Here is a 66150-nt window from a genome sequence, read left to right on the forward strand (position 1 = left end):
TGTGCCCCAAAAAGAAAAAAAAAATTCACAGCACAATAGCCACGATAAACCAAGACAATTCATGTTCCCTCAAAATGAAAAATATTAGTACCTTCCGACAAGATCAACCAAGTGAGATTTTTAAAAGCTTTTGTTCTTTCCTAACCTTTTTGAAGTGAGATTTTACAAGCTTCAGTTCTTCCCCGACCTGCTTAACATTGACAATCAGTGAGGATGCGAATACTCTCAAGCATGATTTATCACACCAGGGAATCTACTTTAGAGAGACTGCATTCTTATCTCTTAAGTCTTTTTCCCCTCCTCCAACAAGCAACTTATGAAACATTTCATCAAATTCACCATTGACAGACAACATGTCTAAACAAAAGTTTGCTTCATTGGAATGTCTCAGAACCAGCATTATTTTAGAACAACATCACTAGAAGGTCCCACAAAGTGTGGCATCACTCCTACTAAGAAAAATGAATTGTCAGTTACTAGAATAGTTCTACCGTCCTGCATCTGATTAAAAAACAGACCATTAGATGAAAATGCAATGGATCATTTGATCCCTCACTTCTGAAATCAGCAAATGACGCGAAAATGGCATTGACAAATAGTTTGCATGCCAAAAATGATTGCAATTTTTACTCATCTTACCACTCCTGAATTTCCTCTTTAGTCAAGCAACTCTTGGGCACGTCATCACTTTCGAGTCACCTTGACATCTCATTGCAGAACTAGTCACTTAGGCTGCGCATGATAAAATTTATGTTTCTTGATTTCTCTATTTCTCTGTTCCCCGGAACAGGTTTGAAATAGAAATCCGTTTGATAACGCAATTTGATTTCTCTATTTCTGAAACATATTTCTATTCCAGAAATTGATTTGAATGAGAAATCATAAGCTAGAAATTGTAACTTCTCTGTTTCTGAAATAGAAACATAAATTATTATTTTTTCTCCATCTTTCAAAAATATAATTTTTGTTCTCAAATTGACAAAAGAAGTTATCATACCACATTCCTTTGATGTTGTCCCACAAGAGATTCTTATGGATCCTAAGTATAAACGTTACTTCAAGGTAGAATTCTCATATATTCCTTTACACCATCAATTTTATTTTGTTGATAATATTGTATAATACTAGTCTTTGATAATATTGATGGCACCCACATTCATGCTTCTATACCTGTGTCGAAGCAAATCCCATTTAGAGGTAGGAAAGGCACCACCATTCAGAATGTGATGTGCGTTTGTTCATTTGATATGAAATTTACTTTTGTATATGCTGGTTGGGAAGGCTCTGCCAACGATTGTCGAGTGCTTGCAGCAGCACTGGAAACTCCTCACTTGGAATTTCCTCGGCCGCCACTAGGTATTTGTTTGTCATTTAAGGAGTAATTTTCTTTATGATCATATTTATAGTTACAAATTATGACCAATGTATGAATACATTGTTGTAGGCAAATAATATGTCATGGATTCTGGTTATGCAGCAACTCCAGGATTTTTAATTCTTTTTAGAGGTGACCGGTATCATTTTAATGAGTATAGGGGTAGAGCGACACGGCCAACAACTGCAAGAAAATTGTTCAACTATAGGCATTCTTCTTTAAGGAATGTCATTGAAAGATCATTTGGGACATTGAAGAATTGCTTTTTCATTTTGAGACACGTGCCCTCATTTGCAATTTGAAAGCAAGCACATATCATAATTGCATGTTGTGCCATCCATAATTACATCAGTGATCAAGACAAGATGGATAAGAACTTTTCCCTATATAGAGATTTGATGTACTTGGCTGAACCTACGTAGGATGAGCTTGCAAACATTTAGTTGACCGAGGAGGGAAACCAAATAAATACGCTTTGGAAAACCATTGCCAATAAAATGGCAAGGGATAATAATATGCCGAAAATTCCATGAAATTGTATTTTCAATTTTTGTAATGTATTAGTATTATTTCGATTATTATTTTGTATTTGAGAATTTCCTATGTTGTTATCTATCTAATTTTTATTCTTAGAAATATAAATTTTATTCTATTATCAAACGGATTTCTGTTTCAGAAATAGAAATTTTGAGTTGTTATCAAACGGGTTTCTTTGCTCAGAAATTTATCTGGGAATAGAAATTGAGAAATCAATTTCTGGGCAGAAATCAATTTCTATTCCAGAAATTTTATCATGCGCGGCCTTAGGAACCATGTTCATAGGAAACAATGGCCAAATGTATTTCTTATATGGTTCAAGAAGATGGATCTATATATATGCATAACACAACAAACCATGACCCTGCATATCTAGTTTTGACAATTATGTGACTATTCAAGTTTTGACAATTATGTGACTATTCAGACGAAATTTTCTGACAAGATTAGGCGAGTTAGAAACATTCTGAAGAAAAGTTACCAAGAGGAATGCCTGAGGACAAGTGCCAACTCGTTGCGATGAGCCAATAAAGTTTGCATTGGAAAAAAAAAAAAAACCTTGTTTTATTCAACTTTCTTCCATAACAAATTAAAGAACTTGGAGTTAATACATCAGCAGACATCAAAATCCAAAATATATTTAGCGGGGTTCTGTAAAGGCTAAAGCTTTTGTTCAATGCGGCCTACATTTTTCAAGTTTGAAGAGAAATCAAAGTGTGAATTTGGATTTCACACGGAATAATCCTCAAAGAGTGGCAATAGTCAGTATTTAAATTCCAATTCCATATTCCTACGGCCACAAAACTATCAAAATCTCAGCTATATCACCGTCACCGCCACCACTGTCATTTGCCGCCAGTTGCTGGTCCCTAACAGCCGTGGTCACTGTAGATGATCACCGGTATCTACCGCGGTGAAGAGTTTTCTTTTTTTAAAAGTCAATTTTTTTTCATATCCAAACAATTGAAAAGGAAAGAATGACAGGTAACGGGAAAAGTACCAAAATAGCCCTAAACCTTTTGTATCGTGTATCAATTGAATAATAAACTTTTTAATTGGACCAATTTAGTCCTAAACCTTTTTACATTGGTACCAATTTAGTCCATCTAGCTAATTTAAGCCGAAATTGCTAACGTGGCCACCGGCAGTCTTATGTAGCGCCACGTTGACAAATTTTATAATTTTTTTATATTTTTCAGATTTTTAAATTTTTTTTTTTTTTTCCTTTTTACTGTTTTCTTTTTTTCCTTACCCTTGGCCGGCGAGGTCGCCGGCCGGCGACCATCGCCAGCCACAAGCCGGTTAGGGCAAGGGGCCCCGCGCCCTCGCCAACCATTGGCAAGGGCCACCGCGCCCTCGCTAGCCACAAGTGAGGGCAATGGCCCTCGCCCGCATCCAAGCGAGGGCCGACACCCTCGCCCGTTGGCCGGCAAGGGCCTCTGCGGCCTAGTCGGCCATAGGCGGGCGCGGCAGCCCTTGCTCGTGGCGGGCGAGGGTGAGGCGACCCTCGCCTAGATCCAAACGAGGGTCGAAACCCTCGCTCGTTGGCCGACGAGGGCCACGATGGCCTTGCCCGTGATCGACGAGGGTGTCGGGCCCTTGCCCGGATCTAGGCGAGGGCCACGGTGGCCTCACCTATGGTCGACAAGGGTGTCTCGGCCCTCACCTAGATTAGGGTGAGGGCCGCCGCACCCTCGCCCACCACAAGCGAGGGCTGCCACGCCCTCACCTGTGGTCGATGAGGTCGCAGTGGCCCTTGCTGGCCAACGGGTGAGGGTTTCGGCCCTCGCTTATGGCCGGTGAGGGCACGGCGGCCCTCACCAAGGGCCGGCGAGGGCGCAGGGCCCCTCGCCCCGACCAGCTTGTGGCCGGCGATGGTCAGCCAGTCGGTGACCTCACCAACCAAGGGTAAGGAAAAAAAGAAAACATAAAAAAGGAAAAAAATAAAAATAAATAATTCAAAAATCTGAAAAAAAAAAATTATAAAATTTGTCTACATGACGCCGCATAAGACCGACGATCCACGTCAGCAATTTCCAGCTTAAGTTAGCCGGATTGACTGAATTGGTACCAATGTGAAAATGTTTAGGACTAAATTGGTACAATTAAAAAGTTTATGACTTAATTGATACCGATACAAAAAGTTTAAGACTATTTTGATACTTTTCCCAACAAGGAACTATTCTCTAGTTCATGGAACAAAGGAGGGTCCAAGACGAAATACAAGGTCTTAGAGGACCCAGGCATTGCGAAATGGACAGACCAACTAACCAGAAGTGAGAGTGGAGGTCAGCAATTTTCATGATCAAAAGTAAGAAAAGAAAGATAAAGAAACATCAAAGCACCAAGAAAGAACTGAAGACACCAAAGAATGCATACAACCCACGGAAATGTAGATCCCAGCAGCAAAGACGATGGGAAAACGGAGAGATTACTTGTCGGATGAATCCAAATGCTTGCTCTTAGAATGGCCTGTTTCGTGGGTTTTCGGAGCATCCGAGAGGGGATCATGATTAAATACCATACTTGTTCTGTCCCATTCACTCGATCAGCAGAGTTTGACATATGAAAGAAGAACAAATATGAGATGGGAGGAGAATGTAAAAGAAAAAAAAGTGGAGATGCTTCACTTTAAGATGTGCCTTGGCCAAAAATGGAGTAGACATATTTGGTTGGTTCTTGAAGGGCTGAGGAGACATTGCAGTCCCTTAACTTGCCCAATGCATAAGCAAAATAAAGAGATATGTGTATTATAAGCTCTAAAACTTGTCGTGAAAGTACAATTGAATCCTAAAACTTTTAAAAAGTTTAATTAAGTATTAAAAATTGTCAAATTATTGCAATCAAGTCTTTCTGTTAACACTGGTAACTTGTCTAACGGAAAATGTTGACGTGGCTTTTTTTTAATTTATTTATTTTTCCTACGTGGCATTTTTACTGCTTTTTGCTTTAAATCTTAATTAAATAATAGTAAATAACTAAAAAAAAAAAAAGCTAAAATAATTTCAAAAACAAAATTAAAACAAAAAGTTGCAAGATTGTGGTAGGAATGCCGCCCATCATCGAAGGGTGGCCAGCGAAGGTTGCCCTAAGCAACGGAGAGGGGGTGGCCCTTGCCAGCCCAAGCGAGGCCATTGCCAACCCAAGCAAGGGCTTACAAGGCTTGCCCAAATCTAGGCAACACCTCGACTGGGGCCAACACGGCTCGCTTAGGTGTGGGCGAGCCTCACCCGAGCCTAGCAAAGGAAAGGGCCGACAAGGCTCTACTGGGTAATGTCAGCGAGGTTGAGCTAGGCGACGCCAGTCCTCACTGCCCTCTGGCAATGGGCAATGGTGGCAACCTCAGCCACAATTCAGCACTTACCTTTTTCCAGTTTTTTTTTTATTATTTTAACTTTCTTTAGTTTTTTACTATTATTTAAATAAGATTTAAAACAAACAAAAAATGCCACATAAGAAAAATAAATTAATTGAAAAATGTCACGTTAGTATTTTCTGTTAGTATTTTCTGTTAGATAAGTCGACATTATTAACGAAAGGACTTGACTTTACCAATTTGACAAGTATTAGAACTTAAATATACTTTTAGAAACTTTTAGGATTCAATTATACTTTTGCGACAAGTTTCAAGACTAATAGTACACAAATCCCTAAGATAAAAGTCCAAATTAACAATAGGAGGAGGAAGCGAGAGAGGTGGGAAGTGGGCGCGAGGCATCTCCGGGAAACTTCATGAAACGCCGCCGATTTTTGGAATTTTGTTTCTTTTCCTTTCTCCAATTTTAGCAATTTGCCTTCTTAAAGCCTGTGAAGCTGCCTGTTCAATTTTATTTGTTTATTCATTTTGCTCTTTTTTACCGCCTTTTGCCTTACAGATAAATGAGGCATTTCTTTGCCTTCACAACGCAACTTGAACTAAATCCTGGGAGCTGGATCTCTAATTGATTGGTGACGTGCTCTAGTGTTGGTCATCATCTATGTGTGACTTTGAACGAGTGACGGAAAATTCATTAATTGCACCTAATCACACGTGACTATAAATTGTAACAACTAATGAATGAGTGTTATAATTATCTATTGATCTATCCCAGGAATATTAGAGGCAGATTAATATCGCTCTCCTTCAAATTATTATGTCAAAGCGATTTATGATTGCTTCATCTGATACTCAATATGATTTTTCTTCGTAATGTTTAGAATGTCATACATATTATATTCAGGTAAAAGTATTTTAATTATGAAAACTCACTAGTTTTCTTATTAATGCCTTGTGCAAATTTTCTAATGCAAAGGGATGATCCCGCACTCCACCCCCACCCGCTACTTGAGTAAGGCTAGAAGGAATTGGCAGAATTTGTTAGGTCCCATTGAGGGGGGACCGGGTCATGCGACCGATGCAAGCCAATAAGTGATTATTGACGTATCATTTTCATAAGAACTCTCAGCCATAGATGGTCTTTCGATTTCTTAAGTAAACAATTGCGAATTAGTTTTTTTTCCAAATGTGGATTCATATAAAATCAACAGGACGAAACATCTAACTTTTACAAATTGCAGATAACCGTGGAGCAACTTTCACAGAAACCAAATCTTGCTAAATTCCTCATCTATAGTCGATTATAGCCAGTGAAAAGGCAACTAAAAGGTCCATTTTCAGAACTTGGTCGTTGTGTTTCATGCTTTTTGAGACATTAGAGATTATAGATACAACTAAATTGAGTATGGTACTGCTTACCACCCGATCTCGAAAATGTTATAGAGATCAATTCGAAATCATTTATGGTGAGCAACATGTAAGACGCAAAAGCACAACTGAAGATCTACATAACTAGAAACAAGAACACATGTAATCATGTAGACAAATTGACCACCCTTTTTTTATGCGGAATAGCAACGATCCTAAATCAAGAACTTCTTATACCGGTTCAATAAGACGGCCCCTCACCCTTTAACGCTAGGTAAATGCTCTTTTGTGGATAATGTGAGAATTATGGTTAGAAGAGAGACTTGAACACTATTTATAGAGTTTCTAACTAGGCCCTCTCATTATGAGCCGAGTTCATCTCGACCCAAATTAGCTAACCCCATATTAAACTAATTAAGAAAATTTTATCTCACCTTAGACCAACACCATAAAACGGTAAATTATAATATCAATTAATGTAACACACACTAAAAAAAACTCTTACACAACATAGATAATTGTAATTTGGGTAAGAGAACATAAGGAAACAGGAGTAATTCTCAAATTCCTGGAAAAATGTATATAAAGATGCAAATGTCTAGGAATTTGATACGAATTTGCCCATTTAAAGAACAAAAATCAATAAATTAATCAATTAAATTTAAGTATTAATGTAATACTAACAACAAAGTTTTTAATGAAAAGGCATTTGTTTTTTATACCCATTAGACAATTGTATTAGATTGGCTGGCTGGCCGACAATGGTTTTGCAAATTCAAGAATGGCGGCTAATCGAGGACTTTTCGGTTCCAAATGTTTATTTTATCACATGCTGTGAGCCCTTTTCACGAGGATTAGGGTTGAGGCTATGAATATAATTGGTTAGTCGGGATTTAGGTGCGACTAACCCTCGCTTGTGGTAGGTGGAGGAAGATGGGGAAAAAAAGAAAAAGCAAATGCAGAAAATATATATAAATAAAGGTGTAAATATAATCTATGTCAGAATCAGTCACACCACATAATATGACTACCGTTGATCGTACTGCCACATTAACAAACTATATTGACAAATCATTAAATTATTAAAAATTAAATTTTAATTGATATTAATATAATAAGTTTATGTCTTTTTGAATAATTACTATAAAATTTAGGGAACGAGACAACAATCTGTTCCATCAAATCAAAGTATATAACTTTGGAGTGGGTCTCCTGGAATGTCCGAAGGAAATGTTGCCCGTTTCAGATTTTCATTTTTAGTTTCTTTTCTCCGATTTTAGCAGTTGGCCCCATCAACCTTTTGAAGCAGCATCTATAAAAATAAGTGTTACTCCAAATCCTAAATTTTATTATGAAAATGTAACTAAATCTTAAAATTTTCAAAAAAAAATATAATTAAGTCCTTAAATTTGTTACACGGATACTATTAGAAAATGCTAATGTGACTTCTTCCTTTTTGTCTCTTCTACATGGCAATGATGTGGTTTAAGCATGGAACATAAGACTAACACAACGTCATTCTAGTCTAAAACTAAATTTTAATGCAAATTTTATTTACATTATATTAAAAATAAGGTAACTTTAAAAATACAGAAAAAAAAAAAAGAGAGAATAAAAAAAAGAAGGAAAACACATGCGAGGGCTGACATCGTTTTGGTCCAAATATTATTTTTAATATAAAATTTTATTTAAATTATATAAAAAAATTAGCTAACTTTAAAAAATACGAGGGACGAAAAAGGAAAACACGGGGCGCCGTTGAGGGTCTCCACCGAACTGAATCTTTTACAATGAAGCATGCACGTGATTTACATTTCAAAACAACCTTACTATGATCCACAGCCACCATTCTCATATATTTACCAAATGTCCTTCACCATTCACTTCAAGTAAATCTCTTATACAACATCATCGTAATTCACATTCAAATTTGTTTGAGGAGTAATTTCAATTCACATTCTTATTTATGGGAGGAGTAATTTCACTAATTCCTTCTTATCTATCTCTCCAATGGCAAATCGTCATCTCCTTGTCTGTTTATAATCATGGCATATGTCCGTCCTATCATCCCTTTTGAACAACCCTTTTGTGTTTGGCTATTATGATAAAATTTATCATCTTATATGTTTAGTGTCTACTCAAAACAGAATAGATTCAAATATAAAAAGGGATATATATTGGATGAAATTATCCATGGGGAGATGAGATAAAGATAGATAGGATATCCATAATAGAATTATTATTTTTCTCAAATAACAAACTTATTGAATTAGCAAAATTGAAATTATATTTCTATATAAATAATATTTGAATTCTCATATAAGAAATTCAAAATAACATAGAAAATTATTTTTTTGTAGTTTAATCTTACTTTTATTTATATAGTCAACTTTAATTTTATCTTATTATATAAATTCGATATACAAATATATATTTATAGTTGTTAAAATATGTCTCGAGTTTGAGTCCAATGTGAAATTACGAATATTCTAAATTGGATATGTTGTGGACGTTCGAAATCGAGCAAAGAAGATCCGAAGATCAACTTCCCAGAATTCGAATCTATGTTGGAGAATTCGATCGCTAAAATAGGAAAGTCCAACTTTGACTAGGACTTGGATTTTTTTTTAAATATACAAAGATATGTTTTGGATATGAAACAAAATTCTATGAGAAGTTGGCAAAAGAATAAGGGTTTTACTTATATATAGACTTGAGGCCGTGGGTGATAGAGGTGGATCACAAATTGTCTTGAAGCGCCGCGTGAGTGCTTGGTGTTCCGCTGTTGATCATGAAGAATTGGTCTTGAAGCGCCGTCACGTCATCGAGTGCTTGAGAGGGATTTTCTTTGTTGTTTTTGTCCGTGAATTACATCCAAGAAAGATTAGTGTTTGTAACCAATTTAAATCTTGTGGTAAGATTTGCGTGTAATTCCTTCGTGAGATTGAAATATTATTTCTTGAGGAATTTCGGGCTAAACACTGCGTGTGTTATTGGGTGTAATTGGGGCTTAGGAAACACCGATAGAGTGTTTGAGTAACTTGAGTGTGTAATCTCCTTGTATCGCTTAATCTATAATGAAATTCGATGCTGCTCTCCCCGTGGACGTAGGTCTTTACGATTGAACCACGTAATTCTGGTGTCTGATTTATTTTCTTTTTCTGTCTATATTATTGTTTGATCGCTCCCCTTAATCGCAGCAATAGTAAGGGTTAATGCCCTAAAAGTTTCAAACCAGTACATTTATGACAAATTTACCCTAAATTAATTTTTTGACCATCAAAAATTACAAACTGATACACCTTTAACAAATTTACCCCAAACTGGTACACTTGTGACAAATTTACCTTCTATTAATTTTCGTTAAATTTTACTGTCAAACTATTAAGTTGAATAACACGTAACAGTTTACTTGTATATTAGTGTGTGATTTTATTCTTTATTTGTCATAGTTTACAATTTTTTTGTGGTATTAATCCAATTTAACAAATGGTATATTTGTCGCAAATGTATTAGTTTTGGGTTTTTGGTGGTTGAATAAATTAGTTTGGGATAGATTTATCATATATATACCAGTTTAGGGTTTTTTATGGTCAATTAGGATAAATTTATCATAAATGTACCAGTTTTGGATTTTTCTTGATAAAAAAAAAATAGTTTGAGACAAATTTGTCATATGTGTACCAGTTTTGGCTATTTAAGGGTATTAACCCTTATATTAATTAAACATTTTAGGTATTTTGTATTTTAGGTATATTAATACAATTTACTATTTAATAAAATTTTATTGGAGAACGACGGGAGGGGAAAAGAAATAAAAAAAGAAAATAATTAAAAAGAGAGAAAAATAAAAATAATAATAATAAATTAGGGAATAGTGTCGTGAGAGCTTTTCACCATCTCCGTTTATGAATTTTTATGTTCATTTTCACATATATGCCAATTATATTACAAATATATATAATATGATGTGAATATATGGGACTTCAATACTGCGATTCACCAAACAAAGAATTGAATATCGTAAAATCTCTGAATTTCATATCACTATCTATCTAGTCCTATCATGATTAGAAATTCAAACGACCATATGTAGCCTCAAGAGTTTTTTTTTTTTTTTTTTGTCGGTTCTACTCTATTCCTACTCTACACTCACTCATACTTTTGCCCCGCCTCTTGCTTGCCGGCGGGGAGTCGAAACCCACTTCTGAAACTTACGCGTCCCCACCCCCATCCCCGAGAAGGTGGGGATTTAAACCCTCACCTCCCCTTCCATGTTAGAAGGGTGGCCACTGGGGCAAACCCCCAGTGGTTGTAGCCTCAAGAGTTTGAAAGTTGCTTTATGGTAGAGAGAGAATGTTTGCTAAGATGTTCTAAAGTAGTTATCACCAGTAATAAAGAGATGGCATGTGCTAATTATAGCTGAATTATTGGCTAGATGTAATCTAATTTAATGGTGAATCAAGTATAGTCTCATGTCTCAATTTCTCTTTTTTCGCATTTACTCTTTATGCCATTGTGTTTGTGCATATTATCCTAATAAACTGGAATGGAATTCTCGACTAGATGTAACCCTAGTTTAAGTTTTGACTCATTGTTGTTGTTATTGTATGTACGTGTATGTGCTTGCTTAATAGAGAGAGAGAGAGAGATAGGTAATTTTCTAGGAAAATCAGGTCGTGATAATTTTCCTGGAAAATGCTTCAAGCCTCCGAATTTTGGAATTTTCAGTTTCATATGATTTCACGCCTCATCAGATGTGTAACGAGCAAAAAACCAGCATGTTCGGTCTGCCCAATAACTACCGTCTACTATTACTGCAAAAGAAAAAACGAAAAGAAAACAAAGCCTTGGTCGAACCGGAAAATGGCAATGGTTTATAAGCCTTTTGGATCGGACCGGATCAGATTAGGAATTCCTAGAGGAGCATGAACCGGCAGATGATTGGACTCGTAGTGAATTTTCGAAGGCAAACTAAATAATTAAAAATCCAACACTTTAATTAGATTTAACTTATTTGCCAACTTTAAATAAAATTGACTTATATGATTGCATTTAGTCCAAAATCCACTTTATCTGGTAAGTATGGGAGGAATTAATTAATTCGTTCAAATAAAAAAAAAAAAAAGTTACTGATAATCGAATTTTGCAAAATATATTGACAAAACCTAACAATACGGAGGGGCAAGTAAGGGTTGTCGCCCTCCCTCGAGAGCATTTAGTCCTACATCCCTATGATTTCGAATACTTTTAGAAAGTTTGACCATTCGTGCCGTCGAAAACGTAATTGAGTCGTCCTGTACATAGCTCTTAAAGCATTCTACATTTTTTTTTTCCTAAAAAAAATCGATGTTTCCTTTTTAATAAATTCTAAGTTCAGGTTTTTCATTTTTCACATATACACATAGTCTTATCATTTTATCCCAATTTGATCATATATTACATTTTCATGAATAATTTGTTGGGGAGAACTCGGGTACAACAATTCACCACGGCCAAACACAATCCAGGATTAATTTCTCCCCCGAAGCTAAATCAACTAAAAATTTCTTAACCCCCAGCAACAACCAGCAATGTATAGCCTCACAAAATGCAAATATAACGCCGAAATGATAAGTAGAAAAAGCAAATAACGACACCAAGGATTTAACGTGGAAAACCCGATGCGGGAAAACCACGGACCGCCCAAAAACATCCACTAATCACCAAGAATAGCAGGATACACAAAGTATTCTTCTCTAGTCACACACTAAAGTCTCAACATCAACATTACAATCATCTTCTTCTCACCACATAGGTAGACAAACAAGTTTGGAGCAAGAAAACCTTAACCGCAACTGGAGAATTTGGAGACGGTTCTCGACAAACAAAAACCATCAACTCGTAGCCCTCAGTCTCATGAACAACATACTGAAATTTGAGCTGATTCCGACAATATTTGGCCTTCGAATCAAAGCCGCAAAGTTGCAGCGCTCTTCCTCTCTTCTCTTTCTCCTTTGCTGCAGTTTCCTTTTCTCGTTTTCTCTCTCCTCTCTTCGGACGCACACCCCGCACGACCCCAACTTCCACTTCTTTTATTCTTTTCTTTTATTTTGTTTTTTTTAATGCTGGATGGGCCCCACATGAAGGTGAACCCAGCCAACAAATCTCCCCCTCCACCTCATGTGGGAAGATTCGTTATGCCCGCTTTTCTTCTACAAGCATCAAGCTTCATCACGAGCAAGGCTTTGGTCATCATGTCGGACTTATTGTTGTCGGTATGAACTTTCTCAAGTAGGAAGAGCTTCTCTTCTAGCTTTTCTCGGATCCAATGATACTTCACATCAACATACTTCGATCTTGAATGAAACACCGGATTCTTGCTAAGATGGATGTCACTCATGCTATCGCAATATAGAACAAACTTCTCTTGCTTCAAGCCCAACTCTTGTAGGAATTTTTGCATCCACAAAAGTTCTTTATCTCCTTCGGTAATAGCAATATACTCCGCTTCAGTTGTAGACAAAGCGGTACATTTTTGCAATCTCGATTGCCATGAAACAGCTCCCCCTACAAAGATTATTATAAAACCTGATGTGGATTTTCGAGAATCAACATCACTGGCATAGTCCGCATCCGAGAAGCCACTTAACTCAGGCTTTGCATTTCCATAGCATAAGCAAAGTGTAGAAGTGCCTCTAAGATATCTCAAAATCCATTTAACAGCGGTCCAATGCTCCTTACCTGGATTAGAGAGAAATCTACTCATAACACCAACTGCATGAGCAATATCCGGTCTTGTACAAACCATGGCATACATCAAACTACCCACGGCCGATGCATAAGGAATTTTCATCATCTCAACCTTCTCTTTCTCACTTGAAGGACACTCATTACTACTCAACTTGAAATGGCCTGCAAGTGGAGTACTCACCGGTTTACATGTGCTCATGTTGAATCTTTCAAGCACCTTCTCAATATACTTCTCTTGAGATAACCGCAGTTTCTTATTCTTCCTATCACGAGTAATTCTCATGCCTAAGATTTGCTTAGCCAGGCCTAGGTCTTTCATTGCAAAAGCTTTACTCAACTCATTTTTCAAACTCTTGATTTTCTTGGTATCATGCCCAACAATCAACATATCATCCACATAAAGTAGGAGAATAAGAAAATCATTATCTGAGAATCTTTTCATAAAGACATAAGAATCGGAGTTTGTCTTACCGTATCCTTGTTCTTCCATGAATGACTCAAACTTCATATACCATTGCCTAGGCGCTTGCTTGAGACCATATAAGCTTTTCATCAATCTACATACAAGGTGCTCATTGCCTTCAACTTCAAAACCCTCTGGTTGCTTTATATATATATCTCCTCTTCTAGGTCTCCATGAACAAATAGATTTGGGACTTTTTGAATAATTTTCTGGTCTAACGTCTAATGTCATTATTAAAATTTAAATTTGTTAATTATAATTCTTGAACTTTCATTTCATGTGTGGTTTGCTCTCTGAATCTTTAATTTATTTAATGTTTTTCCAAGAAAAATTCCATTTAGGGCTCCCTCATGCAGTGGCGTGCTCGTTCTGTCCCGCTCACTTTCTCAGCACCTGCATGCGACAGGCGAGACGGACGAGAATAAAGTGTCTTGTCGCACTACATGAATGAAGAAAGATAACGACCATTTGAACGCAGCGCATGACAAAATTTGATTGGTTCTTGCCTTGTTGGGTCATTCCGGCCAACGCGCCGGCGTGCCTGATCGGCTTATTCGAGGTGGTTGACCGTTCGTTACCGGTCATTTTATATGCTTTCCTTCCACCGAAAGCCACCGCTGGGCAGTGGCGCTACAGGACACGTCTGAAAAGTTACTAGGACCAATTCAAAATTATCGACTTTTAATTAATTGTTTGAAAATGCCAACTATGGGCGCGTTTGGTAACATTTCTGTTCAAAAATTGTTCCGGGGAACATAAATAGAAAAAATTATTTCTGTTCCGGGGAACAATTTTTGACCAGAAATATGCGTTTAGTAAACTTGTTCCGGGAATAAAAATGAATAGAAACACGTTTGGTAAATTTATATTTTTTTTTTTTTGTTTCTTTTAATTTTTTAATATTTTCTTTTCTTTTTTTTTTTCTTCTTTTGGCCGATCGCCGGCCATGCCGAGGCCAAAGAACCGGGCCGACGAGGGCCGGCAGCCTCACCCGGCCACGGCGAGGCTCGTCGGCCCTCGGTGAGACTCGGGCTCGCCCGGCCAAGGCGAGGCCGAGCCTCGCCGGCGCGGCAAGGCTCGGCCTCGCCTTGGCTGGGCGAGCTTGGCCTCGCCCGGATCTGGCGAGGTCGAGCGTCACCGGTCCCCGACGAGGCTCGGCCTCTCCGGATCTGGCGAGCCCGAACTCGCCCGGCCAAGGCAAGGCCGAGCCTTGCCGCGCATTGGCGACGCTCGGCCTCGCCTTGGCTGGGCAAGCTTGGCCTCGCCCAGATTCGGTGACACTCGGCCTCGTCACCCCTCGACGGCCGGGTCGCCGGCCATGGCCGAGGCCAACACCGGCCAAAGAAAAAAAGAAGAAGAAAAGAAGAAGGAAAAAAAGAGAAAAAAGAGAGGAGAGAGAAAATTTGTTCTTCGAAGTGTTTCCAAAACAAAAAAAGAAAAACTTTTTTTTTTATTTCCGTTCCAATTTTGTTCCATGAACAAAAAACGGATTTTGAACAAAAACGCAAACAAACGCGTTTTACTGTTCTTTTTTTGTTCCCGAGAACAAAAAAACAGAAAATCTGTTCATGAACAACAAAAAAGAACACAAACATGCAGGGCCTATCTCGACAACTTCATGTTCCATTTATTTGCTTACCTTCCGGACCGTTAAAATTATTAAAAATTTTATGGCTCAGTTTGAGTTATCAGCTAATTCTAATGAACTAACTCTTATACGAGTAGCTTACCACTTTTGTTTGGTCACTCCGAAGTTACGACCTTTTACTAGCAATTTACTAGCATTTGTTTCTGTAACTTACTAGCGTGCTAAAGTCATTGATTTATATGTGAAATTATTTGTCTTAGATTGAGTAATTCATTGACTTTTACCCTATTGATTAACCGACCAATTTTACGTTTTAAACTTTTGTTTGAGTTACTCAGCAAAGTTTATTTCATCTCTTCAAAATTACAAGTTTCCATGACAACTTGTTAATAGTTATTTACTATAGCATCTACTAACTTTGATATGAGATTACTAATCTCAATTTGAGTGATCTACTAATTTTTCTCCGATTAAATTACCAACTGGTTTTATCTTAGCAATTTTTTGCTTGAATTTGTAACAAGATTTATCCGGTTGCTTTCAAAATTACCAATTTCTATAACATTCTACGACCACTAAGTTTACTTACATTTTATTATACAGAATTATGAACTTGAATTCTGTAAACTCTTTTTCCTATTGAGTTATTAACTTATTATAACTTACTAACTCTTATTTAGTAACTTAGCTCCACGGGCTCGTAAGCCTAATGAAGTTTCTATTATTTTTTAATCTATCTGATAGTGAGGAGAATGAATCCATAAATACTTCATATTACATAATATATCCACACATACATACATACGTACATACATACATACAGGGAAAGTATTCTAGCTCTGTAGATTGAGCTTGAGCTCCAACTAAAGTTGCTTCATAAGTTGCTATAATCGTGACGAGTGGAGTTGAACTCGAGATCTCGATTCTTATTTAAATGGAGATAAAGCAAAAATCTTAATACTCGATAGAGAATGCAAGTCAAGTTCAAGCTCACTACTGAGGAAATTATCAAGAAAGTCCTAGACCAATTAGATTTGTGTCAATTCCGTTTTAAATCTTTTAATTTGACCAATTTAGACATAAATATTTTGACGATTTACCAATACAATTCATTTAACCAATTTTAACCGTTAATTGCTAACATAAACATCGACCATTCTATATAGCATAATCGGCACCGATATGAATAATTTAAAAAAAAATTGAATCTTGTTCTTATTCTTTTTCCTTTCTTTTTATCTTTCTTTTTCTTTCCCTTTCTTTCTTTTTTTTTTTTTTAGCCAATGGCCATCAAACAGCCACTGGCCACGGGCAAGGGTTGGCCTCGTTGGGCACCTGTAGACTACATTGGCAAATCATATAAAGATTTAAGACTTAGTTGATCAAATTTAAAAATTTATGATTAAATTAGTACAAATGCAATACATTTAAGATTTTCTTGGTAATTCCCCCATCACCACTTTATCAACTCAACTGGACCTAATTACATAGACGAAGCTTAAATTCTTGAAGGGCTAAGTACACTTGCAAGTCTCCCAATTTGCTCGAATCTTGCAATTGGGTTTGTGTATTATCTTTGTGCTTTTTTTTCTTTTTAATCCCTATGCTTTCAAGTCCCCAATTTTGTTTGATATGCAAAATTAATATTTCTGCTCTCAGTTTATTTAATTACGTGGCATTGCAACATCACAAAACTTTATTTTTACTATTGGAGTAACCTCACTAAGCAGCAAAGAGTTTGACGTCTCATGTTGGGGCTGCCTACCTATCCTGTAATCCAAGTAGGATGACAGGACTCCGTTTCTTATTTTAACGCGTCAATTCCCGGATTACCAACATCTCTCCAATTTCCCTTCACATATTTTTCTTCCCGAAGAGGAGGGAATACATGAGCATGTAGTGGGGAGTCCCACCCCTTATGGGTTCTTCCCTGTCATTTCTCCCACTGAGCCCTGCTCAGGTCCAACAAAACTTTATTTTTACTGAGAAGATGCATGGCCGTTGATGCGGTGGATGTGGATGGAGTTTGAAATGCAGCATCTTTGAAATGTAGCATCTTTGTCGATTTGATTGGTTTCTAGAAGAGCTTGAGAGCGAGAGCGAGCGAAGAAATTTGACTTGCGAGATGCTCGGATGGTCGAGCATTCCGTGACCCGCGATGGGACCCTTCGCTGTACGAAGGAGACCCCAGCTTTTCATTTCATTTTTTATCTTCTTTTTTCCATCTTTGAAGAATCAAAGGAAATGTACCTTTTGCTGAATGTTCAACGGGGTCCTTAAATTTTGGGGTAAAATCACCGGCGGTCCTTGTACTTCCATACGAAGGTCAGATCAGTCTAATTGCTTTGTATTTGTTCGAGAAATTCCGCCGCCTCTTTGAAATGTGCCGCCGGTCCTTCCGTTATGTACTTATTCTCTTCTCGGTTAATTTTTCCCGGCACGGACCGTCCAGTTGCCGACATGGACATCAGAGTATCATGTTGTGTTATGCTTCGGTCAAAATATTATCACATAGGTATCATATCAGGGTATACATAGACATTTTAAAAAAACCAAAATTGAGAGAGAAAGAGAGAGAGTTTGTGGATCCATATCAACTACCGGTCGTCGTCTAAGATCATAACTAGCAAGGTTACAAAGCTCGTGGCCGCCATGGTCACTCCAGCTTCGAGCTCGCTGCTAAGGACGCTCGAACTTCGAGCTCACGTCCCCCATGATTCCTCGTGCATGAGCTCTAAGCCTGCAGCCAAAGACGCTTAAGCTCCAAGCTCATGTCAGCCTTGGTCGCTCCATCTTCAAGTTCAAGCTCGCAGATGTCCTTGTCACTCAAGCTCTAAGGTTCATGGCCATGAACGCTTGAGCTTCAAGCTCGTGTGCCCCCATGGTCGCTCATCGCTGCTCCTTATCGAGCACTGCAGCGAAGTGGCGGCCCGTGCCAAGCACAGTGGCGAGGGCTCTCTCTCTCTCTCTCGACACAATGCTCAGCGGTTATGCCAGTATTTCTATACGCATTTCAATCTTGAGAACCAATGTGAATGACAGACATCATGTTCAACGACTTCACTTGGCCAGAATAAAATCAGGACCTAATCAAATATTCGGGTAGAAAATTCAAGGATTATTGGTATTTTAATGCCGTTTTTCTTCGCATCGTTGTTACGACATGCCACATCAGCAAAACTGACGAAGGTTTTCAATGGCAAATAATGAAAGGACTCCATTGTACCAATCAAATACGCCACCCTGCACCAGACTACACAAACCAAGCAAGTTATAAGACTTGATTGAAGGGAAAAAGAAAGTTCAAAGACGATGCGGCCAACTGCTAGTAAAGTGGATGTCTTCGGTGATCCTCTGGCTCACGCATTCTGGTCAGGGGGCATTTGTGTAATCTCCGTCTTATTTGCGCATCCTCGGCGACTCTCGGGTCTGACGGGTCCCGATGACCGGGGGATGTGTTGAGGCGTTTTGATATTTATTTGGCATCACTAGTGTCAAGATTTATGCTAAATCCTAGTTTAATGTTTATTATTATCCTTTAATTTATGGAGTTTACATCTTCAAACTTACTTTAACTGCCTGGACCTAAAAAAGACTTGGATTAACTGCACGTTTGATTTTATGCATAAATCACGGGGTACTATCCTGAGGCATAATAAAAAGGCCGTGTTTAATTCTTATGCGATATGGCTTGGGTCTTTTTCTTTCCTCGTAATTAATTTACTGTCTTGATTATTGGTTGTTTATCTTTAGTGTTTGCGCATAATGCATGATCACTTTTACATGCTGGTGGTTTAGGGTAATAAAATTGATGAAGATTGAGTGCAAGCATTTTCATAAAGGAGAAAAAGATCTGATAATGTGTTCAATTAATTTATAGTAACTAAGTCCCTGAACACGTAAATTTGTGCTTTGCAAAAAATAAACAAGCCTAATGAGTTAATGACAACCCCAAAAGCAAAAGGAATTTTCATATAATCAAGGAAACCAAGTTATAATCGGTAAGATTTGGGAGGACCTAAGCCTCAGCGCCACTTCGCCAAGATTTCGGCTGTACCTACTTGGCAATCCGTTAAAATTCTCAGGATCCGCCTTAGGTGGGTCTCAACCAGTTGATTCATCCTCTCAAATACTAACATAAAAGCTCGACCATCACATCTGAGCATTGTGAACTTCGTTTGCTCTTGCTAGCATTGTAAATTCCTTGCTGAACATTTGTGTCACTTTGGCAAGGGCCTCTGTTCCCTCGCTGGCCACGAGTGAGGGTGTCAACTCTTGCCTAGATCTAGGTGAGGGTTACAATGCTCTTACTGGCCAACGGGCAAGGGTCACGGTCTTTCCCAAACTAGTAGATGGTGTTGTTGTCCTCAACCGGTGACCTCATTGGCTCAAGGTTAGGAAAGGTGGCCATTAGGGGTTACCCCTGCCTTAAATGAAACGTCATAGTTTTGACTTACTTTCTTTTATCTATTTTCTTTTTACTGTCTATTCTTTCCTATTCCTCTACTGTTCATCTTCTTTCCTTCACCGTTTCTTCAACCTCAGGTCTGCCGGCTTGAACGCCGGAGGAGGAAGAAGAAGACACTGGCTGGGGGTGGGGCTCGCATCTAGTGACCCTTCGTGGAATCCCCGCCATCCGGACTGAAGGGAGATTTTAGGTGGAATTGGCGATTGCCACCATATCTTTGGATGATTCTTCCCCTTTAATCCCTAAGATACACATTCGCCAACTGGATTGGTTTGGACTCGCTGGCCCGCAGTGGTTTTGCGACGTCAAACGGCGGCTGATCGAGTCCCTTCGGTTCAAAATGTTTGTTTCTTTGAGACCTCATTTTTATGTCATGTTATGCTTTGGGCCCTTTTCACGGAAATTTGGGGCGAGACTATGAATATGATTGGTTAGCTGGGATCAGTTACTCAATCCACAATCATAGAAAATCCAAGGTTTTTTCCTTTTCTTTTTCTGTTCACTCCTATTTCCTTTTCTTTTTTCTTTTTTTGTACATTTTTCCTCTCTGACTGGCCCACAACCGAGTGCCGATGAGGTTGAGCCTTGCCCCAGCCGGGTGTCGCAATTCTTGCTTATGGCCAGTGGAAAAATAAAAGAAAGAAAAGAAATTTTTTATAAATTCAGAAAACTTATAAATAAAGATGGAAAAAAATAAGAAAGAAAATAAAATTTCATTTAAAAAATTCAGAAAACTTAAAAGAAATGTAAAAGTGTCCACATCAATACCGGTTGTGTCACATAGGACGACCGGCATCCACGCCAACAATTATTAGTCAAAATTTGTTGAAAAAAATTATATTGATAAATTATCAAAAAGATTTAAAGTTAAATTAGCCAAATTTAAAAAATTTAAAATTAAATTGACTTTCATTCAATATGTTTAGAACATCTTTGGTAGTTCTCCCAAAAAATTTGCACACTTTAAACTCCACAACCAAAAGAAAAATCACGTCATATGCAGAAGAGAGCTTTGGCTTCTACCAAGTCAACCCAAGAGCCCATGCTTCGCTCAAATCAAGTAAGTTCACTCATGTAAAGTTTCAATTCTTGTTTAATTGTATTATGATCGTGTTAGTTTTAGCTTTACATAATGGAAGTTCAATCTGGAGTTCTTGAGTCGAAGGTTCTTGAATTGAGAAATATTACATTGATTGGGTTTTGCCGGATGGCTCTTCTAAGTCGCTTTTGTTTGTGGGTTGGTGTTGTGGCTTTGAGTGTAATTAGACCTCAAATATTGTCCTCTCCAATCTTTTTTGTGAATTCATGTCGGCCAGTTGTAGTACTTCCTCCTCTCTCGCATTGAACTTTGTTATACATTTTTTACCTAGAAAGCGAGCTGTCACAATTACCAAGTTATTTTGGTGTCACCGTTACCAAGTTAATTTGCTATCCCATACGATAAATTACCCTATCTTGCTTGTATGTTTGAGCTGATTTTTACACAGTCAAGGATGGAACAGGTTCAAAAGGAGTCGTGTGCCGGGAGCTGTTTGACGGAGGAGGATGTCCGTAGGGTGATAAGATGAATAAAACAGCTGACTTGGACATGCAAAGTACGGTCTTTATTGTATTTCAATAGGGAGAGACAGAGGGAGAGGAATTACTGAAATTGCTCCTACAATAAATTAAAAATGTGAACTTAAATTACTCCTCAAATAAATTTGGATGTGAACTGCTGCGACCATGTTGTCTTACTAGATTCACTTGGAATGAATAGTCAGGCGAAGTGGTGGTCGTGGATCATAGGAAGGTTCTAGGAAATGTTACTTGCATGCACCACTTCAATGTACTAATTATTACACTGGCGGCGCACGTGCAATGCATATGAATGGGAGTTGTTGCATAGAATTTTTTATGGCACGCTTAAGTATACTACACACTCGAGATAAATGTGGTATTTAACGGGTTGGTGATATGAGAAGGATGTTACGGACCGCAGTTGAAGAGTCGTGGCCCCGATGGTTGTGCAGCACCTTGAGCAAATTGATTGGGTTATCCGGAGGATTTGCCATTGGAGAGAGACATGAATTTTATCAAAATTACTCCTCTCCGACCCAAGAAAAAAAAATTACTCCTCCAATAAATTTGGATGTGAACTGCAATAATGTTGTCTAGAAGATTTGCTCGAAGTGAATGGTGAAATAATTTTGGCCTCTATGTTAAAAAGCTCAAAAGCGCGTGGGACCTCCCAAAATTAGCATCTCGTCTCTCACAGTCTCTTGTGGTGATGATTACAGGTGCAATGCACATGCGGTGTGCGAAGACGCAGAAAAATTTTGTCGCACGCGAAAGTGATTCCACTCAAGATCAATTCAGTAGTTAATACTATTAGGATGAAGAGGACGTTGTGGACCCCGATCGAAGAGCTGTGGGCCCGATATTTGAAAAGCACATTGAGTAAATTGATTGGGTTCTCACAGACCCCAAAAAAGAAAATTGATTGGTTTCTGTAGAGGGATTGCCATTGGAGAGAGAGAGAATTACTGGAATTACTCCCACAACAAATAAGATTCTGCCGTTAAGAGTCTTACCATTTTGGAGTTGTGGAGCGTTGGGTTTTTATTGTTATTCTCTCTATAACTGATCTTTGTCCATTTCTTGGCAAAAGAAAGAATGGAAAAAGAGCAAAACGGCTTTTCCTTAATGAGAAGAAATGAGCTGATGCGATTCCTACTCTTCTGTACACAAACACTAATCTGTCCAATGAAAATGGATCATGACCCAAAATAATAAAGCCATAGAGGTGATCACATTTTACTTCATTCCAGCAAGTCATACCCACACCACATTCATCATTACGGCGAATATTAATTCTGCATATTTTCAGTATAGTCCCAAACTTCTGCATATTTTCAGTATAGTCCCAAACTTCTGCATATTTTCAGTATAGTCCCAAACTTCTGCATATTTTCAGTATAGTCCCAAACTTTATTCCCTATTTTTCTACAAGACAGGACAAAACAATACCACACCACGAAGCAATCGACATTACAGGGAGAAAATTCAACATTACAGGGAGAAAATTCAACGCGCCGAAAGCTGGGAAGCTTGATGGTGACTCTCACTTGTCCGAATGGCTGTGCATTACTCTATGCTGAAGTATAAATGTGGTTGATACAATCAATATATTGGTTCCAAGGGGCATTTTGGGAATTGTGCATATACACATTATAAGCTATTAAAGGATACAAAAAAGGGTACTTCTATGATGCGGTACAGAGCCAACAAACGCCACATCCTTCTTTCTTTGTTCTTCAACTTTATATATGCACTCTCTGATTGTTCACCACTTTAACATCATGCTTTCCCCCCCCCCCCCCACTTCATCTTGTTTATCTTTCATATTCTTCCATTTAAAGGGTTTTCTCTAATTAGAAATGTTACATCGATTTTCTGCAATGTGAAGTGGGATGATGTTTAGGAGATTTATATGAAGAGTATTTGAGAAGTGGTGGCTGTGGATCATAGGAAGGTTCTGGGAAATGTTACTTGCATGCATGCCTCATTGTAGAAGGAGGATTTATATTGGCTTCCATGTTATAAAGCTCTAAAGCGCGTGGGACCTCCCAAAATTAGCAACTTGTCTCAGTAGTGAGTACAGGTGCAGTGAATGAAAGATGTAGAAATTATTCTATCGCGCGCATGGCGACGATGGAGAGGACATTGTGGACCTCGATCAAGGAGTTGTGGCCCCGATGATTAAACAACACCTTGAGCAAATTGATTGGGTTCTCCGGAGGGTCTGTCATTGGAGAGAGAAATGGGGAGAGAGAAATTACTGGAATTACGCGTGTATCAAAGTAAGATACTTCAAGCTCCACAACCAAAAGGGCATATCATGTCAGATTCAAAAGAGCTTTGGCTTCCGCTTCTTCGGATCAACTTGATGTTAATATAGGGGGCAAACGAATTAAATAAAATAATTGAAAAGAAGAAAAGAAAATCGAACATCAAATTTATGTGATTTGGCCTGAATATCAGAATCTACATCCACCATAAGAATAGCACAGAATTTTACTAAAAAAACAAGCAATACAATAGAGACTCCAATTACTCGAGCACTAGGTGTTTTCCGGTCCCTAATTATACTAAATAACCCACGGTGTTTAATCCATCACAAATTCACAACAGCTAGTTAAATCTTGCTCGAGAAATGATATAGATTCTATTTATGAGAATTTAACTGGCTAAATCCCTATTAAAATGTAATTACAAGCAAATTTTCATGAGAAGAACTCTCTACATACTCCTCTTTAGGCCATTTGAGAATTCTCTCTCTGGCCACTGAGGACTTGGCGCGCTTCTACTCCGATGGCCCTTCTCTATTTATAACCAAGAGAACCCTCCCCTCATTCAATGCAAGAACCGTCTTTCTCGGAAGAAATCACGGGCTCCATTTTGGGCCTTTTCCTTTGATGCGTAGAGAGCGCTCCTTAGCTCTTTCATTTCTTCTCTTCCCTGTCAAAGTCAACAATGACGGCTTATGAATAGCCAACATTGATGGCTCGCTGTTCTTCTTTCTTCAGAGAACGAAAAGAAAAGCTGCTCATTTTCTTCTTTCTTCCTGCACGTTCACACGGCCTTTTGACAAAGAAGACAAAAGGCGAGTAGGGAATGGATAATGCAAATGGGCCGCTGTCCTCTAATAAATCTTCAATACTTCTCGGTGAGGGATTGTTCCAGCTTGAGTGAACTCCCCCACTCGATTTTGCAATTAACATTGTTGATGAAGCTGGATTTATCATCCATGATAGTTACAAGATTACCTGATTCTATTGGTAGACTAACACATTTGGAAACAAAGATCTCATTCACACGGATTGCCGAACTTCCAAACTCTATCTATGGATTACAGAAACTTTCATCTTTCCATGTAAGCCCCAATGTGATTGAGGAATGCCCCAACTTCATGGTAAACTTAGAATCGTTATGAGTATTCAAGTTGGTATGTGGGTGTTGTTTTGCAGCACAATGGGAGTTACCAAGCATTATTGGAAGGTTGAGGAATTTAGAAGAGTTATACGTGGATTAATATGGCTCTTTGTCAAATTGATAATGTCAACGATTTATTGTTGCTTGATTTTGTCATAACCTGTTTTTTTCGAATGTTTAGGATTCCATATTATACGCGATCAAAAGCATTTCAATATGAAAACTCACTTAATGTTTAATCATACCTCTAATTTGGATCATGTTTTTTTTTTTACCCTACTTCTAATGTTTCACTATAAGTCGGTCGTGTTTTTTCTTTTTTCTTTTTTGATAAAGGTAAGAATATATTAAGGGAGAGCTAGCTATACAAAAAATCGGCGCCAAAAACTTTCACTCATAGTGCAAAAAGCAGAATGAGTAGAAAGGGAGCTGATATAAAAGAACCAGAACAAACACAACAACACCAGCCGAAACAACCGGCAAAGACACCACGGCAAACGCTAAAGATCAAAGAAGATCAACTCAGTAATGGCAGCCATCGCACCATCCATAAGTCCATAATGACCCGCCATCAGTCCATATGCTCAGCAGGGCCATCGACGAAGACAGAGGGGTCAAATCCCCATCCTCATTGGAGCCTTATATTCCTAGGGCTTTGTCTTTCACAACTTTGATGAGATGATTCTTCAAAGATGGAACCTCAAGGGCTTTACCTCGGAAGATGATGATGTTCATTTTCTTCCAGATAAGATGACATAAGGCCCCAAAAGAAAAACGGGTGATAGAGTGAAAGAAATCATTACCCGACAGGAATTTCAATGCCCAGAGGAGATTTTCCACCCAAGTTTTGTTACGCCATGGAAGATTACATCTTCTGACCCAAAAGAAAGCAAGTGTCGCAGGAATATGACAATCAAAGAAGAGATGATCAATAAAGTCTGGGATATGATTGCAAAAAGCACATAATTCAAAATCAATCCTTCCAATAGAAATGAGAAAAGCCTGAGTAGGTAATATGTTCTTGATAATCAGCCAAAGGTTAAATTGAAACTTTGGGGCTATAGCATTATTCAAGGTAAAACGAGCCCAAGGAACCCTATTCTTATAAGTCAGTCGTGTTGATAATTATAAAAATGTATAATTTCCGTATGAGTACTCATTTGGTCATTATATGAGAAGTGGTGGCCGTGGGTGGTGGCGCAGCATCATGGGAAGGTTATGCGAAATGGTACGTTGCATTGGCTCGCTGGCGCACACTAGTTTTGCGACGTCAAGAATGGCGGCTAATCGAGGCCCATCGGTTCCAAATGTTTATTCTTTAAGACCCTCATTTTCACGTCATATTATGCTTTGGGCCCTTTTGGCGAAAATTTGGGGCGAGATTATGAATATGATTGGTTCGTTGGGATCCAATTACTCTATCCATTATCATCACGGGGAATCCAAAATTTTCTTTTCTTTTCTTTTTCTGTTTTCTCTTCTCTTTCTTTTATTTTTTGTATTCATTTTTCCTCTTTCACTGGCCCACAAGCGGGTGCCGTGAGTATCGCAGTTCTTGCCTATGGTCAATGGAAAAAAAAAGAAAGAAAAGAAAATTTTATAAATTTAGAAAACTTATATATGAAGATGGAAAGAAAACAAAGAAAACAAAAACTTATAAAAAAGTTCGGAAAACTTAGAAGAAATGGAAAAGTGTCCATATTAGCATTAGTCATGCCACGTAAAATAACCGACATCCACATTAATAATTACTAATCTGTTATGAAATACATGAATGGATAGAATACATGAATGAATATTTATTATATTCATCTTATCCAATGTACTTATTATGATACATTTGTATCAAATGTTCTAAGTATATCTCCCTATACAATGAACGTTCATCTCTCCTATCCAGTACATGTATCATTCAATACATTGATATTAATGATAAGTACATTCTTGTTCCCCTATAAATAAGAGTTTAGTTTTGATGTACAACATAACAATCATACAGAAACATAACAGTGAGATACTAGAAATAAAGCTCTATCTCATCTTGCTTTCTCTACTATCTCTAGTGTTCACTTACTTTCTCTTCTCAAATCTCTTCTCTATTATATATTCGCAACGCGATATTTTATAACACGTTATCAGCACGAGGATCTACGTTATCAGCACGAGGATCTACCGATTGAGTAAGCAATTTTTGCAAGCATGAAGATCTACCAACTGAGTAAGTAAGTTTTGCAAAGTGGGTATTCTTTTTATTAATCAACTTATACTTCATCTTCTTCTATCAATTCTTCATTTTTATTTTTCTTGGCCCGAAACTATATTTCAAATCTAAAAGTATCATTCTGCTCCTGAAGTAGCGGTTGATATTTGGAAATCCTTTTAATTAATTAAGGATTTATTTTTGCAAGGATTATGGCAAATATTGAAAAACCCAAATTCCACATCCTTGAAGTGAGTGGAAATAATTATTTATCCTGGTGCCTTGACATGGAAATGCACCTCTCAGGGCAAGGTCTCGCTAATACAATTATAGAGGATGGAACCTCAAATGAAAAGGATAAAGCATATGCGCTGATTTTTATTCGCCGTTATTTACATGAGAGCCTGCAGACTCAATATTTATTTGTTCGAGACCCGCATATCTTGTGGAGGAGGTTGAAGGATAGGTATGATTATACCAAAACTGTTATCCTCTCTCAAGCATAATATGATTGGCAAAATCTCAGACTGTAAGATTTTAAATCAGTGTCTGACTATAATTTTGCTTTATTTGATATCGTTTCTCGGCTTGAGTTATGCGGTATCAAATTCACTAATGCAGAATTGCTTGAGAAATTTTTTTCCACCTTTCATGTTTCGAATATTGTATTGCAACAGCAATACCGGCAACGTCAATTTGCTACATATTCAGAATTAATTTATGTGCTTCTTACTGTTGAGCAAACCAATGAATATTAGACTTGCTGGCTCAAAAGTATTGCTTGAAGCACATGCTAACTTTGAAAAAAATACTGGCCATTTTAAGGGCTATAAGCGCAAGTAAGAACATAATCCTAGAAGGAATGGCAAGAAATTTAACCGCCCTGGGAAATCAAACTTTGGCCTGAATCATGGCAAAGAAAAAAAGCCAAAGAATGTGATTAATGAAAGTATTTGTCATCGTTGTGGCATGACTGGCACTGGTCATGTACCTGTCGTACGCTAAAACATTTTGTTGATCTATACCGGGCATCTTTAAAGAATACGGGCAAGCGTGGTGAATCTCATGCCATTGAAATCAATCCTACTGCCATAACCAATGTTGAGGCCAACAATATCTCCGTTGGTGGGACTCCTTTTGCTCCTGAAGTAGCAAATGCATCATTGGATGTCTTTGATTTCTTTGAGGACCTCTGATTACTTTGATGAATCAGATTGGTGGATGATAATTTCAACTTTGAATTTTATGTTGTTTCGCTTTAAATGTATTACTTTTTTATTGTTCTTTATGAAATGTTTATGAACCTTATATAATATTTATTTTTTCGACTATATAACTAATATGCAACTTTTATGATACTTGACACCTGAAGTTGTCAATATAAATGCAAATGGAAAATACCGAAAAAAAGGAAGATGTTTGTTTGCTTGATAGTGCAACAACACATACTATATTTTGTAGTAGACACTTTTTCTCGAGTATGATATTGCGTAAGGCACAAATCCATACAATATCAGGTCTTGTTCCGATTATTGATGGTTTTGGGAATGCCACAATTATTTTGCCAAATGGCACCATCTTGCATATTGAGAATGCGTTTCTAAGCATTCGATCAAAAAGGAATTTGCTCAGTTTTAAAGATGTACGCTGTAATGGGTATCATATTGAGACTATTTATGAGCAAGATAAGGAATATATTGACATTTCCTCTTATAAGATGGGTTTGAAGACCATCCATGAGAAGCTAGAAGCTTCTTTTATGGGTTTGTATTGTGTCATGATTAAAGCTGTTGAAATCCACGCTACCACATCCTGGAGATTGGTAAGCCCTGATCAGTTTGGACTGTGGCATGATCGCCTTGGTCATCCTGGCGCTTCAATGATGTGTAGGATAATTCAAAATACAAAATGGCACCCTTTAAAGGATATAAATATATTGTTGTCCAAAGATTATAATTGTGAGGCTTGCTCACAAGGAAAGCTCATTATCAAACCTTCTATAACAAATGTTAATTTTGAATCTCCTTTATTCTTGCAAAGAATTCAGGGTGATATTTGTGGACCAATACAATCACCAAGTAGACCATTTTGATATTTTATAGTATTAGTGGACGCATCCTACATATGGTCTCATGTTTACCTATTATCTACGCGCAATGTCACATTTGCACGTTTACTTGCGCACTTGAAGTGTGGTATACCGATAGGATCAAAAAATATTATTCTTCGAAAACGAAGGGGAAAGAATCAGGAATCCGCTCCAGAAGAGCCTTGCGTTGTGCTTGCTCCCAAAGAGCTTATTGCCCCTAAAGAGGCGCAAACTCATGAAAGGAGCACTAGCCCCGGGAATACTGAGAATTCCATTACATATTGTAATGAAATTTGGGATCGAAATGAAATCATCATTAATGATGCTTTTGCATTCTCAGTTGCTCATCAAATTATAGATGATGATTGTGAACCACAATCTATTATTGAATGTCGTCAAAGGCAAGATTGGCATAAGTGGGAGGAAGCAATTAAAGCTAAATTAGCTTCCCTAACTAAACGAGAGGTTTTTTGACCTATAACTCGTATCCCCTACAATGTAAAGCCCGTTGGATATAAATGGGTATTTATCCGAAAACAAAATGATAAAAACGAGGTTGTCAGGTATAAAGCCCGACTTGTTGCCCGAGGATTCTCCCAGAGACCTGTGATTGATTATAATGAGACATATTCACCTGTGATGGATATGATTACATTTCGTTTTCTCATTAGCCTAACAATCTTTAAAAGATTGGAAATGCGTCTTATAGACGTTGTGACAGCATATCTATATGGCTTATTAGACTCTAATATTTATATGAAAATTCCTGAGGGATTCAAAATACTTGAAGCATGTACTCCCCGCAATTTATTCTCAACAAAATTGCAAAGATCCTTGTACGGGTTAAAGCAATCCGGTCGCATGTGATATCAACGCCTAAGTGAGTACCTAATTAAGGAAATGTACAAAAATGATCATGTCTGCCCATACGTGTTTATTAAGAAATCAGAAATTAGATTTGCTATTATAGTAGTTTATGTCGACGATATAAATTTAATTGGAACTCTAGAAGAGTTAGCTAAAACTGCTGAATATTTGAAAAGGGAGTTTGAAGTTAAAAATTTGGGTAAAACCAAACTTTGTCTTGGTCTAGAGCTTAAGCATAAAGCAAATGGAATAATCTTCCATCAATCAGCATATGTTGAAAGATTGCTTAAACGTTTCAACATAGACAAAGCTCACCTATTGAGCACCTCTATGGTTGTAAGGTCTCTAGATCCCAAAAGGACCCATTTCGTCCTAGAGAATCTAATGAAGAGATACTTGGTCCTGGAGTACCATATCTCAATGCAATTGGGGCTTTGATGTACTTGGCACAATGTACGAGACCAGATATCACTTTTGCGGTAAATTTATTGGCACGTTTAGTTCTGAGCCAACTCGGAGACATTGGAATGGAGTTAAACATATTTTCCATTATCTCCGAGGAACCATAGATTTGGGATTATATTATTCCAAGGATTTCACTAACTCTGGTTTAGTTGGATATGCTGATACTGGATATAGATCCAATCCACATAAAACTCGCTCTCAAACCGGGTATTTATTTTGTTATAACGGCACCGCTATTTCTTGGCGTTCTACGAAGCAATCGCCAGTAGCTACATCTTCTAACCACTCTAAGGTTATTGCTTTATATGAAGCTGGAAGAGAATGTGTTTGGTTAAGATCCGTTATAACACATATTCATAATTCTTGTTACTTAATATCGGTTACAAATTCTCCCACTATAATTTATGAAGATAATGATGCTTGTATTGCACAAGTCAGGGGAGAATATATCAAAGGTGATAGGACCAAGTATATTTCGTCGAAATTTTTCTATACTCATGAACTCCAAGAAAGTCGACAAATTGATGTTAAACAGATTCGATCCATAAATAATCTTGCAGATCTTTTTACCAAATCATTGCCAACATCAACTTTTGAGAAATTAGTAAATGGCATTGGTATGCGGCGAGTTCACAAGATGCAAGATTGATTAGCCCCAGAAGTGGCTATATGGCTCAATTGAGGGGGAGATATTATGAACTATACATTGCAGCATTGATATGAGGTGAGTTCACAAGATGCAATTATGATTAGTCCCAGGAATGGCTATATATGCATTGCACTCTTTTTTCTTTATGTCCGGTTTTTTCCCATAGGGTTTTTCCGGTTTAAAGTTTTTAACGAAGCAATTAATGCATCCATAAAAGGGAGAGATCATAACATGTGTGCTCTGCACTCTTTTTCCCTTTTGTCCGGTTTTTATCCTACTGGGTTTTTCTTGCTTAAGGTTTTTAATGAGGCAGTATCATTCGATGCACATTCGTAATGAATATGATGAATATTTAAGGGGGGGTGTTATAAAATACATGAATTGATAGAATACATGAATGAATATTCATTATATTCATCTTATTCAATGTATTTATTATGGTACATTTGTATCAAATGTTCTAAGTACATCTCCCTATATAATGAACGTTCATCTCCCCTATCCAGTACATGTATCATTCGATATATTGATATTAATGATAAGTACATTCTTGTTCTCCTATAAATAGGAGTTTAGTTTTGATGTACAACATAACAATCACACAGAAACACAACAGTGAGATACTAGAAATAAAGCTCCCTCTCATCTTGCTTTCTCTACTATCTCTAGTGTTCACTTGCTTTCTCTTCTCAAATCTCTTCTCTATTATATATTCGCAACGCGATATTTTACAACATAATCAACATTTATAAGAAGAATTATGTAAAAAAATGTTTAGAGCAAATCTTAAGGCTCTCTTTTCTTTTTCCTTTTACACCTCACCGCCCTTTGACTTGCGCATCCACACTCGATTACTCCCATCCTCTTCTCCCTTCTTTGTTCTTTTTATCCCCACTTTCTACCAACCGAAAGTTATCCTCGTGCCATAGAAAATATTGGAGGGTTTTACCCTCCACTTAGGCAAAGAGTAAGACCACTTATAAGTCGACACGTGGCTCCACACATAAATGGGGTTAGAAATTTAAAATTTGCTCAGCGTTCTTGCGAAAATATTAAGTACGTCTTACGCTCCAGCCTGGCAAACAAGAAAGTGGTGGGAGCGCGACACGTGTATTCATGGGACCCATAAGGTCAGGCGCCATCTTCCTCTCCTTGATCTAGACTCAGCGCTTCTTTCTCTCTCTTCTCTCCCAAATAACTTGCTTGAATTTTTTAGGTTTTGTCTCTCTTTCATGGAAGAGCAGACGGAACAAGCTGCACTTACTTCCTCTGTTTTCTTCTCAACGCATCCCACCCCCTCCGCCTCTGCCTCCGCCTCCGCCTTCGCCTCTCCAAAAAGCCTCGCCGGTCATCTACCTCTATCACGTCGCCTCCTCCAAGAGCCCCGCTGGTCGCTGCTGGTTTCTCAAACCTTCGCCTCCGACTGTTTCCAACGCGGAGATCAAGGTTTGTGCTCGCGTTGGTCTCTCGGCAACTCCTAGGCCTCCGTTCGATTGCCTCCCTCCGACAAACTCGTCATCAACTCCGACTCCGAGCCGCCGCCGCCGCCGATGGCGTCCTCCGTCTCTGGTATCTGCTCGTCCTCCCCCTCCCTCAGGCCGAAGATGCCGCCCGCCTCCGCCGCGAAGCCGTCGGCCTCTGGCAGGAGGGAGGCGGCCTCAATCTCGTTCCCGAGCGGCGCCAGGCTCCCCGCCATCGACCGGGTGTTGTCCCTGTCGCTGGCCCGATCGGTCGCGAGGGGGATCTCGGTGGACCTAGGCAAGGCCGACGGCGCGGCGAAGAACGAGAGGTGCGAGCTAGAGGGCTGGGGAGGATTCCCGCTCGCTATGGACGAGGTACGTGGACTGGCTACACCAGCACCGGAGCTAGGGCTTTTCCTTGGACATGAGCCGAATCGGGTCCACGGACGAGTTCGTGGAGGAGATAGAGCCTCGGTTCTAGGCCGCGTTCAAGGCGATGGAGGAGTTGGGGAAGGGCGCGATCGCGAACCTGGCCCAGACGAGGGCTGCACGGTCGGGCACTATTGGTTGAGGAAGTTGGAACTCGCGCCGGCCAGGTTCCTGAAGGCGCAAATTAAGAGCACGCTTGACGCGGTCTGCAATTTCCCCCTGTTCTTCTTTAATTGCCGTTTCCTGAGTTTAATGAGCTCGTGGTAATGATAATAATGATATCTATTGCTCCTATTCTAGAGGATTCGTAGAAGAGAAGCTTGACGATCGGTTTATTTGTTGACATTTGCTGAATGCCAAGTGTCGGGAGTTCTGTTGAAAGATGATAAAATTTTCATATGTTTTTGGAGCTATTATTCATTGGAGCAAGTTCAATAAGACAGAAGCTCGTTACTTTTAACTTACAATGTTGGACACTCCCGCCATATAGGTTTGTCTTTCGTCGACTTAGATGGATGTTGGAGCTCCCGAACGACATAGAGATAGTCGATAGATCGGTATCCTTTGCTAATGGAACAAGTGGAGAGTAGTAGTGGTTATCAGCACATAATTGATGTAGAGAAAAATGGGGACGCCTCATTGACAGCATCTCATGGTGACCAGCAATGCAGGGTAGACTCGACAGAGGATGAGGATGGACTTTCGCCTATCATGCCAGCCCCTGCGGATCAAACAACTGTAAATTCATTAAACAGATTGAACTCCGTGAATTCCTCTAGCACGAGAAGAAGGAGTGATGATTACCACCAGCATCGAACCAGTCCATTGAATTCTGGACTATGGATTTCAGTGGAGATAGTTGTCACTGTGGGTCAAATTATAGCATCCATAGTGGTTTTGTCATTGTCAAGACATGAAAATCCAGAGGCTCCCCAATTTGCATGGGTTGTAGGTTATGCATCTGGTTGTGTGGCAACGCTGCCTATTCTTTACTGCCGTTATCATTCTCGCAACCGTGGTAGTGATCAGCAGTCCGTCGATCCCATCGAGGGACTTCTCATAGCATCAATCGAGCCTAGCTCTTATACAGCTATCTCTGTCACACAATCCACAGATGAGGGCAATCAACATTTTGAAGAATCGGCATCATGGAATGGCCAAATTGCAGACACTCTGAGTTCACGGTATAGTTCAATCGTTTCTTATGCCGCTCATGGATGATGATTGCTTCTCATCTATTCAAATTGAATTTCAATTTGCACGTTGTAGGATCGTTGGCATCATTTAGAATAACCTAGTCTATACAATCTATGATAGATGGAATCAACAGCTAATTTCGTTTTTGCAGAATTAGTGGGCTGGTGGACCATTTCAAGATGGCCTTAGACTGTTTTTTTGCTGTATGGTTTGTTGTCGGCTATGTGTGGATTTTTGGAGGTCACTCTTCACCTTCTGATACTCCGAAACTGTATAGGTACCAATTTATAGGGACACTGTTCTGTTCTGTCTATACATGTAATTGTTGTGCTTGATGAAATATATGTGTTGTGGCCCTTTTGCAGGTTATGTATAGTATTTCTAACTTTTAGCTGTATTGGATATCCCATGCCTTTTATACTATGTGCAACAATTTGTTGCTGCCTACCTTGCATAATGTCTGTTCTGGGCATCCGAGAAGACTTTTCGCAGACAAGAGGAGCCACCTCAGAAATCATCAATGCTCTTCCTATCTACAAATTCAAGGTGAAGCAAGACTTAAATGCTGAAGGTGAGGAATTTAACACAGGAGGAAGTGAAGGCGGGGTCTTGGCTCCAGGGACAGAAAGGGAGTGTTTCTTGTCGGGAGAAGACGTGGTAAGCATAAAACCCACTTATGTCCTCCCATTCCAATTCTGGAGTTCAAGCACCCTCCTGCTGAATTTTGACCTATAATGTAGGGCTAGCATTTGATTTCGCGTCCTAAAAAGAAAGGCCTCGACTCACATCTGCTTATACGTTCCTTAACATGGTGAAACTATCATGATAGCAGCAAGTCGCAAATGCTTACTATCGGCAGCTAGGCATGATATTTATCTTCAAGCAGACAAAGTGATGTTGCCATTGTATTTGTGCAGGTTTGCTGTATTTGCTTGTCAAGATATGCAGATAACGATGAACTTAAAGAGCTACCTTGTCACCATGTCTTCCACGTTGAGTGCATTGATAAATGGTTAAAGATCAATGCCTCATGCCCCCTCTGTAAAAGTGAGATTAGCGAGAGCAGTGGGCTTTCGCAATCTGACAGAGACAGCTAGAACTGAGGACGAGTTTCATGTAGCTCAAGAATTTGCATAAGGGAGCTGCCCATGAATGTGCCAACTACAATGTTTGCTCATCGGACTTACGATGAAACAGGGCCTCTTCGCAGATACGAGTATTGACTTGGCACAGGTAACAAGAGGTTATATCTGCAAAGAGGTTCTCTTGCGACGCATCGGATGATTTACCATTGCTACACTACACTATGTAGAAGTGAATCTCTTGCTTGGGAGTGGTCCCACCTTCTCAGGACATGTAAATGTGAGGTCGAAGTTGAATGGTCGGCTCATACGCCGGGTCCCGTGAAACGATCTGAGGGTGCTGCAATGGCAAAGGAATCTTTGCGCACAGATCCTATCTCGGGATAATGGTAATGATGTATATAGCTTGTTCGAAAATACAGCACATGGTGTATTTAATCACGTAAATTGCGATAAACTGTAACTATTGATCGTGTCATGTTCTCCTATTTTGGAGCCCTAGAGTGGGCATGCTTAAGATAAATGGAGGACCTCAGTACTATTGCTGTTACAGACAGTTACCAAAGGCTGATCAAGAAATAGCTAGCATGGTGCGTAATCAAAGTTGTAGCAATATGCTAAAAAATTGCTGATATTTGCAGAGAACAACTTTAGTTTTTATCTTTCCTCTTTTAAATAAAAAGATTGAAGACAGATGAGCAATAGAATTTGGAAGAACGTGATGGACAAAAACTGATAATGGATAGAGCAATAGCAATTTAGTCTTTGGTTTTGTTTTAGATTCTGTTTGTTTCATAGATTTGGAAAATATTTTTTTAATATTAATCACTTATATCAATTCAAATAATTAGTTCATCAAAAGTTCTCTCCATCCCTTGCAATTATGCATGTCTAAATATTTTTATGAACGTTAAAAATCTCTTATTCATTAATTTTTTATAGGCAGTACAGGTAGTATTCATTTTTAAAAGTGATACAAATGCATAACTTTTAAGATGCACCGTACACAGTATCAAAGATCATTCCACACCATCCCTCATAAGATATGAGAGCATTGCGCAAGTGGTCGGTTTGGGACTCAGAAAAGAAGAAAAATGGCTTTTTCTTGAACTTACATATTTCGTGCCATTCATGTTACTATTCTGGTTGTGGTCTCAGAAGGGAGATGAGGCTACATAATTTCAACCTCCTTATTTTGGTGCGAAAACAGCAAAAATGGCATACCATTATTTTCGCATTTTGAAAAATTTATTTTCAGAGTTTCAGACGACTTAAAAGCAGGAGAAATTGCCAAAGGCCTCAAGAGATAATTTCTTTGAAGGTTGTTTCAGGGAAAGCCAGAAGAAAGAAAAAGAAAATGAAACATTTTCCCTACAATCTAGGGAAATTTCCGTAACAGAAAAAAGATCAAGTCCAGCAAAACATATGGCTCCTCTCCAACAACAACCCATTAGGAGACCACTTGTCTTCATCCATTTCATTAGTGATACGAAAAAACCAAAGAAGAAGATAAATTAGAAGATAAATTAGAGGTTCATATTAGCAAGGATAACATAGAGCCAAGGCCCGAATCACTCACTTGCATACTTAACCAAAAAAAATAGAAAACTTTCATGACCTGAAACTAGAAAACGAAGAACAAAACCAACCCAGGAGAGCATGTCTTATTGATGCAAAATCTATCATATGTAACATCTCATTCCAAAATTTTTCACAGAACGCAATGTTTATACAAAGGAAAAACAATGGTGGACATAAATAAGGGAAGTACAACATGTCTCCAGAAGTAAGTTTGCAGAGGCCACTTGTTCTTAAGGCTGACGAAGCATCCGTTCTTCAAAATTTCTCCTGTGGCTCCACCTCAGGGATGTCCTATAGATTGTAAAACTAACAATGCAAAAAGGGAAACCTTAGTTTAATGCATATTCCCATGGAGCCTGTCACCTTTTCTCATTCATGCCCACAGACACACAAGGCTATGAATCTGACTGGAAACGAAAGTGGAGGAAGATTATACACAATTAGCAAAACAAATTCCAAGATGAGAGGGAGAGGGAGGCCAAAAAGAACCGAAGCAAATGCCAATCCAATAAAGCGACAGAATGGCCATGAACTGGAAAAGGCCCCATGAATGATACTTCCCCAGTGGTTGAACGAACTATCTCCCAAGCCACAGCTATTGCTGTGAACTAACTCTCATGCATACCGATGAATGTAGAATTACATTGCCCAAAATGAGCTTTCAACTCCACTTATTAGATAGAGAGGTCCTTAAAAGCTTCCAGTTTTCCATTTGGCGTAAGAGAATCCATGCTTATGCCACCCGCAGGATGGTTGACTCCATTTTCAGGATTACTAGAAATCTGGATGTACGAGGACTTTAGAACTGCAGAACTGCAACTTCCTTCAAAATACGTGGAGTGCGGGAAGTATTCAGCACAACGTAATTTCCATCCTGTTGAAGATGTATTTTACAAGTGTCAGAGACACCATCTCAAAAGTCAAATCTAGCTTTATCCAATCATAATATCCCATCTTTGTATTCAGTAAAAATGAGTAGGCCAATAAGGAAGTAGGGATAGAAGAATGGTCATCAGTAACGAAATTCACCGACGAGATCCCTCCCTGACTCTCACACCCCAACACACACCCACCCAGCCACCCACTTGCTACCCTATACTGCTGCTACTCCAATTATTCCAACAGATACTCCACATTTTAAGCATAACTTTACCAAAAACAGTTGACGAGATCAAAACTTACTTGATGCAGCATCCATATCAACTACTACTGAGGAGAGTAGCTTGTGAACCGCAATACAATCCTTGAGTTTCCATTCCTTAACTGATCTGAGTGCTTCATTTCTATGCAACATAACGTGGACATGCTCAACAGATTATCAAGGGGATGGCAGCGTAAAACGGTCCAAAACAAATGAAAAGAAGATGGTAGACCTTCGTTGCACCAAACAGTACCTTTGCACCAAGTTGTTGCTTGAATCCTCAATTAATTTCACAGCCTTGCCCTTATTGCTGGGTTCCAAAAGATACAGCATTTCTGCAGCAGCTGCCTTGTGCATCAAGGAATCTGCACACACAAAAAAAAAGACCAAGCACACTTAGAACATGTTATAACACACATAAGAAAATTGTCTGATGTTGAGGATACCTTTATGCTTATCGAGGAATGACTCATTTGCCTCTAAAAGAGACTTCCCATGCAAATGACTGCAAGATGAACAATTGTATGTGTTAAAAGACTGTCATATTGAAAAAACAAACAAGAAAGATATAGCAAGTCCAAAAGACAGGTTGTAAAGAACCTGATTTCTGGTCGTTCAGCTTCTAATACAGTGCAAATAAGTTTCTCAGAGTCAGTAGCTGGGGCAGCCATGGAACTAACTACGTGGAAAAACTTTAACTGCAGCATAAGAAGCACCCATCAGGAACAACACCAAGCCGTCAAAGTCTCTAGCAACCGGGGAAACAATATAGACCACCACTGAAAAGAATTGAGGAAAAAGCAGCAGCAACACAGATCAACATACTATGACTTGCATCAAAATTTACAGACACCCAAAAGATGTGACAAATATATCAACAGCTCAACCCAAGGAGTTAAGAGGACATATGAGAATGATAAAATATCTCGAGTGCAAACTAGAGAGAAACTAACCAGGCACCTATGTGTGTCAGGGCTTTCTGCGTCCAACCGGAGCAGCTGCTTCACAGCCTGGGTTTATGAAAAGAGCAGCATATAAAGATGCATATATTAAAATGGAGTTAAGTAGAAAATTAAATTGCAAGCAGCACATATATAGGAAAAAGAAACAGAACATTTATCAGCTTGTCATTAAGTTACTCCGAACAATATGTTTCAAGAAGTTTCAAGAGTAAGAAAGTCACTGGACAAAAGAAAAAAGAAGAAGCAAAGTAACCCCAGGCAAAATTACCTGAAAAGCAAGCAAAGTTTTCCACTTTCTCATATTTACTTCAAACGAAAGAATATGTGTTTCCAAAGAATCAGGTGAGCTCCTTTGAAGCCACTTCAATTACTTTGTTGCCTCTGATAGTGGATCCTCGACCTACCACCACATATACATAATGGAATCCAGGTCACAGCAGCAACTATTAATAAAAAGGAAGTTACATAATATATGAAGCCAAAAAGAAGATTGCGCAGGAATATTACATACACTAATTTATCAGGAAGAAGCTGCTCATTGGTTCATATCATGCTCTCTCTAGAAATGATAAAGCACATTTTTTGGCGAAAGGAATGTAATCACCAATTCCAATATTAGTATTTTCATGTGCTATTCAGAATCAAATTGGGCAGGCATTCGTGTATATGACAGAATGCCTATCCCCCCTCCTTTACGAAACACTTTTTTTTGAATCGTAGCCTAACTATTTCCCATTTCATAGATGGATATCTAGGGACTCAAGTCTAAATAAAATTGACTGTACACAATTGTAATTTGCATCAGACATATTTTACTTGAGTAATTATGAAAATTGAATCTGACAAGAAGATACCCGGTAAGTCCAGCTAACTTGGTGCTATAATTTGACCCACGGTGACAACTAACTCCACTGAAATCCATAGTCCAGAATTCAATGGACTTGTTCGATGCTGGTGGTAATCATCACTCCTTCTTCTCGTGCTAGAGGAATTCACAGAGTTCAATCTGTTTGATGAATTTACAGTAATTTGATCCGCAGGGGCTAGCATGATAGGCGAAAGTCCATCCTCATCCTCTGTCGAGTCTACCCTGCGTTGCTGATCACCATGAGATGATGTCAATGAGGCGTCCCCATTTCTCTCTACATCAATTATGTGCTGATAACCACTACTACTCTCCACTTGTTCCATTAGCAAAGGATACCGATCTATCTGACTATCTCTATGTCGTTCGGGAGCTCCAACATCATCTAAGTCGACCGAAAGACAAACCTATATGGCAGAGTGTCCAACATTGTAAGTTAAAAGTAACGAGCTTCTGTCTTATTGAACTTGCTCCAATGAATAATAGCTCCAAAAACATATGAAAATTTTATCATCTTTCAACAGAACTCCCGACACTTGGCATTCAGCAAATGTCAACAAATAAACCGATCATCAAGCTTCTCTTCTAAGAATCCTCTAGAATAGGAGCAATAGATATCATTATTATCATTACCCCGAGCTCATTAAACTCAGGAAATAGCAATTAAAGAAGAACAGGGGGAAATTGCAGACCGCATCAAGCGTGCTCTCAATCTGCGCCTTCAGGAACCCGGCCGGCGCGAGTTCCAACTTCCTCAACCAGTAGTGCCCGACCATGTGGCCCTCGTCTGGGCCAGGTTCACAATCGTGCCCTTCCCCAGCTCCTCCATCGCCTTGAACGCGGCCTGGAACCGAGGCTCTATCTCCTCCACGAACTCGTCCATGGACCCGATTCGACTCACGTCCAAGGAAAAGCCCTAGCTTTGGTGCTGGTGTAGCCAATCCACGTACCTCGTCCATAGCGAGCAAGAATCCTCCCTAGCCCTCTAGCTCGCGCCTCTCCTTCTTCGTCGCGCTGTCGGCCCTGCCTAGGTCCACCGAGATCCCCCTCGCAACCGATCCGGCCAGCGATAGGGATAACACCCGGTCGACGGCGGGGAGCCTGGCGCCGCTCGGGAACAAGACCGAGGCCGCCTCCCTCTTACCAGAGGCCGACGGCTTCGCGGCGGAGGCGGGCTACGTCTTCGGCCTAAGGGAGGGGGAGGACAAGCAGATACCGAGACGGAGGACGCCATCGGTGGCAGCGGCAGCTCGGAGTTGGAGTTGATGACGAGTTCGTCGGAGGGAGGCAATCGAACGGAGGCCCAGGAGTTGCCGAGAGACCAACGCGAGCACAAACCTCGATCTCCGCATTGGAAACAGTCAGAGGCGAAGGTTTGAGAAACCAGCAGCGACCAGCGGGGCTCTTGGAGGAGGCGATGTGACAGAGGTAGATGACCGGCGAGGCTTTTTGAGAGGCAGAGGCGGAGGTGGAGGCGGAGGGGGTGGGATGCGCTGATAAGGAAACGGAGGAAGTAACTGCAGCTCGTTCCGTCTGCTCTTCCACGAAAGAGAGACAAAACCTAAAAAATTCAAGCGAGGAGAGAAAAAATTTAAGCAGGAGCGTTGCGCATTTATTACCTGTCCTTTCTTCTGCTAGCCGAGCCGAGCCAGCAGTCGAGTTATTTGGGAGAGAAGAGAGAGAAAGAAGCGCTAAGTCTAGATCGAGGAGAGGAAGATGGCGCCGACCTTATGGGTCCCACGAAGACACATTTCGCGCTCCCACCGCCTTCTTGTTTGCCAGGCTGGAGCGTAAGACGTACCTAATATTTTCTCGGCGCGCTTCTCTGCTCTCTCCTGTGGACCTGGCCCACCACTCTGCAGATGCTCTCTCTCCTCTCGCTCGAACCGCTCTCCTCTCGCGACCGTGTCGACTCGTCCTCTCTCTCCCCATTCTCCGTTCCGCCGCGGGGAGAACAAAAATCGCAGGCAAGCGCTCTTCCCCCTCCTCTGCTCTCTTTCCTCCGCTGGTTGCTTCCATCTCCCCCACCCTGACGTCGACGCTATCGACACTCCTCCGCACGACACTGATGCCCCTCCACCCCACCGTCGCCCCCGACGCCGACGCCGCTGACTACTCCACCTCCGCCTCCTCCTCCACCTCCGCCTACGCCCCCAAACCCGACGTTGACACCAACGCCCTTGCCTCCCTCTCGCGACCTCCAGTACCCTCTCTCTCTCTTTCCTCCTCGAAGTTGTGCCTCTCTTCCAGTGAACCGCGACGCCAACGCCCCTCCGCCGGTTGCCTCCGTCGTCCCTGACTCCGACGCCCCTCAAGCCGGTTGCCTCCGCCTTTGCGGTTCGGTGAGGTCTTGGGTATGCCCTCGTGCTGCGTCTCTTCTTCCTTGCACAGGAACACCGTACTGCCTCTCTCTCTCTGAGTGTGTCTCTCGTGCATTCTTTCATCCATGAGGCAAGCATTTCGACTAGGGTTCGGGGTTTCGCCACCCCTTCTTTGAGGTTCGTCGGGGTACCTCTCATTTTTGCGTGAACCCAGCGTGAATTTTATAGTCTTTCTTTCCGAGATGACTACCCTTTTCACTTTGATCGCTCCTTCAACAAAAGCGACGCTAAGCGACAATGCGACGGCAGTTTCGAATCCTGGGTTTCGCTCTGTGATGCTAAGCCTTGCTTTGGTTCCTTAAAAAGTTGCTGACTTCTTCGCACGTTGTAGCTTCGCAGCTCCTCCGAGATTTTGGGTTGGTCGTCCTATCGTCTTGCTCAGAGCAAGCGAAATGGTGTCCAAAAGGGGCGTGTCGAATTTGTCGACACCTGAGTCGGCGGCGACTTCTGAGGACAAGAAAGGGAAGAGATCGAAAGGATTGGCGGCTTCAGTTCCTAGTTCTACCAAAAGTCATGTCAAGGTATTGTCTTTTAATCGAACATATCGTTCCACCCTTGTTTTGGGGACTTGACCATTTAGCATTCATTTTTTCTGCAGAAAAATTCTGGTGCAAGCATTGGTGAAGTCATGTTGCCTAATAATGACCCAACCAAAATTGAGGCAATTACATTTCACGAATTGAGAGCTACATTGAGGTGGGGATGAATTGTTTTAGTTGCAAGCGTGTGATAGTCATTATAGTGTTTCCTGCGTAACCTTTACAGTAAGCAAAAATCAAGTTTTTCTATTTGATGCTTGCAAGGGAGATTATTGAGCAGGGAAGTGAATATTACTGATGGAAAACCATGAGGTCTTGAAAATTTGCCTTCAACAAAGAGCAATTTGTTTATGAAAATGAAATTTTTGCATCACGCTTTTTCTCAAAATGATAATGAAACCTGTAAGTCCTTTTTGTCTTTCTATGGTTGTTTCGAGGCTTGTAAATTGTTATTGTAAAGCATGTGGGAAGAGTACACGGAACGACCAGGTTGAAGGACTCGGCTCCCTACCTACATTGCAGTTCGAGGCATTCGATTTGTTACAGCGAGTGCATTTGACCCCAATGAATTGTCATATTTTGACCAAGAATGTCGGAGTCTGTATAGACATTCTCATGTTTTAATCTAGTTAATTGATATAATAATATGCTTGTAGTAGGGTTAGTCCATTTGCTTTGTGTCTATTTGAATGAAATGCTTCTCATCTTAAATAAAGATCACAGCCAATGATCAGTTAAGTTGCTTATGAGATATAATTAGCATCCCAAGTGATGTTGGATGAATAATAAAATCGACATGAGTTGCACTTTGTATGCTGTGAGTTCCACCCGAATCTCTGCGAAGCATAGTCACAAAAACAGGAGAAAATTAAGTCTTGATCTCTATTCGATAGATAAATAGCTGCTCCAAGCAAAGAGAGAAATTGTGTTACTTAGTTGAATATATTTAAGATAGCATGGTCCATAGACTCTGTGCTTTGAAATGGCCTAGTTGAAATGTGACGAAAGATGATCAAATTGTGATATACTTTAAGCCCAAGTATAACAGTTTATATTATTAGGCAATTAGAGTTTTCTTTCATTATTGCGAGTGCTTTTTCTCACATCTATCTTCCTGGTACTTAGGACCTTGCAGGGGAAGTCGCTTAGAATCTGCATGAGTATTTTAGAGCTGTATACAAGGTTGATCATATTCTTCCTGGAATGACATCTTTCTGATGTGAATGACATTCTCTTGCATGAATATCTCTAGTTTTTGAAGTTATTTGACATGGCTTCATCCAGGTGGTTACTGAAGCAGACATCGAAGAGTTTGAGGCAAACTATAGAGGTTCTGATTCTGAAAAGAATGATCTTAGCTGGAAACTATACGAGAAATTCAAGGGTAACATGAACAGGTGGGGTTGTTATGTCCTTTTTCCTCTCTTTTTTCCTTTCTTATAGATGCCTATCTGACATAAAAGTATTTGAAATCTTTTGTACATTTTCCTTCACAGGCTTTTCTGTTCGATGCTCTACTCAGATCCCAAGCTTGATTACCACCGCTTTAAGGATATCATTGATGATGCAATAGCAGCAGGTTGGTTTTTTGACAATTTGATCTCTTCTTGACCGCTAGATTTACTCTTAAACCTCGGTCAAATTTGAGACTTCAAGCGGGGTGGGCTTCATGTTTTATAGAGTTTAATAACAGTGAGGTCAATATGTAAAAAATAATTTTCTTTCACAATGATAAAATTTAGCACAGTTTGCTCATTTACTTTTATGGAGAGCATCCTTTTTGTCTTTTTATGTTTCTAAATAATGCTGGTCCGAGGATACTTTGGTGTTTAGTAGCCTAGATCTTATGCGTGCTTGATAATGTAGCGTACACTATCCTGTTATAGTGCTTAATGCATGCTCTGTTTCTCTGTGTCCTACAGGAACATTGAAGACAACCAAGGCATACGAGAAGTGGGCAAAGCAAATTTCCAAAACTAAACCACCTACAGATTGATATAGCTAGTATAAGTACCTAGAGGGGGGTGAATAGGTATATAAAAGATTTTTCTCGATAATTGCACAATACTAGATAGTTGATAGATTTGAGACAAACAATAATCAAAGTAAGACTGAGAGAAGGGAAGAGAAAATTGAACACGCGGTTTATAGTGGTTCGGCTTATTTCAAGCCTACGTCCACTCTTCTGCACTGACAACCTATTGGCTGGATTCCACTATGAACAAAGAAATGTTACAGCGTTGTTCTTCCTTGATTTCTCGGTGTAGATGATCTACCACACTCGTTCAAGGTATCACTAAGTATAGACACTCTCTATGTATACAATTTTGCTCAAAATATATCGACTAATATTCAAGGTGCTTCAGACTCTGGAATTTCTCTATCGATCATGCACTAAAGTAACTAGAACGTCTTCCTTTTATACTCATTTATGCCATCATACCCGTTGGCACTTACCAAAGGAATTCCTCCAATCTACCCATTGGACGGAATCAATCAAGAAGATCATTCGAGCTATTAAAAGAACCTGACGATAGCCCATCAATCCTATTCGCCCATACAATCAGGATCTTGGTTTCCAAGAATAGAACTTTCCAAGAATATTTCGTCGACCATCGGATCTTCAAACGATCTTGATTACGAATAAAAGAATCCGTTATATTTATCCAGCCAAGAGATCTTCTCCGAGGATAAGACTAAATCCTCAACCAAATACTTCGGCTCGGATTGCCTTCGTCACCGGATTAGAAAAACTGTCAATGAGAATAGTCTTGAGTCTTGAGTCTTGAGTGCCGAGTCCGGTGATCTGAAAGTCTTCGGACTCTAAACGAAGGTCTGCAATTATCCGGACTAGACCGATAGAAACGTTTTGTCGCTTCAAAATATTCTGGAAAAATTTCTCCAACAATCTCCCCTTTTTGATGGTGACAAAACTTTCCTGTAGATTTGAACAACTTTGACCTCCGCAAAACATTACTCAAGCAATATGGCTATCTCATAAAGATTAATAAATCAACCAGACTCTGCATCTACAGAAAATCGGTTAGTCTTTCATGAGTAAAACCATACAGCAACACTTGACATAAATGTAAACAGTCAAGCATCAAAATCCACACCCAAGTCAGTCAAATTCAAGTTCACACCCAAGTTATACTCAAAACTCAAAAACAACCATTCAAACACACCAAAGAAATTTAAAGTCAAAGTTTAAAGAGTTGAGTTCAAATTGCAATTCTCCCCCTTTTTGTCATCATTAAAAAGGTGAGAAAAGAGTCAAGTCTTCTTGGGAATGCGCACGATCTGGAAATCTCCCATCGACTGTACGATGCTTTCCAGCCTCTTCAAGTCTTCCCGTAGATGAGCCACCTCTTCTGCTTTGGCATTGGCTTGAATTTGAAGAGCGAGGTCTTTCATTTTATCCTCCAGGGTAACAGAAGATGCTTGTCCAGCATTCTTCATGACTTGAAGTTCATAGTCCAGAGCATAGATTTGACCCTGCATTTCCAGAAGAACATCAAGGATACGACGAAAATCTGCTGTATTGTCCGTTTGTGTGCTCGCATTTGCTCTCTCGGATGGAGTGAAGGCAGACTATGGAACTTCTATGTAATCTTGCAGATTTGGTGTTGACGTATCATGTCCTTCCTCAGGCATTTGAGAAGCCTGAAAATCTTCTGGATTTGCTGGTGAGCGACTTACACCTTCACTGTTGACAGCATGTGGTGTAGTCCTTCCTTGCTCGCCATCTCCCCCTGTCTCTAGGACCTCAAATGGGGAAGAGTGATGGTCATGCTCTTCAGCATCTTGATTCCCCTTCTCTCCGGCTTCATCTGCAGACTTTTCTTTCACTGCTTCTCCTTCTTCTTCAGCTTCTTTCTCTTTGTCTTCTTTCTCTTTCTCTTGTTGCTCCTCTGCTTCTCTATTCTTTGCTTGCTCCTCTTCTTCTCTCTGTTCTTTTTCCTCTGCTTCTTTCTCTTTCTTCTGATGTTCCGTTAATTCAGGTACAGAACGTCTGGTCCTTATCAATGCAGAGATAGTGAGATCTTCCTCTTCATCTTCATCCTCCAAGATGAGAGTTCTTTTCTTTTTGGATAGGGCACCAATGGGCTCCTTCCCTTTTCTCTTGATGCAGAAGATACTGGAGTCTTCACTCTGAACTTCTCCATTGCCTTAGCAAGCTCTTTCAGACGCATTTTTGTCAACATTTTCAAACCTACCACCATTTTGTCGCATGGTCGAACACAAAAAGTATGTGGAGGTTCAATGTTCAAGTGTCTGAAGATCTTGGTCACAAGACCTGGGTAAGGCAATTGGCCCTTGTCCTTCACCATTGCTCTATACATGTGAAAGAGAATGGTGTGAGGGAGAGAGAACTTCTTCCCTGTATTGATCGCGTACATCAATTTCGCCTCGGAGTTAGACAAGTCAGTCTTGGATGTAGACTTTGGCCTGATACAGTTGATCACAATTTTGTGAAGCAAGATGTTGATGGCACGCATTCTTGAGTAGGTAATTCTTCCCTCTGTATCCCTGTCTTTAACAAGCTCCAATGTGGCACGAGCAATCGAAACTTTGATCAGTTGATAGCGTCCTCTTTCAACTCCAATTATATCTGCCAACATTTCCACATCTACCATATAGACTTGGTCTCGAACACTGAATAATATTCTATTCGCATCTAAAAAGCTAAGATTCGAATAGAAGTATGCTATCAATTGCGCATAACCGTCTGTGGTATCGGAGCAAAATTGCTCAAGTTGAAGCAGATTGAACTTCTCCCTTAAGTTCACATTAATGGCATCCAAGAAATCGAAATCAACACTTCTAGGGTTTATCACCCCTCGTTTCAACAGTCTGAAGAACAGATTCTCCTATTCCTTCGATTTAAACAAATCCATCCTTTTTCCCCTCACCTTCGCAGCAACACCCATTCTAGGTTGAAATTCACTGAACATTTTATCATCATCATTCCCGTCGCCGGATTCTGTCCCGATACACGAGGGTCACTTGGAATGTTCGCAAGTGCTTCCTCGCCCTTTCCTTTGGGAGCAATTCCCAAATCCTCCATTTGTCGCAAAAAGATATACTCATTCCCATAGTTCTTATCTTTAAGGAAATCATCTACGTAGTTCAGCGGAGTCCTGCTCTTCAACGCACAATAGAGCTTGTAAATAAAAGAGGGTTTTTGGACTCTTACAGGTCTCGCGTCCTCGATTATTTCTTCCTCCGGTTGTTGACCCGCACCTTGTGGGGTAGATGGTGCTAAGTGACGTGGTGGAGAGTGAATCGGGCTCCGATGCTGACTTAGTAAATCTTCCTCTTCGGTGAGATCGAAATGGGTAGGCCCCTCCCTCATTCTCTGTGGTCCCCTATTCGCGATTCTTGAAGACTTCCTCGAAGAAGACATCCTTCCTTGTCGTTGAAAGATTCCTTTACTTGCTTTCCCAAGAAAAGATGACAACTTTCTCGAAGATGAACACGAAGTAGAGACAGGATTGGGAGGAGAATGCCTTTTTAGGGTTTTGAAGTTTAAGCGAGGAAAATTGTATATATATAACTCAATTTAAAAAGGAAAAACCAATCGGCACAAAGGAAAGTGAACAGACGCCTCTTCTTAAAATCGATAACTGCCAAATAGAAGTTAATCTTTTTTTTTTTAAAAGACAAGATTATGTTTTTCACGGAAATTATAAATTAACTGATCTAAAGATCGTACCTTTTCGAGATTGAATATAATAACAACTTACGTCTATAGCCATGAATGTCCGAGTCCGAGGGTTGGAGAGTCTCTAGACTTTAACTTCCTCAAGCTTCAAAATGTTGAGTCTGGAATGGATAAAATCGAATTGTTTTTTCTCCAAAAGCTTTGTGAATATATCCGCTAGTTGATTATTTGAATCAACAAATTGAATCGAGATTTCTCCATTTTGAACATGATCTCTAATGAAATGATGTCGAATCTCTAATGCTTTGCTCTTGAATGAAGGATTGGATTTTTAGTGAGATTGATTGCGCGGTGTTGTCACATCTAATCTCTCGTGCATGAGTCTTCAATTCCAAAGTCTTGTAACTGTTGTTTTATCCATAGAATTTGCGAACAGCAACTTCCAAGAGCTACATACTCGCTTCTATTGTTGAGAGAGCCACGTGCTTTGTTTCCTTGAAAACCAAGACACCGTCCCCGTTCCAAGCAACGGCAAGTTCCTCGAGTACTCTTTCTATCGACTCGCAACCGGCCAGATCTCGCGTCCGAGTATCCCCGGAAGATTAAAGTCTCCCTTCTTAGGATACCAAAGACCGATGCTTGAAGATGAAGCAACGTATTTGATAATACGTTTCGCAGCACTGAGATGGGATTCTCTAGGATCTGATTGAAACCTAGCATAGATGTAAACACTCAACAAAATGTCAGGTCTAGAAGCAGTAAGATAAAGAAGTGAACCAATTATGCTCATGTACAGCTTTTGATCAACTTTCTTCCCTTCTTCATCTTTGTCTATCTTCAAAGAACTTGACATCGGTATGTCGGTCTTTTTGCAATTTTCCAATCCAAACCTTTTGACAAGATCATTAGCATATTTTTCTTGATAAATAAAAGTTCCTTCCTTCAATTGCTTTACTTGAAGACCAAGAAAGAATGTTAACTCTCCCATCATACTCATTTCAAACTCATCCCGCATAGACTTAGAAAATTTCTTGCACGACTTTCATTAGAGGATCCAAAAATAATATCATCCACATATATTTGAACAAGTAAAAAGCTTTTGTTTTCCTTTTGATAAATAAAGTAGTATCTACTTTACCTTTGACAAAAACATTCTGTATTAAGAACTTACTTAATCAATCGTACCAAGCTCGGGTGCTTGCTTTAAACCATACAAGGCCTTTTTCAGTCTGAAAACTGAGTCTGGCTTCTTTGGGTCTTCAAACCCTGGTGGTTGTTCCACATAAACTTCCTCATGGATAAATCCATTTAGGAAGGCACTTTTGACGTCCATTTGGAATAACCTGAAATTTTTATAACAAGCAAACGCAAGTAATAGTCGAATAGCTTCTAACCTTGCTACTGGTGCGTAAGTCTCATCATAGTCTATTCCTTCTTCTTGCGTATATCCTTTGGCCACGAGTCTTGCTTTGTTTCGTACGACTTTTCCTTTCTCATTCATCTTGTTCCTGAACACCCATTTAGCTCCAATAACAGTTTTACCTTTTGGTTTAGATGTCAATTCCCATACATCATTAATGTTAAACTGCTCGAGCTCTTCTTGCATAGCTCCAATCCAGCTTTCATCGATAAAGCTTCTTCTATGCTCTTTGGTTCAATTTCAGAAATAAGAGCCACAAAGACTAGACTCTTCATGCCTTTTGGATCCGGTGCGAATTCCTTCATTAATTTCGCCGATAATGAGATCTTTGGGATGACTGGACTTATGCTTCCAGTTACTGGTTGATTTGTCTGGTTGATGATCTCTTTCTTTATTTGAATCTTCACGAACAGCTTGATGCTGGTCTTCCAAAGTCTGAGATGCTTCTTGAGTTGTAAGCTTTGGAGGGTCTGGAGCAGGTTCAGACTCTTCATAATGAGTCTGACTGGATTCATCTTGCGTAGAGTCTTGAAATTTGACATTCATTGACTCCTCCACAGACTGGCTCTTCTTGTTATAGACTCTGTAGGCTTTGCTTGATGTAGAATATCCAAGGAAGATGCATTTATTTGATCTTTCTTCAAACTTACCAACTCGATATTTTGCATTTTTCAATATAAAGCATTTGCAACCGAACACATGAAAGTATGAAACAATAGGCTTCTTACCTTTGAATAACTCATAAGGGGTTTTCTCTAGAATAGGTCTTAAGAAGACTCTATTGATGATATAGCACGCTGTTGAAACAGCTTCAGCCCAAAATCGTGAAAAAATTTTACTTTCAATTAAAAGAGTTCTAGCCATTTCTTGAAGAGATCTATTATTTCTTTCCACAACTCCATTTTGCTGAGGAGTATATGGAGAGGAGAACACATGCTTAAAGCCAGATTCATCACAAAATTTTGTAAAATCTTGATTTTCAAATTCACCTCCATGATCCGTTCTTATACTTGTGATAACACATCCTTTTTCATTTTGAACTTTTTTAGCAAATTTTTCAAAATACGAGAAGGTTTCGGACTTACTTGCAAGGAAATATACCCAAGTAAAGCGGGAGTAATCGTCCACAATTACTAGGCAATATTTCTTACCTCCAATGCTCTGGGTTCTGGTTGGTCCGAAGAGATCCATATGCAGCAACTGTAGTACATGATTAGTAGAGACATGATTTATTGGCTTAAATGAATTTCTTACCTGCTTTTCCAGAATACATGGTGTGCATGGATCGGACTTTTGGTATGGTAATTTGGGTAGACCTCGAACAAGCTGCTTTGATGAGATTTTGGCTAATTACTTCATGTTGACATGACCAAGCTTTCTGTGCCATAAGCTTGCTTCATCTTAAATTGAGATTAGGCATTGCGATTCATTTGGTTTCACATCCAGAAGATAGATATTTCCATGTCTTCGACCCATGAAAGACTGAGTAGAGTCTTTACTGGTTCCAAAACATGTTCCTTCTTGAAAGAAGATCTTAAAACCAGTATCACACAATTGTCTAATGCTGAGAAGATTGTAATTGAGTCCTTCCACTAGGGAAACATTACTTATTGTGAGATTTCCAATTTCACAGTTCCAAATCCCACAATACTTCCTTTGCTGTTTCCTCCAAATGAAACTTTTCCACCATTTACTTGAACAAGCTTTATGAAGCAATTTGAGTCTCCTGTCATGTGTCTTGAGCATCCGCTGTCAAGATACCACTTTACCTTTTTCTTGACAGAGACCTGCATTTAAAAGAGAGTCTCAAGCTTTCTTTGGTACCCAAATTTTCTTAGGTCCTTTGGTGTTAGTAAGATAAACAGTATTAGCCCATACTTTCTTAACAGGTTTCCAAACCATAGGACACTATTTTTCAAAGTGATCCGGATCATTGCACTTTGAACACCCGAGGGCATTTCGACCTCGTACTTTACAAAAACTTTCTTGAAATGATTTTTGTAAGCCTCTCTCGAGGGCATTTCCTTAATTCTTTCTTTTACTTTAGGAAAATCAATCAAGGGAATTGTTTCGCTGCCATACCTAGACCGGACTTATTGAAGTAAGGTCTTTGAGCTGAAAGAATTTTTTCAAGTTTTTCGGACCCTATTGAAAATTTCTTTGAAATATTTGATAAGTCAGTTTTTAAAAAAAGCATTTTCTTTCAAAAGATTATCTTCATTTTATTTAAGAGTGGAAACATTCAAGTCTAAACTTTTAACTCTTTCTTCTAAAACGTTTTCCTTTTGTTTTAGAGCTGAGTTTTCCTTTTTAAGTTCGGAAATTCTTTTGAGATAAGTCTTAAGACTAAAACACAGTTCATCAATGTATTTAGAAACTTTGACAGGAATTTTAAAATTATTTGCCTCAAATTCACTGTCTGAGTCTGATCCGGAATCTGAGTTTGAGTCTGAATGTGCCATCAAACATAGGTTGGCATATTCATTATCACTTTCTTCACACTCTGTATCACTCCAAGTTTCGGCTTTGAGAGCTTTTCGAAACTTTTCAGCTTTTCCTCTCTTCTTCTTCAAAAGAGGACAGTTGGGTCTGATGTGTCCATTTTTCTTACATTCAAAGCAGACTACATCTTTGTTTGGTTCCTCATCATCAACAGACTTGGTCCGCTGTCTTTGAAAACTTTGTTTCTTTAAGTTGAACCTTCTTCCTTTTCTATTCAGTTTTCTGAATCTTCTTATCATGAGAGCAAGCTCCTCATCGTCCATATCATCTTCAGAATCTATATCATCAGAATCATCATTTGATTTTAATGCAATGGATTTCTAACCTTTTGGATCTTCGTCTTCATTAATTCGTTCAACTTCATAAGACTGAAGAGTTCCAATCAGCTCATCGACAGATAGTGGCATAATTCTTTGCGTCTCTCTTATTGAAGTCTTTATGTGATTCCAATCCTTGGAGAGTCCACGCAGTAGGTTGTTTACCTTCATGGGATCAGAAATTTTTTGTCCTTGATTCTCAAGACCATTGACAATATCTGTAAAATGGCTAAACATGTTAGTTATAGATTCTCCTGGTTTCATTTTGAAGGCTTCATATTGACCGAGGAGAATGTTAATTCTGGTTTCCTTCACTCGATATGTTCCTTCATAGGTGATATGTAATCTGTCCCAAACTTCTTTTGCTGTAACACAAGAAGATATTCTGTTATATTCAGTTGGTGACAAAGCACAGTATAAAGAGTAAATTGCTTTTGCATCGAGTGCTTGTCTCTTGATTATCTCTTCCTGAGTCATTCCGTTGGTCTCAACAGTTTCTTTCCCTCTTTCAGAGACTGATGCAGCTATAAGAGTAATTCCTTTTTTCTACAACGTCCCATTCCAGAGGATCCTTTGACCGTAGGAAATCTTTCATCTTGTTCTTCCAGATGTTGTAATCCTTTCCATCAGAGTAGGGTGGTCTGGTATTGCTTTGCCCTTCCACCAGCCCTGGTGCTAGCATACTAGCCATGGATCTTTTGCTCTGAAGTAAAACACTTCAAATAAAGTGAGTACACAAGCTCTGATACCAATTGATATAGCTAGTATAAGTACCTAGAGGGGGTGAATAGGTATATAAAAGATTTTTCTCGATAATTGCACAATACTAGATAGTTGATAGATTTGAGACAAACAATAATCAAAGTAAGACTGAGAGAAGGGAAGAGAAAATTGAACACGCGGTTTATAGTAGTTCGGCTTATTTCAAGCCTACGTCCACTCTTTCTCACACCGACAGCCTATTGGCTGGATTCCACTATGAACAAAGAGATGTTACAGCGTTGTTCTTCCTTGATTTCTCGGTGTAGATGATCTACCACACTCGTTCAAGGTATCACTAAGTATAAACACTCTCTGTGTATACAATTTTGCTCAAAATATATCGACTAATATTCAAGGTGCTTCAGACTCTGGAATTTCTCTATCGATCATGCACTAAAGCAACTAGAACGTCTTCCTTTTATACTCATTTATGCCATCATACCCATTGGCACTTACCAAAGGAATTCCTCCAATCTACCCGTTGGACGAAATCAATCAAGAAGATCATTCGAGCTATTAAAGGAACCTGACGATAGCCCATCAATCATGTTCGTCCATACAATCAGGATCTTGGTTTCCAAGAATAGAACCTTCCAAGAATATTTCGTCGACCATCGGATCTTCAAACGATCTTGATTACGAATAAAAGAATCCGTTATATTTATCCAGCCAAGAGATCTTCTCCAGAGGATAGGACTAAATCCTCAACCAAATACTTCGGCTCTGGATTGCCTTCGTCACTGGATTAGAAAAACTGTCAATGAGAATAGTCTTGAGTCTTGAGTCTTGAGTGCTGAGTCTGGTGATCTGAAAGTCTTCAGACTCTAAACAGAAGGTCTGCAATTATCCAGACTAGACTGATAGAAACGTTTTGTCAGCTTCAAAATATTCTAGAAAGATTTCTCCAACACAGATCCTCTTAGAAAGAAGGGGAAGTGAGTGACACAGCTGCACTGGGCTTTCTATTCTACATAATTTTTGCTTTGATTTCTTGATTGTACTGTTAGTAGTATGTTCTTCTTTTGAATTGGAATGCTAACCTTTGTTTCCCATTTCTGATAGAGCGAAGAAGAAGTTAGACGATCTTCTTGCAATTATATCTTAGCGCCGTAGCGAGCGAAAGGAGCATTTTGATTTCATGTTTTCATCTCTGGTGAATAAATATGGTGGTGGAATGCAGAGTTCGGAACCCAGTGAAGAAGAGTTTGAGGCTGCAAGAAAGAAACTTGAGAGCTGAAAGTCTGCCAAAAAGTCCAGGCAAAAGTAACAGGAACATGTGATGTAGCTTTTGATTAGATTAACTGTGTATAGCTTTGGTTGCTTTGAGCACTCTCTTATGCTCCTAATTTCTGTAGCCAAAATTGGTGTGTTTGATTTCCCCTTAGTTTGGATGATATTTTGGGATGACAGATGCTCAATGCACTCTTGGTTTGTTTCCTTATCTTCTGGCAGCGCAAGAACTACATTTGTTGTAATACTGGAAATTGCTGCCTATAGTTTTGTGCATGCTTAAGTTACAAGAACTTTACTTTCCCAAATGGGATTGGACTACTTTTCTACCAAATGGCTGATCATTCTCCAGGGGTTCATTTGAACATTAAAAAGACTGCCAATGAATGTTCAGCAGCTTCTAGATGAAGAAAAACTAGAGAAGCTCAAGTTTTGGATTATGAATATGGTTTTATTCATTCTGCTTTCTTGATTTCATCAACGCCACCTGTTTAATTTCAGTCTATTGCATAAGGTGATGGCATGAACGAATTGTAGTAAATATTATTTTAACATGAACTCAAGACATCGTTGATTATCCTTGAGAGATTGGTTTGAGTTGATTCCATATTTATGCTATCCTTGAATAGAGGGGGATGTACATATGATCTTTTGAGTAGAAGACTTGCCCAATATACTTCATCTCAATTGTCATAAAACAGTGGAGCCAGATTTTAAGTATTTTTAGTGCACGGTCTTCCCAGAGTGAGTGATTTGTAGACTTCAAGCGGTTCACTAAGTTGAGAAAGTCTTAACTCCAAAGTGAATCGTTGTACTGCACGAGGAGAGAGAGTACTGCACGAGGATAGAGAAACTTCAAAGTCTCCACCGTGGTAAGGGTTTCAGCTTGCTCCGCCAAGGAGACAAGTACGTTCTTTGCATACCCATCAATCAAAATCCCAATAAAACTTCGTCACACAAGGGTGATTGATCCTTCATTGGAGACCGTCACTTTGATTTAAATGGCAACGTGATCCACAGGGCATGGCAACGAATTTGCATCTAGAAAACGTATTTGTGATGTATATTTGCGGCAGTGTGTGGACAGAAGATGCGGTCAGGAGCCTACTCGAGGCATGGTAAATGCCCCTTAGTCTAATTTCTCATTCAATGAAGGACAAAATTTAATGAATTTATAGTAATTTTCTCAGTGAGAACATCAAATGACAAATGATACGAGTTGGGAGTCTAAATCCATATTATTCTCTCTCTTTTTGTATAGATTTCTCATTCTCTATCCAAATGTTTCATTGGCTTTCGTAGGGGGCAACGAAATTGAAGGTTTCACCCTTTAAAATTGTCAATCGTTACACAGGACACCAAACTTTTTTGAACACTCAATTTTAGAGAGGTTGACTATTTCTAAATGTTATTTAAAATAAAATTAAAATATTTATTAAAAATTATTTATGTCAACATTGGTTGCGTCACGTAGGACAACTAAAGTCTATGATTTTCCATCAAAATTGTTTAGATGAATTGAATTGATACAAATATAAAAAATTTATAACTCAATTGACAAAATATAAGATCTATGATTGAATTGACACAATTACAATAAACTTTATTTATTTATTTATTTATTTATTTTGTAATTTCCCTTTCTTTAGGGTCGAGGCACTATAAGAGAATTCATATCCTCCCCAGATAATTACTTTTCATTTAGTCAACTATAATTACCTGAACAAGTCCCATATAGCAATTGGCCAAAACAAAAAAATAGAGAAAAAGAACGTGTGCCTGATAGCTGGCAAGCTTCAACAAGGGGGAGGTACCATTCGAACAAAAAGTCCAAACAAGGCACAGGAAAATGAGATCCATCTCACTACTCAACCAAATTTTATATATTCTCCAGTCTTAAACCCTTCCATTTCCTGTCATCCCTTGTATCAGATCAAAGTGGTCTGCTTCCATCTCCAGCTTCAGTTCCGTTTGGTCTTGCACGTGCTTTAGGCTTTCTGTAATGGCTAAAGCTACCGCTTGAACAGCTGAGGGAACTCTCACCTAACGACCCGCAAACCCGTCGACCAAGATGCCTCGGCTGTTGCAGCTCACACTGGAGATGGCGCGCCTTCGCCCGATCCTGCTACAGATGAACCCATTGGCATTAATTCCAAAGGCGCCGTGAGATGGGGGTTTTCCAAAAGTGAGGCGGGTCCCTTAGCCGCTCAGATCTAGCTCGACTCGCTTTCGCCCATCGAGGGCAATGAAGAGCCAACTTTCCGTTGCGGGGCTCACCGGTATCATCCTTTGTATTAAAATATTCCGTTCAACGGTCAGCTCATTTAAATACTAACTCGCTATTCTAGGTACAATCTAATATACCTCCATCTCCATCTAATCAAATCTTGAAAACCTGTCTTGACTTTGCTTTAAAAATACCATCTACAGCTGTTAGTAATTAATTGAACAATGTCCATCGAGTTCATCGACAGACTCTTAGTAAATCAAAGCAAAAACCTTGGCCTGCTGTAGAATTTCCTTTCGTGTTTGTCGGCCTCTTCTTTTACATTTGACGAACTAAAAAACCGAAACCTGACCTTTGTACCAGGGGAAAACAAGTCCTTATGGTGAACTCGGAGGCAGGAGCCAACCCACTAGGAGTCGAGTATCAGGTGTTCTTGAGTTTCAGAGGTCCTGACACTCGTCGCAGGTTCACCAATACCCTTTGTCATGGCATGACCGATGCCGGGATCCACGTAGTCATGGATGATGAAGAGCTTCGACCAGGGGAGAGAATCAGCCAAGAACTTCTGCAAGCAATCGATAACTCGAAGATCTACATGCCCATCTTCTCTAAGAACTATGCTTCGAGTCACTAGTGCCTCCAAGAGCTTGCGAAGATGGTGGAGAACATTTCTGAATCTGAAGAAGATGGAGATAAGAAGGTGATGCTTCCCATCTTCTATGATGTGAAACCCGATGACATGAAGCTGAAAACAGCCTTGTACAGCGAGGCCATATCAAATTTGGAGCAACAGAAGAAGAACAAGTTCAACCCAAAGGAAGTAGAAGTGGAGACGGGCTCTCAGGGAAGTCGACGACACCAAGGGATGGGAGCTGGAGAACTATCAAGGGTAACTAATTTATATATTTTTTTCTTTTTCTAGGCCAAATTCTCAAAAAATAAAACTGTGCTAAATGATAAGACATCAAAATCTGTCTTCAAAAATGAAAATTGTCTGTTCCAAGTATCCTTTTCACTTTTATACTTGTAAGACTTCAACTTTGAGTCTCTTCTATTCCTGGACACTTCTTTCTTTTTTGGATTATTTGGAAGGCAAAAGAGAAATGGGTGCATAAGGATTTGTGCTCAACCTGGAATACAATCATGAAGTTAAAAGTATCAGAAATTCCTAGAGGCATAACATCCGAACAACTTCCAAGAAAAAAAACCAGCTGATTCAGTAGCACGGGCTGCAATTAGAGTTCGGTGTCATTATGTTAATAAAAATTTAAATTTCTTTTCCAAGTGATTTTGACGTTGCATAATGAAAATATTTCTGCTAGATTTATCAGCAAAGTTTTTAGGTCACGAGACTCTAAAGAATCTCACTAATCCCCTCTTACTTGGTTGAGGGTCCAGTTGCATACAGGAATTGTTATCTGTGTCTCAACTCCAGTGGTTTAACTTTGTGGCAGACATGGGGAGCTTGTCAAGGTGGTTGTTGACGAGGTTATGCATAAGCTTAAGTCGAGACAAAGAAACGTGACTGATGATTTGGTTGGGATCGACAATCAGTTATCAGCCATAAACACTTTACTAGACATGAACTCCGGTGGCATGCGGCTCATAGGAATTTATGGCATGGGTGGTATTGGGAAAACCACTCTTGCCAAGATCATCTTCAACCAACTAACTCCTTACTTTGGAAAGTATAGCAGTTTCCTTGATGATGTACGGGAAAAGTCACAAAATGAGGGCTTAGTCAAGCTGCAAGAACAACTGTTATCTGATATCGTTAATTCTAGAGTGGCTCACAACATAGATAGAACTGATTATGGAATGAACACGATTGGAGAAATACTTGGCAATAAAAAGGTGCTCATTCTTCTTGATGACGTTGATGAGAACAAGCAAATTGAGGATCTAATTGGGAAAAATTCTCTGCATCTTGGAACTAGGATACTTGTTACCACTAGGAAAAGAAGGGTATTAAAAATTAAAGGATTTAAGTACGAAATCCTATCTTTGGAAATGGAGGCATTAAATGATGATGACGCACTTCAGCTTTTCTGTAGGCATGCATTTGGCAGAGACTCTCCTCCAAATCCTTACTACAGTCTTTCAAAAGAAATTGGCTCTACCACAGGAGGGTTGCCTCTAGCTCTTCAAGTAATAGGTGCATTGCTTTCTCATCACAAAGAGCGAAAATACTGGGAAGAAACATTGGACAAATCAAGGAGAACGCCACATAAGGATGTCTTGGGAAAGCTGAGGATCAGCTATGATGCCTTAGAGAGTGAAGAACAACAGATATTTGTTGACATCGCATGCTTTCTCATCAATGAGGAGAAGATCAACCCAATTTATGTGTGGAAAGATTGTGACTTTAGCCCCGAACATAGTATTGATGTCCTCATCAACATGTCCATGATAAAGGTTTTGGATGATAGTAAGTTTTGGATGCATGATCAATTTAGAGATCTTGGAAGGGCAATTGTTCGTCAAGAAAATCTGAAGCACCCAATCAAGCGAAGCAGGGTGTGGAATGACAATGATGCCCTTAACATATTGAGATCAACAGAGGTAAAGCATGCCTTTTACTTGAAAATCATTGCTTCATGATACATGTAAAGTGAAATGAAGTCTAACACAAACTTTATAGACAAATCCTCATCGTTTGTTTGGATTGGCAGAGTAAGGAAAATGTTCAAGCACTCAAACTGCAAGGAGAAATTTGGGAAGATGCTCGTGTTATCGTTACTCCTAACGAGATTAGACGCTTTCGACATTTGTGGCTCCTTTGGTTAAAAGACATATCCTACGAGGGGGACTTCACAAGTTGTCTTTCAAAATTGAAATGGATTCGATGACGTTACTTGGTGTTGGAATTCGAGTCGGCGAAAGACGACTTACTTGATTCCGATGCGCAAACAGCAAATAGCCCCAGAACGAACATTGAATTGCGAATAAATCACGAACAACACTACCTCATGCTAGTCTGGATGCAATCACAAGGAAAATACCCGATTTCCACGGCGTAAATGCCGATTGTTCTTGCAAAGATGAAATGGAACGCCTTGATCTTCTTTGATGGAAATAGAGAAAAAAATTTGGTGCGAATGAATTGCCAACCCTTCAAACGGTTGTGTTCGGGAGGATTTTATATGTTTCCCTTCGTACCCCTCCATTAGTGACTTTCCATCGTAACGCATCAAGACAAAACAGTGCATTCCGTTCGCACCCCATCATAGACGTACCAGCTAAAGCTAAAGTACTACATCTCCCACTCGGACATGATGGGTTTGATAGCGCTCTATCAAGAATATAAGGCATTCAACATTCATCAACTTTACAAAACAATTAACACTGGCAAATAAGCCGTGCGACCAGTGAGTACACCTGCACTTGGGAGCTCAAATTATGCACCTGTTAGGGATAACATAATAGCTATAACCCCGAAAAGAAATAAACAATGGATGTCTCACAGTGCCCTAGACATATTTTATTACATCAATCCAAGTATACCTATCCCTTAAAGGCTATACTTGATTATTCTCAAAAACACCATGTATTTATAATTACATCCGCAACCACATAGGGCGATATAATTGGTCGACCAGTAAATACATGTGATAGATGTAAAACAACAATAGTCTTCCTTCGCACTCACGTCTCTCTCAATTTCAGAACAACTGCTTTCCTAGACATGTCTTATAGGCCATATCTATTCATGACCGCCCGTAACATGCTAAAGTAGCAACATTAATCTTTCACTTCGAGAACATAGTTAGAAGTAACATAGGGCACAAAGTTGAGGTAAAATATAAATTACCTCAAGGACTCACACTATGAGTAAATAGGGATAATTTTACTCACCTTCCCTTGTTGGTCGTATAATACACATGTAGTATGAATTACATGCTATAGTGGATTACTCTTTCTATAAGAGCGTATGTCATTTATCAAATATATCCACCATACAGATCTTAGCCTAAACATAGTCACGTGCTTCTCACGTACTCATGTTTAGCCCGAGTGCTATATCAGCTCGCTTTCTATAGCGTCCAATTAAGTACTCGCATCCGGCATCTTTCAGGCATACATGATTGTGGGACTATCATGTTCGATCTTGTTATAAACCAATCACAGACCTCATCTTGACTCCAATCAATGCGACATATTTTATGTACCAAACTTGCTCTTCAGCATTTATTTATACATAACGTCTCATTTCAACGTGTTAACTACAGCACTTGAGGCGATTGTTCGTGTGAGTGAGCCAATCATTGCCTGCTAACATACTTTTCAATAATATATGTGTGTTTGTGCTAGTCTCATAGTGGATTTATACTTATTGATAAAACATCAAATCACTAATAAACAAACAAATACAATATATCTGTCCACAAATACATAAACTAATGATCCTCTATAATAACAAATATCACATTCTACACAATCCTAGTGACATCCTATAGGTCAAGAACGTGTCTCTAGGAATAACTTTCGTAAATGGATCAGCAACCATTCTATTGGTTGAAATGTATTGCAGGATCACTTCTTTCTGCGCTATAATATCTCTGATAAAGTTATTCTTTATGTCAATGTGCTTTGTCCTTCTATGATACTTGGGATCTTTTACATAGGCAATGGCTGCTTGATTATTGCAATAAACTGTCACCGGTCTTGGAACTTTAGTGACAGTGGCTAAATTTTCCAAAAAACGTTTTAGCCATACTGCTTGCACCGGCGTAACATGCAAAGTTCTGCCTCCATCGTAGACAAGGTCGTGCATGTCTGTTTCTTGCTATTCCAAGAAATTGCACCTCCATTGAGTAAGAATGCATATCCAGAAGTCGATTTACACTCATCCAGGTCTCCACTCCAATCAGCATTTGAATAACCCAATAGGCGTAAATCATTCCCTTGATAACAAAGTCGATAGTCCATAGTGCCCTTCAAGTATCTCAGGATCCTCTTCACTGCTTTCCAGTGTGCTTGACCCGGATTTGATTGATATCGGCTCACCAATCCCACGGCATAACATATGTCGGGTCAAGTACACATCATAGCATATATCAAACTTCTGACTGCTCTAGCGTAAGGAACAATTTCCATCACTTTGATTTCTTCTGGAGTCTTAAGACACATCTCAGTACTTAGGTCTTCACCTTGCATGACAGGGGTATCAATAGGATTACAATGCTGCATATTGAAACGCTCAAGAATCTTTATAATATAAGACTCTTGTAATAAAGTAAGGAGTTTCTTCGATCGATCTCTTTCAATCTTAACTCCTAATATATAAGCAGCTTCTCCCATGTCCTTCATCTCAAAATTGGAGGACAACCATTCTTTTATGGTGATAACCAAAACCTTGTCATTTCCAGCCAACAGAATATCGTCCACATAAAGTGATAAAATCACAAATTTATCTTTGGACCACTTGACATATACACAGTGATCTTCTTCTTCGATCATCGTGAAACCAAAAGTTATTATTGCTTGATGAAAACGAAGATACCATTGTCTAGATGATTGCTTAAGGTCATATATTGAGCGATAAAGCTTGTAAACTTTATGCTCTTGACCCTTAGCTATGAAATCTATTGGTTGTTTCATATGGATTTCCTCATCTAATTCTCCATTGAGAAATGCTGTCTTTACATCCATTTGATGTAATTCAAGGTCCAAATGTGCAACGATGGCTAGAATAAGGCGTATTGAGGCAAACCTTATAATTGGTGAAAAAGTTTCCTCATAGTCTATACCCTCTTGTTGAGTATAACCTTTTGTCACAAGGCGAGCCTTATACTTTTCAATGGATCCATCCGTCTTTCGCTTAATCTTGAAGACCCATTTGTTTCCAATGGCCTTACGATTAGGTGGTAGATCAACCAAGTCCCAGACATGGTTTGCCCTCATTGACTCCATCTCATCTACCAAAGCTTTTCTCCATTCTTCCTTGTCAGAGGATGAGAGAGCCTCTTGAATAATCTTAGGCTCGGCATCGTCTTTTTGAGCAATCATAAATGCTTCCCCTTCAATCTCAAAACGACGACAGGGAATACTTTTACGATTACTTTTACGCAATTGAATTTCTCTTGAATTCAATCTATTAGGCGATGCAACACTCCCACTAGGTCTTGTGTGTTGAGGTAAATCTTCATTTCCCTCTACAACACCAGTGGGTGTGTTATCAGGATCTTCCATCTCATATAATTGGAAGTCCTTATCAATCTCACCTCTATTAGGAAAATCGTTCTCCAAGAACGTGACATCTCGTGACTCCATTTCGGTCACACTTCCATCAGCTTGTTCACCTATGAACACGTACCCTTTAGAGTGTTCAAAATATCTTATAAAGATACATTTCTTCCCTTTAGGACCTAATTTGCTATGTTTATGGGAAGAATCATGAACATAAGCTGCACATCCCCATGGACGTAGACTACTCAAGTCTGGTTTCCTACCAGTCCATAATTCATAAGGGGTGGATGTGACCGATTTTGAGGACACACGGTTAAGTATATAGGCAGCAATCAATAACGCATCTCCCCAATAGGAGATAGGTAAATTTGCTTGCGCCATCATAGACCTAACTATTTCCAATAGAGTTCTATTCCTTCTCTCGCTACCCCATTTTGTTGTGGAGTACTGTGAATAGTCAATTGTCGTACAATTCCCTTTTCATCACAAAGAGCCTTGAATTGCTTCGATAGATACTCACGTCCACGATCGGTTCGCAATGCCTTTATTGTTTTGTTCTACTGATTCTCTACCATCGCTATATATCGTCTAAAGCAATCTAATGCTTCTGACTTATGGGATATCAGAAAGACATAACCGAAACGTGTGAAGTCATCTATGAAAGTGATAAAATATGAGGCTCCATGCCTCGCCCTCACATTCAAAGGACCACAAATGTCAAAATGTATGAGATGCAATGGAAATTCAGCTCTAGTCCCTTTGCCGAATGGTTTTCTAGTTGTTTTTCCCGCCAAACAATGTTCACATACAGATAGACTAACATTAGTGAGTGACCCTAAAAGGCCTTCTCTAGCTAATCTTTGCATTCTTTGCAATCCAATGTGACCTAATCTAGCATGCCAAGTGCTTGCATCAATCTCAATGTTATTAGAAGATGCAATTAAAGAAAAACAACAATCAACATTAACATTGTACTAATCATAGTCAATGTCTAACACCATAAAACCATTACAATAATAAACTGTTCCATACAAAATGTCAACACAATCATCATGAAAATTCAATACATAACCTAAGCTAAAAAGAACAACTATAAAGACCAAGTTTCGTCGAATATCTAGAGCATAAAGGACATCATGTAGGAACAGGTTTCGACCACCACGTAAGATTAATTTACATATGCTGATACCCTTCACTTCAACTCTTGAATTATTCCCAACATATATCCATCTTCTTCCAAGCGGTATCCGACGATACTCCACAAATGCTTCTCGGTCTCTAGCTACATGGTATGTTGCTCCTGAGTCTACAGTCCACATTGGATGAGATTCAGCAAGCATTACAAGATTAGAAACAAAAGCATTACTCAAAGTAATGGAGTAATAGGGTACCTTTTTCGGCTCAAAAGCATTCACGAGTAAAGTGACCCATCTTGCCACAATTGTGGCACTCCATCTTGGCCTTGTTCTTCTTCCCACCACGCTTCTTGCGTCGGAAGGTCTTAGCTATCTTGGGTCCCTGATCAGTCATCTTCCCTTTGTTGTTGAACTAAAGATTCCTCTTGCGCTTGAAGCCCAAATCCTTGCGCGAACTCGATTCAGCAACATAAGCATGGGTAGAGGATCTCGCAGCCTCTAGGCGCTCATCCTCTAATTCCAAATGATGCGTAATATCATCAAAAGTGACGATATTCTCATTATGCGTCATATTGATCTTCATATGCTCCCAATTATCAGGAAGAGACCTTATAACAGCCTGAACTTGCTGTTCATCAGTAAGGAAGTGACCTGCCAACTTCAGCTCACGGATCATGTTTGACATCTCTCGAAGATGCTGCCTCATCGTTACATTTGGGTGCTTTCGGAATGTGTCAAAATTGATGGTGAGTCTCCTCAGCTTAGTGACAGATGTACCCCCAAACTTATCTTTCAAAGCAACCCACATAGCTTGAGTTTTTTCATAACTCTCAAACTCACACATGAGATCATCTTGCATACAGCTCAGCAACGTGATGCGAGCAATGCTATTTTTCTTTTTCCAAGCTTGATAAGCTTCTAGATCTCTCCTGTGTTGAGCTGAAGTTCCATGCTTAGGTTCATCCATGGTATGGTTGAGGGTTTCCAAAACCTCTTGCTCCTCAAGGATGTACTGAACCTTTCGGTGCCAAATATCATAATTGTTACCGTTCAGCTTTTCACCCTTATTGAGGTCAGCCACAATCGTCTTGGATGCCGAAGCCATAATCAATTGCTATAACACATTGACATAATGAACACAGAATCAATACTAGCACACTTTACAGAGTAACACACATATTTAATTTGCAGCAAAGACAAACTAAATTAATGATAATTCAACAAAAGACACAAAAGCAAAAGTTCACAATATTCCCGATCAACTTCTATGTACAATTGTTATATTATCATTAGTTAGTTTAATTTGCGCAAATTTTAAGTTCTAGGTGAGAACTCCTTTCAATTCTACCTACCTACGAACTCCCACTAGGAAAAATAATTACATGACCTTATGTAATATCTGCATTTTTCCTTAATACAAAAAACATTGCATGATAATAACCAGTGTATAAAAAACAATCATGCTTCAACTATAACTAAAATTGCAATTCAACATGTAATGGATTTCCTACAATTGTTCTAATTTGCTAGCAACTAGAAAATTGCAAGTATATTAAAATATATACATCATATCATTGAACCAAGCTCTACACAGCATATATAACATCATTTGCACACAAGTTAGCTACTGAATTTCCCTAATCACAAGAAAATACAAGCTACAAATGAATAAGCTACATTAAAACCCAAAAAATATGCGAACATAGGGTTTCCTACGCATTTTCATGCATTTATAAAATTCAAAAATATAAAATAATTATATCACTGTGTAGAGGACACTCATACGAACCAAACGCCACCGACCACGCTCCAATCGGAGCTCGCACGGGCCGCCTGAGTGCACGGCGTGTGTGGCGCACGCGCCAGCGAGCCAAACGGCTCATGGCCGGTTTGACCGGTCTAACCGATCCGATCGATTTGATCGCCGGACTAGTTGACCGGTCCAACTGTTGAACGGTCAACGGTTAGGTCGAG

At 39.3% G+C, this 66150-nt stretch overlaps 3 protein-coding genes and 1 long non-coding RNA gene across 4 annotated transcripts; 3 read left to right on the top strand and 1 right to left on the bottom strand.

Annotated features, from left to right (window-relative positions):
• Window positions 1-32641: 32641 nt before the first annotated feature.
• On the top strand, window positions 32642-35382 carry LOC120295396 (E3 ubiquitin-protein ligase At1g12760-like). Its single transcript, XM_039316510.1, has 5 exons — window positions 32642-33184; window positions 33527-34164; window positions 34329-34454; window positions 34543-34834; window positions 35095-35382. The coding sequence occupies exons 1-5, from the start codon at window positions 32642-32644 to the stop codon at window positions 35272-35274; spliced, it is 1779 nt and encodes a 592-aa protein (XP_039172444.1). The 3' UTR covers window positions 35275-35382.
• A 1576-nt stretch (window positions 35383-36958) lies between these two features.
• Window positions 36959-40767, bottom strand: LOC104430526 (N-terminal acetyltransferase A complex auxiliary subunit NAA15). Its single transcript, XM_039316513.1, has 8 exons — window positions 40501-40767; window positions 39967-40215; window positions 38935-38991; window positions 38582-38679; window positions 38428-38486; window positions 38235-38346; window positions 38023-38123; window positions 36959-37714 (listed from the first exon to the last, which is right to left on the bottom strand). Exons 1-8 carry the CDS (start codon window positions 40765-40767, stop codon window positions 37515-37517), a joined length of 1143 nt encoding a protein of 380 aa, XP_039172447.1. The 3' UTR covers window positions 36959-37514.
• Window positions 40768-43851: 3084 nt separating this feature from the next.
• On the top strand, window positions 43852-44306 carry LOC120287637. Its single transcript, XR_005545824.1, has 3 exons — window positions 43852-43910; window positions 44013-44125; window positions 44225-44306. It is a non-coding gene; the product is annotated as an uncharacterized LOC120287637 (long non-coding RNA).
• Window positions 44307-58219: 13913 nt separating this feature from the next.
• On the top strand, window positions 58220-59700 carry LOC120295400 (disease resistance protein RUN1-like). Its single transcript, XM_039316517.1, has 2 exons — window positions 58220-59413; window positions 59524-59700. Exons 1-2 carry the CDS (start codon window positions 58343-58345, stop codon window positions 59698-59700), a joined length of 1248 nt encoding a protein of 415 aa, XP_039172451.1. The 5' UTR covers window positions 58220-58342.
• The last annotated feature ends 6450 nt before the right edge of the window (window positions 59701-66150 follow it).

The sequence above is a fragment of the Eucalyptus grandis genome, chromosome 1 (genome assembly GCF_016545825.1).
Source record: "Eucalyptus grandis isolate ANBG69807.140 chromosome 1, ASM1654582v1, whole genome shotgun sequence".
Lineage (NCBI taxonomy): Eukaryota > Viridiplantae > Streptophyta > Magnoliopsida > Myrtales > Myrtaceae > Eucalyptus > Eucalyptus grandis.

Bases quoted from the DNA above. Each gene is read 5' to 3' on its own strand.
- LOC120295396 (XM_039316510.1), top strand. From the start codon at position 32,642: ATGGCGTCCTCCGTCTCTGGTATCTGCTCGTCCTCCCCCTCCCTCAGG. The intron at 33,185-33,526 runs GTCTGCAATTTC...ACATAGAGATAG, and splicing joins TTAAGAGCACGCTTGACGCG to TCGATAGATCGGTATCCTTT. The intron at 34,165-34,328 runs GTATAGTTCAAT...TCGTTTTTGCAG, and splicing joins GCAGACACTCTGAGTTCACG to AATTAGTGGGCTGGTGGACC.
- LOC104430526 (XM_039316513.1), bottom strand. From the start codon at position 40,767: ATGGACGAGGTACGTGGATTGGCTACACCAGCACCAAAGCTAGGGCTT. The intron at 40,216-40,500 runs GTCTGCAATTTC...TCTGCCATATAG, and splicing joins TTGAGAGCACGCTTGATGCG to GTTTGTCTTTCGGTCGACTT. The intron at 38,124-38,234 runs GTACTGTTTGGT...TATGTTGCATAG, and splicing joins AGCAACAACTTGGTGCAAAG to AAATGAAGCACTCAGATCAG.
- LOC120295400 (XM_039316517.1), top strand. From the start codon at position 58,343: ATGCATAAGCTTAAGTCGAGACAAAGAAACGTGACTGATGATTTGGTT. The intron at 59,414-59,523 runs GTAAAGCATGCC...TTGGATTGGCAG, and splicing joins ACATATTGAGATCAACAGAG to AGTAAGGAAAATGTTCAAGC.